Source organism: Cololabis saira, chromosome 15 (genome assembly GCF_033807715.1).
Source record: "Cololabis saira isolate AMF1-May2022 chromosome 15, fColSai1.1, whole genome shotgun sequence".
Lineage (NCBI taxonomy): Eukaryota > Metazoa > Chordata > Actinopteri > Beloniformes > Belonidae > Cololabis > Cololabis saira.
The window spans coordinates 17212310-17284398 of NC_084601.1; the positions used below are offsets into that span (position 1 = coordinate 17212310).

The following is a 72089-nucleotide window of genomic DNA, read 5'->3' on the forward strand; positions in this document are numbered from 1 at the left end:
TTAATCGAGTCGCCTTTATTATGAAATCTGTGTTTGTGCGGTGGGCTTGTTGTGCTTGAGTTGTGGCTGGAAAACAACGGTCAGTCCCACCCTAAAGTGGACATTGATTGGCTGTCCCTGTGTTTGGGCTTGTTTAGCATATGCTGGTAGACTCCCATTGTAGTTGGACAGGCCTGGAGGTGGGAGGGGGGGTTGTTGTAGCTGAGGAGCATGTGAAAGTTGTCAACCAACAGTGAATGGGGAATTTACATTTCAAAAAGGCCCCAACGGCACCATTGATAAAAGTAAAGTGATATGTGTTCTTCGTGGGAAGGAATTTGCTTACCACCGAAGCAGCTCAAGTTTAGCCACATAAATGCAAAGCACCCGGTCGCGATGTAATGTAATAAATTTAAAGGAATACACCTCAGGTTGAGGGCTTTTGTCAGCAATTTTTAGGTGAGATTAAAAAAAAGATTAATTAAACCAGCTGTGCAAATGCTGAACGGGAACAGGAAATCATTCTATGCTGCACACTTATCAACAAAAACATAGACCACATAAGGAGGATGGAAAAATAATGGGAAAAGAGGACAGACACCTGAGTCCCAAGCATTAAAGTTGGGAGCAAAAACATACAAGACAGGCGTTTAAAAGAGATAATTCAAGAAGTTATACTCTGGGTTTAGTCTAGCCAGGGACTGACGTGCTGCTACTGTATAGCGTACTTTGTTTCAGATGGATTAGGAAGCTCAACCTCTTTCTTGTCACATGCAGTTTGAGATATAAATAGTTATAAAGACATACAAAGCAAACTGTTCTTGCAAAAAAGAAAAAGATATATACACGCTCACACCAAAGTAATCCCTCTAAATCATGTTTTTAGGCAGAGACATTTGGACAGAGGCTATGTAGACCCAGCCAATGAGTTGGATGTGAAGAGTACAAAAACAGTGGTCGGGTCAAACTGTCAGCTTTTCCATTTTCTGGTAAGATGTCTTTGTTATACACACACACACGCACACACACACTAAGACTCCATCACAAGGGCAGAAACATTGAGACCTCCGTTTACAGCTGGACGATGTAGCATGTTCGCAGCGGGCTTTTGTTCATGTGTTAATCAGATTTTAAGACACTGTAAAACAATCGGAAATAACAGTTCTGTGAATTGGCTGCAGGGTCTTTTCCGCTCCTGCTCCTGAACACCACAAGTGTGAATGATGCAGTTATGAACAGTGATGAAGTTTGATCCAAGGGAGATTGAAAATGTAAATTTGCGCACACAAGAGACCACAGCCAGGAAAAGTCAAGGATTAGGAGAAATCAGATATTCTGATAGAAATTTCTGGGAACATTTTCCTCCAAGTTAATGCTGACCCGACACTTAAAGGTCTCATTTTATGCTTTTCTGACTTTCAAAGGTTCAAAACTTTTTCAGACTGTCATGTATCCAGTTCCTATCCATCTTCATGATCGATTAAGCGGTAAATAAAGATTTTAACAGAGAAGTCATCCATTGGAAACTTTTTGAAAAATGTCTTGCTGCTTACGCAAGTATTGATTGCATCTGCAGAATGGCCCTCAGATCAACTCAGCCGATGCATCTGTCCACATGTGGGGTCTGCCCAGCCCAGCCCCCCACCTCTTATATACAATTCAGTTTAAAAATAAATATCCTCTAATTGTCTCTGTCACTGTGGCATGTTTCTGCCAGTAACATGTCCTATTGGTTTAGGTAGGTAACCAATGACAGGAGAGTGTGCAGGGAGCAGTGGAAGGAGCAGGACAAACAGGGTGAGCACCGGAGCACATAGAAAATTTCAGATTCAGGGTACGCCATCTAGCAAATCCAAGGAGTTTTTGAGTCGTAATTAAGGTAAAACCACTCTATTGTGATGCTTGACCAATATAAAAAAGATCAAAATGCATTGTCTTGCTTAACCTGAAGCATGCTACCTTGGGTTAGGGTTAGGGTGCAGTGCAGTCAAAGAAATTTACTCCTCATTTTGACATCACTACAAACAAATGTGATATTATCAGAAGTTTTAAGTGTCATCTCTAGGCCTGTGTTGAAAAAATCGATTTCCCAATTCTAAATCGATTCTCATATTAATTCCTAAAAATCGATTCATATGTCTAAAGATCGATTTTTTTTCTTTATTTTTTTTTTCTTTTATTTATTTATGTATTTTTTTTCATCATTACATTACAACTTTTGGTTATTTTTTTATTTATCCCCAAAAAAGGAATGTTTTGTTGGACACGAGAATAACTGGTGCCATGTTTTTGCCTTTAAATATGTTTAAAGGTATGAAAACATTAAAGTGTTAGGTTATAATTGCATAAATTGTCTATATTTCATTATACTGTCTTGGGGTTACATTTGCAAAAAAATGCTGAAAACCAAATGCTCAAAAATTAAAAACCAAAATAGACCAAAAATGGAACAAATAAAAACGGAATGTGGGAAAAAAATAAAACCGATTTCATCCGTCTCTGTTTCCTCCCTGGATCTGTTTGGTAATTCTAACCCACGATGTTTCTGAAAGCAGTTCTATCAGCATTCTGGGAGCTGATTGGTCCTTACAGCATCATTAGCTGCCAATACTTGCTGTTTAATCTCAATATAATACTAGTAGTAATATTTTGCATAACTACCGTCATATAATTCATGCAACAGCTCAAAAAACCATTTTAATAACACTAACCCAAATCAATATCGGAATCGAATCGAATTGGATCGAATCAAATCTTGATAATCGATTCTGAATCTTAAGAATCGGAATCGAATCGATTCTTGACATTTGAATCGATCCCCAGCCCTAGTCATCTCACATAAACTGGGTCATTCCATGACATAATTAGTGTTCACGAGCCATTGGAGCATCGTTAGTTGTAATTTTGTAAATGACTCCACGAAGTCCCAAATCTTTGGGAAATCTTTTACTGTAGGTGCACCAGTACAAAGAGAAAAACCGAATACAAACTTGAGGGTGCTGCTTGCAACTCTATTTTAGCATGTTTAGCATCACAGCTGCAGCATCACTGAGGTAGATTTGCTTCTAAGTCCGGAATGAGTGACAGAAAAAAAAAGCCGATAAAGAAATCCTCCTAACAAGAGAAAACCGAGCGAGCCAGTCCAGCCGACGGCAGGAGGTGAAATACTCCCTGCAGCGTTTGAAGAAAGCAAATTGTTATTGATCTGTAGTCTGCAAACAGACGCAGTTGTTTATCAAAGCAGACATCACACACATCGTCAAATACCGGAAATCGGACTCACTCAGTTATTCATCTTCTCTTATTGTAAGCCTCGTATCAACTGTTTTGGCAGTGCAGCGCATATTTATAACTGTGCCAAAAAAGCAAATTTAGATTTAACGGAGACCGAGACAAAAGGAGAAAAAAGTATGAGAGAGCGTGGGAGGAGGCAAAAAGTTTTCCGAGAAAGTTCCTTGTTTTGGCTGTTTGTGGTGAGCCGTGTGTATTTTTGCAGCTTCCTCTTCTGACCCCTGCAAACAGGAGTACCGTTAGAGGGGGGGAGAAAGTAAAAGAGGGAAGGCTGGTTGAGTGATTATGTGCTAAGGAGGTGTGTGGGTGTGTGTGTATGGGAGAAGTATGCCTCTCTCTCTCACTCTCTCTCTCTCACTCTCTCTCTCTTTCTCGCTCTCTCTCTCGCTCTCTCTCTTCCTATCAGTCTCTCTCTCTCTCTGAAATTCAAGCACTTCTGAAGCAGGCCACTCTCTACCGCTCCACCTCTACTCTCTCATGTCCTCCAGACCAGCACATGGACTCCAGCAGCGCGGAAAGGCAAGACTGTGAGGACAGCAACTTTACAGATGACTGTTTGGACTCCGTGCTTGATTTCCTGCGCGGAGCGACATGAACAGACTGAGCGCTGGAGTTATAATAGGAAACAATCCACTTTTTTCCTGTGTCTGTGTGTTTTTTGTCCGCACTCACGTAAAACAGCTGGAACGGAAATTGGGCTGAAGAAGACTTTGGATGCAACAGCAAAGAGGAGGACTTGCCAAAAGAAGTAAAAGTGATAAAACGGAGAGTGGAGCAGCAGGAGTTGGACTGAGAAGACAGAAAAAAGGAGAAGGCATATTTGGAGTCTAGTGGGGAAACAGAAGAACTGAAAGGGATACAGAAGACAACAAGAAAAGATCCTCTCTGTCCCATTTTCCACCTGGCTAGGTGGTGCAGACTCCTTCTCCCCCTCTCCTCCTTCCCCTTTTCCTTTTTTTATCCTGACATGGGCCGCCTGCTGGCCCTGACCCTTGCCTATCTGGCCTACCTGCTGGCTATCGCCATTGGCTCGCAGAACCAGCAGCACCGTGTGCAGCACGGCCCTTGCAGCTACACCTTCATCCTCCCTGAGGTGGACCACTGCCAACCGTTAAATGGCTTCCATGTCACCGATACCCTGCAGGGAGATTCCCCACCTGTGGCCGAGCCTAATGCCAGCCAATCCAAGCAAGGTCAAGCTCAAAACGTTAGGCCCACATGGCAGGAGAGGAAGCTAGAGAATCTGGAAAGTGCAATGGAGAACAATACCCAGTGGCTGCAGAAGGTAAGGTTTCTGAGCTTTTGACTAAGCAGACAAACCACTTCCTCCTGTCATGCTGTCTTCTCATTTTACTTTCCACATGTCCCATCGTAGCCTGTTAACCTGCTGACAAAATACCATAAAGAAAGCGCAAGACTTCCAAAAGCAACACCAGTTAATTAAGCATGCCTTCATTATTGATAAGTTTAGCGCTTAGCTGGGATTTCCTAGATGCTTCCTGTATACACATCTGGCCCCGCGACAAAGCTGGTGTTCGAGTGTATGTCAGGATTTAAGACCAGTGGGATGCAAAAAGTCTCCGTTGCATGCAATAGGGGTTCACTATGTTTGCTAATATCCAGTTGTGCCAAAACTGTCTCACAGAGTTAAACCCTCTAAATGAGTATTCACCCCCCCAACACATAAAACGGAACAATTACACAGACCATGTTTTAGTCAAAGCCAAAGTTGGCCCAAATCTCTCTGTACTAAATGCAGCTTACATAAAAATGTTTCTTTTGAGAAAAAAAAAAAAAAAAAAAGGTTATCTGTGGGAGACACATTTGGCCGTGACTCTTTGCTGGACACTTTGGCCTTTTGCGGTTTAATTTCCCTAGATTATGCCTGACCAGAAAAAAAAAATGCAATTAAAAGTGGCTTCAAAATACTTTCAACTGCTAAGGTCAGCTCAGTTCAAAATCAGCATTTGGCCATTGTCTAGGGCAGACTGACTGACACGGCAACGCTCTCAACCCTTCTCCCTATTCTTATCTCCATCTTTCACTGAATTTTGTTTATAGCTCATGCTAATCCAGTGGACGATTATAAATGTTAGTGTGAAGTGTTGAGGTTGGCCAACCCAGCAGGATATGTTGATGATATTTAAAGAATTGAGAACAGGACGTAATGAATTTCAGGGCTCTTCCTGCGCTCCTGTAACATCCACTGTCATGTCAACTCCTATGTCTCATTCCTTATTTTTGGTTTCCACCATGATTTGTATCTGCATCACGAGAATTTATTGACCATCACACCACTAGGCATGGGACGATATGAAAATTTCATATCACGATATTAGTGGACAAAAATATCACAATTACGATATTATCACGATATTAGCGTGTCGCTTATAAAATTCTTAAAATGCAAGGAAAAACACTAACCGTGGATCCACTGGTTCCTTCAGAACATTTATTCTCAAATCATTCTCAACACAGTGACACTTGAGGTAGAGAACAAATAGTAATAATATGCATTACAAAGTGTAAACTATAGTACCGGTACTTATTTGAACTTTCTTTTTTTGTAAGAAAATACTTCCCTGAGAGTCGAAAGAAATAAGTGACAAATAGAAATAAAGTGACAAAGTAGAGCCAAATGCACACTGATTGTATTACTCTCTGAAACTTTAACAGTGGCTGGCTGCCTGCTACTTAGTACGGCTCTCTGGAAAAATAATAAAATAAAGGCACTGCTCTGTAGTATACAAAACAAAAGCTGCATGGCCAACACAAAGATTGAGTGAAAATAAAGTGCCACAGTAGTCAAATGCACACGGATTGTACTACTCTCTGAAAAAATATTAAATAAATAATAATAATAAATAATATTAATAAAATACATGAAAAAAAATAACACTGGCTTCTACCTGGCTGGTAGCCTTGTGTGACCAAAAAAAAAAAACATTATCGCGGCCGTTTTTTATCGCGATATACGATAATATCGTATATGGCCCATGCCTACACACCACTAAAAAAGAAAACTACCAAGAGAAAAAAAATGTCTTTGTTTTGCTTTGCATGTTTCTCACGTCACGCTTTTTAAAAACGTTTTCCTGTTTTTCCCCGACAGCTGAAAATTAGCCATTTGGCTAAAACTGACAGTCTCAGGGATGTTGATAAAGCAGCACGGTGCCTTAAAAAAAAAAGCGTTGTTATAAAAAAGCTGTGAGGGAGCCGCAGTTTAAATTTCCCTCACATCTAGAGAATAAGTCTTGCTGAAACATTTCTTGCTTTGTTGCCAACTTCTTCCACATAACGTCTGGAATGAACACAAAGATCCAACCTTTCAACAAGTAACCCCCAGCAGGCCAAAGTGATGCATACATGATCACACTGTAGGTGGGATTCCCACATAAACATTCTGTGACCCTAAGGAGACTCTTTTAGTTATGCACCAGGGTATGCTGACCTTTGACCCCCAGACGGCAAAGCCCTTTCAGCACCTTTTGGAGCTCATTAAACTTATCTGTGGAAGAGTTGGGAGAACCGGTTGATATGCATGCAGAAGACTTTCAGGCATGTGTGTGTTTGTGCCTCTGTGAAACTCTGTATGGTCTCACTCAAAGCTCCCCTGGGACGGTACGACTCTGTCAGCCCTCCACCCAGACCCCCAGGAAAAGGAAGCACCCCCCCACTGATACAGAATTAGGAGCACCCGCACTAATCCACTGTGTTCTCCAGAGGAATCTCAAAGGACTGTATGTATTAATGCTTCAGATTTTTTCTCTGGTGTTTCCAAGAAATGGCTAATGTTCATTTTCCTTTGGACTAAACCCCCCCCCACACACACACAAATCTAGTCCCTATGGCCCTCTGCTGCTCTGATGGGTCGGAAAATGGGATGAGAGTGTGTTAGTTAGTCCATAAGAGAGGTTGGGGTGGATTATGCTGTTACAATATTACTATTCAGACATCAAAATAGCTTTGCTATCCTTGTTAAAGTGTATTTCTGGCCTTTTGATATTTCTATAAATCAGTACTAAAGTACGACACCCACTGCTGGAAACTGGCTAGACTTAACAACCGTTTATCTCAGACTGAGTGGGTTTTACGTGATAAGACCGGTATAGAGCGGCACCGCTGACGCACATACAGCACTGCGTCACACGTTTTGTTGCTTCCAGGGGCTTGTTGATATATGCCTGCTAAATATACACCGCGTGAATAAAAACTAAGACGAGAGATCCTGGGTTATTACTTTAACATTGTCTGGCACTACTCTCCATTTTCTTTCCTGAACGTAAACGTGTTTTTATTTCTCAAACAATCTGTGCTTGATCATTCCAGAACATTTTGCAGTGCAGTTTGCAGGTTAACAGCCCCAACAACTGAAAGTTTAAAGAGTAGGAATATGTAAGCTACAGGCAAACCCATAGTCCCTTCTCCATCAGGTTAGGTTCACCACCACTGACTAAATGCCAACGCCTGAGCTCGTGCTCTGACGTCCTGGCATATTGCAGCTGAATGTTGCTTATAAGTGGCTACAAACAAAGAACTACTATTAGCTACCAGTTTGCTTTATCATCCCATCTGGAACACTATTAAATCGTGACCAAATTGTTGCTTTATATGAATATTTAGAATGGTAGTTGTGCAGGAACCCTAGTACATTGGCCTAACAAAATCGTCTGCCTTGTTTGTTTGTCCCATTTTTTCATTACTTCTTGGTATTTCCTAGATTGTGCTGTTCTATAAATAGCACCTTTTAAACATTCACACACGTTTAATATTTTAATCTGATTTTATTAGTTCTTAACATTTACAGTTATATGTTCTGTACTTCTGTAGGAACTACTCTTTCAAAATCTCTCAGGTCTCTCAAACTCCTCTTTCTAATTCTGCAAAAGCTAAGATGAAAAAAAAAAGTAGTGAACTATGGCCTCCTTAAATTCACGTGATTTATTAATTAGCTCTCTCACAAACATCTTTCAGTCCATTGTCTCCACTGGTGCTCTTTTCCTGTCGACTGCATATTGCTCTTTCTCACTCTCTGTTCACCTCAAGGCTAACATCAAAAACAAACAAACGGTCAAATAGAATAATCAGGCAAACCAAGCAAATCATAATCAGTATTATAAATCTTATTAGGTTTTGAGAACAGCAGGTAACATCACCTCGAGAGCAGTCTCTTCGCTGAACTAGGTGCTTCCAGAGAGCGAGGGCCTAATCGAAACCTTTGTTTTTAACTTGAAGATACATCAAAGCAAAGCCCTTTCCAGAATAACACCTGGTAAAATAATGACTAAAATACTCATCACTTAGCTTACATGCAGCATAAATAAGTCTAAAGTAAACACTAACCATCTATCACCATCATATCTGACTTGTTTCTTCTTTTTCTTAATACTGCTTTGTTATAGTCCAGCAATAATAATAATAATAATAAAAAAACACACAAACCATGGCGACCTTTCTCTCTCTTACACTTTCTCTCTCTTACACACTCCTGATTTGTGTTTCAAGTTGTGCACAGCACACTAACATATGGCATGGATGGGAATACTGCATGATGTGCAATATCCAATGAGAATACAAGGACTACCAACCCTCCGATGTAAAGAGGTGTGACTGATCCTTTTCACCAGTCTTCACAGTGGCTAGCAGCTAACGATTTGCTGTTTTATAGGGCTGACTCCAGACGCGACATCCAGCCAAAGATAATAAACTTATTCTCTCTAAAAGTCATTCTGAAGCGCTGGTCCACCACTGTATGTAGAATACTTGGACGTAGTCCGTTCCTTATAGTACTATACAGAGTTGTCCATGGGAGCAATAATTGGAATTTATGGTGCTAGAATACTGAGCATTACCACAGATTGTGGGAAAATAGAGAATCGCCTTTTTTTTGCGAGTGTATCCACTTTTACTAAAAGTGTATATGCTGATTTTACTGAATAAAATGTAAAATAAAGTCTGTACCAAATAGTCCGGGCTAATATAGACTTGCTAACACTCTGCAATTTAGCTGCTCTAAACTTTATTATGTTCATTTTTCTAGTCATTCATTTTAGCACACTGTGATTGTAAATGCAAAGCAAAAAACAAAGTGCAACTAAAGATGTTAGGAATACGTTTAATTTGCTCATAAACCAATGCATTTTAAAAAGCTTGCTATGATTCAGACATTTTACCCAGAAGTGCACATTTTAATCTCCTTTTGGCAAAAAGGGAAAACGTGAAGAAAGTTATTAGAACACATCACTTTTGCACCAATCCATTTAGGAGATGATAGGATACTTCATTGAATGCCAAAAGTCTTACGGTTTCCTATGGGAACCATAAAAACTTTATGATAATGCATCCGCTTCTTCAGATTTTACAGTTCAGTCAATGGGGTGTATTAAGTGACTGTGCCAACTGCATATTGAAAAGGTCAAAAATGAATCCATCACATCTACATTCCATCAATCCTTTTTTTTCCCGGAACACCCAGCAAATATGTTTCTGTTCTCTGCTATTGTAACAGAGAACAATGCATCTACTGGCTTAGCAATTACGATATCAAGTAATACAACTACGATTTTTCTGTAGCACTGATTCGTCCCTGACCCTCTTAGACACAATAAAAATGAATTATATTACATCCCAAAACTGATTTATCTGGCTGCATAGTGCAGCGTATGGCAGAGCTGCAATTAATGCAACTGGCAGGGGGAGATGAAGCGTATTAAGACCTCTGGATTGAGCTGTAACGCAAAGGCTGTAATAGGAACATTGCTGATAGCAGCTTGAATGCAGAAGGCCGATTATGATGCAGGAATCTGGGTTTTTTTCCTGTGCAGATAGTTTTAATCCCCTTAGTAATATTCACAACTTTTGTTATAGGGATTTTTCCTGCTTAGCTGTCCAAAAGTTGGAAAATATGTGAAGTGACTACAGAGCGAGAGTGAAGGAGGACATTTTAAAGTGGGACTTAGTGAGAAAGTTCAAAAGGATCTAAGAAACAAAGAGAGATTACTACCAGGCAAACAATTAAATTGAAGATTCAACATCTATTTGCTCATACTGATCAGTACCTTTTTTTACTTTATGAAATATGGGGGGGGCATTTCCTTTGGCAATACATTATCGTAGCCCATTTCTCTCTGAAATATTCACTTGTGTTCAAATGTAGTCTGATTGAAATTCTGTTCAAATTTTGTGGAATACTGACTCATTATTTGGATAATTTTAAGTGCTTTCTCCTTTGAGACTTCATTTTCCAGTTGTGTGGCTTAATGAGTAAAGTCTGATCTCTTTTCTCAGGAAAGTAATAAATATTAATGCCCTCCACTTTTATATTCTACTTTGTTACAAACAAAATGTTATCATTCATGGCAGGAAAAGTCAATTTTGATTTTGAAGATGAATGCCATCCTGTCTTAGTCTGCACTTTGTAACTTATGAGTTTATGGCAGTGGCTCTTTCTCTGCCCCTGAGATTGATTATATTGAAAAAAGTGACTGTTCCTGCAAATGAATTTCATGATCTGAAACTACAAGTAGATACTTTAAGTGTTCTTTTGTAAAACTAAAAAAAGTCAATATTTGCATTAGTTAGATTCGTAGAATGACGGACAAGTCGGTGTTGAGACAATGCAAGCTCCCAAAAAACCCTAAAAGACACGATCTCAGGTGTGTTTGGATGTGCATCTATTATGAAGATGCCTGTCTCAACTTCTCAAGCTGTCAGCAAATGCAAAGTAGCTTTTCCTGCTAAATTATCATCGTGAGCAAAATTCTCAGTCTGCTTATATTCCGTCCAGCTGGAAAACTTCATCCAGGAGAATGTACGCTCTGGGATGGAGGAAATCAAGAGGTCTGCAGTGCACACGCAGACAGCTGCCATGCTGGAGATGGGAACCAACCTCCTCAGCCAGTCGGCGGAGCAGACTCGCAAACTGACAGACGTTGAGACCCAGGTGAGTCCGTCAGGAAGGACTTCAGTGAGAGAGCCTGGGGGTTGCTTGTTTGCAGCCAAGCCAAATGAGCAACTAAGGGGGTCGTAGCCATGTAAAAACTAATTATGTCACTTTCAAACCACTTGGTGAACAGCCAATTAAATTTAAATCAGATGTAACCTACTGGAAAGCCGTGCCCAAAGGTGGCGGCAGCTGCTTTAAAACAGCTGGTATTTGGTTCTACAAGCTCTGATTGACACATTGAGCTGAGTGTGGTGGCTGACAACAAGCCAATTAAAACATAAAACTCAGTACCACAACACAGATGTGTCTTCAATCATCCAGTAGACTTGTTATTACAGATTGGGCTGTTTTGGTCCTGATGTTTTTCCTTTTCTCTTATCAAAGTCGATATGAAACTACAACCTGTACAAATATTTAAGCTGCTTTGTTCAAGTTTTTATTTCATCTTCAACTTCAAAACATGTTGCAGGTGCTCATGAGATCATGCTCGCTCAAGTGCTGATAATGAGATCAAAGAAGGCAAATTATGAGATTTGTGATGCGTTCAGCGACACTGCTTATCCCTAGGGGTGCTTTTTAAGAATTCCTCTTTGTATCTGCGCATATTGTGATAGACTCATTTTTTGAAATTAATCTACAGGTGTTAAACCAGACAAGTCGCCTGGAGATCCAGTTGCTCGAGTACTCGCTCTTCACAAACCGCCTGGAGAAGCACATTCTCCTGCAGGCTCAAGAGATCTCTCGCCTCAGCGATAAGAACAGGTGAGAACACCTCCAAAGACTATGCAGGCAAGCACTTTTCTCAAGCGCCAGTGTGCAAAGTATGGCCATCTCATTCTTAGCGGCGGGGTCAGGGTAGAGTAGAGTTTAATCAGAGCCACGGCTTTTGAGAGGACGTGGTCACGTTGTGCTCTTATTGCTTTGCAGAATTTTTTGCAAATTCTGTATATGGAAAAATCCACCTGCATCACAGTAAAGATATATATTCAAAATCGCTCTGGATGGAAAATAAAGCTTCAAATATATTTTCCTGCCCACGGACATGAATAAAACTGGCCCTCTGATACAAATAGAATGGACTGGGAGCATTTAGTGACATAATCATGGATATTGTTTAAGCATGGGTTCGCGTGTCTGCCAGGAAAGGGCAGTACATGTTAGGAGGGGTTTCCCATTCGTCTCTCTCCGAACATGAGGTCAAATAGGGGCCAGGAGGGGTTACAATCTGGGTTAGGGGCTGTGTCAAAGGGAGGGAGTGCTTTCATTCTTTGTTTCTGCTTATTTATCCATCCATCTGTACCAAGTGTGATCAGGGGGATCACAGCGCACTCAGCATCAACACCTGTTACACATTTTGTCCCACATGGCTTCGCTCTGCCCTTTCGCCCTCGTCCTTAGAGGCAGCGACACGGCTCTGACACGTAAACAAATTAATGCATGTTGACAAGGGTAGGCCCTACGACGTGTTCCTTGAAATCAGAAGTGTACCAGTGGATTTGCGGCGAAGCGGCTGCGAAATGAAAGGAAAATAGGGGCCTGTGCTGCTTGCTGGAGGTTACAGCTGCTGAGCTTTAAGGGCACGGAGCAAGTTTTTGAACTGCTGCCAAGCTAAAAAAAGCAGAGAGGCATGTTTGTTTTCACAGCCATTGCATGTAAAATAGTATTGGCAGGAAGTGCAGCACACTGCAGGGCGACAGAGAGCAGACTACTACCAATGTATACTGTACATATTACAATAAAAACAATAAATAGCACATTATCATAAGCATAACAGTTTAATAGCTCAGGATGCAATGTGATCCAAAGTGGCATATTTGTTCTGTCGACTCCCCTGACTGTTTAAACATTGCTGTGCTCGTTTTATTTCATGGCCCACACGTTCACTGATTCTCACAGTAAAACGAACACAAAGTAGAACAATTTGTTACCTTTCATTTGCCAGTTTTATCGAATGTTTTTCTACCGAGCCAATAGGAATTGGAAGTGATGTGTAAAACTATTTGGATTGATCATTCACGCCACATACCAAGGCCCTCCGCCAAAAAAAAAAGAAGAAAAAGAAGGGAGATTGAAGATTCATCTTGAACGCCGTTGCTGCGTGTGCACTGAGCTCCTAAACGACTCGTTCAATCTAGGTGGCTGGATTGTTTTATTAAATAACTGCAGAGTCGTTAGTGAAAGCCATAAAGATCAAGCTGCAGGGATTTACTATCTTCGTTTGGAAGGGTGGGGTTCGGGGGGGGAGTGTGCCACTCATGCACAAACACAAACACACACTGTACAAGACGTTGCCTCCTGGATATGATTGAGTATCTTAGCATGCTGGGCCATCTGCGAGCACTGCTGTGGTGCTTCCCCCCCCCCCCCTTTTTTTTATGACGTTAACTCACTGTGACTGTTGCACTGAAGAAAATCAGTCATCCTCATGTAAATACATACATTTGTGCAATCTCCACAGTGAAAAACAAACACTGAATGGATGAATTCTGCACCTGCAGCTACTTTATTTATACCCTGAATTTACAGAAATGTCCTTTTTCTTTTCTCTTAGCATTTTACATCAGCATTTTCTTTGTCTTCTTCAGTTTTCTGGAGCAACGGCTCTTAGCGCTGGAAGCCCGGTATGGGATGGAGCTGCAGGGTTTGCAGGGAGAAAAGCAGCAGCTTCAGGATCTTCTGGAGAGGCAGAATCGACTGGTCGGCCAGCTTCAGGGTGAACTTGGAAGCTCTACGCTCAACAGCACTTTATTACAGCGACAGCAGGCTGTGCTCACAGACACTGTTCAGAAGTTGCTGACAAAAGTCAACCACTGCAATGGTAAGGCCAAGTGAGCCCACTGTGTGTGATTCAGGAGATTTTGCCGTCCAAGTCAGTTATTTTAAACAAGCAAACACAAATGCACCACCCCAGAATCAGGATGTTGGCAGGAGGTGATTTACATCAGCTTGTAATTCAGATCTCAGTCCCCGACATGCATATTTACACTGCAGACATCACAGGCTTAAAGAAGAAACTTCACTTGCAGCGTGGTGTTTGAGTATGGATCAAAACTGGCAAGATTTCAGTCTGTCAACGAGAGCTTTCATGTTTCTGCAGAGATCTCCAGCATGCCCAAGAAGGAGCCGCATCATTTCGGAGACTGTGCGGAAATCCTGCGATCTGGAATAAAAGAGAGTGGAATATATAGCATACGCCTTCACAACTCCACAGAGGATGTCAAGGTAGTGAAGCTTTAACCCTTTAAATGAATAATATTTGAAAATTGATCTGTGAAAAAAAGAAATCCACATCGTTTGGTAGGTCAAACTAAACTATATAGTTTAGTAACACAAGTAGTACAATTCTGATGTGCAGTGAGATGTTTTATTCTTGTCACCGCACATGAAATACATTTGAGAATATCACCAGAAACTGACATTTCCCTTCCCCTTAATTGAATTTGCAAATTTGAGTATGTAACACCCTGACTGAATTATAATGATGTTATTGAATATGATCTGAATCGGAAAGTTTCAAGCCACATGTCTGCAATAATTTGGTAAAACAGAACCACTCCAAAACAAATGCTTCAGTTGTTTTAGTTATAGTAATATCTGATTTGTGTCTTCAGTTTGAATGAGCATGGTTTGGGAAGCCTTCAGCAAATGGCATCGGTTTCGCTGTCCGAGCCAAACCCCGAGCATGAGTATCCATGGGAAGACAAAGTTAAAGACCGTTGACCTTTTCCGGCAAATATCAGCTAACTGACAATGACATGAAACTTTGTTGTTGGACTTTTTGTCCTTTTGTCTCTCAGTACATAATCCTGAAACTATTTTCTTTTCCTACATTGACTTCGCAGGCTTTTCTCCGCTTGTGTAATGGAAAGCTCTTCCCTGCACTCGTTCGGTATTATAAAATTCAGCCGGCTTATCAATAAATCCTGGAAGGACAAACTATTCTGATTTCATGGTAACTTGCTAAAGCTTTTGGTACAGAAGTAGACGGAGAAGCCACGCTGTGTCACAGAGAGCAAAAATAATAAGCAACGGGAGCATTAGGCCCCGCAGGTTTTACGGCGAGCGAGCGCTGCTGAATGTAAAGTCAGGGAAGCCTTGGAGGTTCCGCCACTGATCTGAAGTGGCTGGCCTCTGCTAACTCAAGCATGGCATCCACCTGCAGGCTGTCATTTCTGCGTATCACATCAAACCTTCTCGTATAGGATATTCACTCTTAGAGCTTAGCAGAGGAGGAAGAAAATAAAAAAAAGATAACCATGAAACAGCTTTTTGTTATGCATTACTTTCAGTCTAGTTTACTGTTTGCAGCATCGCCCTCCTGCCTCTGTTTATCCCAGTTTTTTCTTTTTTCATTTCCTGTGGGCAAGGTATCCAGGTGTTAGGCAGTAGTGCCATGTGCTTCCAGCCAACTGGGGCCAATGAACATTTCCAGGGATGCAAGTTAGCGCTGCCTAAATCATGGCTGCTTTCAATTTATGCCATCTAATCCCAGCATGACCGGCAAGCTGGGTGGTTCTATAAAAGTGGGACGGATACAAATTGCCCTCTTCTATAAGTCGTAGGTGTTTTCTGACTTTGAACAGAGACACAAGTCTTGAACATATTATTTTATTTCAGAATGAGATTTAGAATTCATCCAACTCCCTGTAAATGGGTGTCACTTAGACTGAGAACGATTTTGATGACTGCAGACATATTATCAATATTTTGAATCAGCTTCTGTGGGAAGGTTTAACAGCTTTGTTATGTGTTTTTTTGAGAAGGACTCATGTACAAATGAAAGAGATTGAGCATTACGCTAAAAAGACAAGAGAGGATTTAACAGTATATTCACCCAGTCCTTAAAAATAGAAATAATTTCATTATATCTTTTAAAGATAATTATAAGTTGACTTCATTTTATTTTGCTAATTTGCCCCACAATAGCCCCCCTGTTGGCAGATAAGTGACTTTTGAGTGTAAAATACGAATGAGGTCTAAATAAGGGTAACAACAGCATTTGGCAGTTGTCTTAGGTTTAGACGTGTTTCACAAGATCTTGTTAACAATTTCTGCGTGGTTCCTAAAGCTGACCTCCATTCAAATGTTCTACTTCTCTTGTTTGTTTCATCTTTTGTTTCATCTAATCATTGACAATCTCAATATATCAGCATCGTGGCACTCCGCATTCACTGTGGTCTGCTTAGTTTCAGGCAATCTGGAAAAAAATATTTTTGTTACATCAACAATCATCAACATTCCAGGTTGCAAAGTTGTTTTCAAGTCGCTAGCATCTCTGGCAATACTTTGAGATCATAACTTCATAGAGATCCAGATGAAATGCGGAGGTGACTTAGCAAGCTTGTAGCCTGTATTATGAGTGTCTGATTAAGAATTTAACAAAATAAAAAGCCTCTGATGCCGCTATTACCAGCAGTGATTCACTTCACCATCCATACTGCAGGACAAAGGGATATGTCGCGTTAAACACCTTGAATACCTAAAACGAAGCTCATAAGATGCTCTATGAATAAGTGCAATTAACTACTGGCTCTCCCCTGAAACATATCAACGCACAGAAAAACGCGCCGCCAAGTAAGAAAGAAAACAGTCTGATGTAACCCAAAACTCCTCAACCCCCACTCAAGGGATGAGAGAACATGCAGAGATGTTAGTTTTTCCTCCCCACCTGGGTCATATCATTGTGTGACACCCCACCACCCCCCACCCATTTTCCTGATGCTTTCAAGGCATCCTTCAAAAAAAAAAGAATGGCAGTGTTTTGTGACCCGCAAAAAGTGAGGATGCTGTATAAAAAAAACAACATCATGCAATGGAGTTAAAATATTATGTTGAAAGTATGAATGAATTTGGTAGCAGCAACATGTGTCGGTGAAACTGTTTAACATCCCCTCTTAACAACGGGATGTGTATCGGAGTGTATGTTGTTTTAAAACTATATTTCTTTCAGCATTGATGTGTTCACACTAACAGACATGCAGTCTTTTGACTGAGCACTGATAAAAAGCTGAATAATCTGTCTCCTCTTCAGTCTGGGGGACACGCCGTCCATGGTTTTCAAAAGGAATTTGACATTTTGATTCTTCTGACCCGAGCAAAGTTTTCCATTCTGCCTTTAGTCCATTTTTTAAAGAGCTAACGAGTTTATGATTTTACGTACTGTGGAAGATGAGCCGTTCAAAGTCTTCCCAGTTTTACATGCAGAAACATTGCTCTGCAATTGCATCCTTATTTATAGACTCAGATCTTTCTATTTTTAATTTCTCTTGGTGAATCTCTGGCCATTTCTACTTCTGTTGTGAATAAAATATGGATTTGTGATATTTGCCCATCATTGCATTTGGTTTTTATTAACATTTTATACAATGCCTCAGTATCTTTAGAGCTGCAGAGCAGTGTAATTCTGCAAGATGAGCCAAATTTGAAACTAATCTCTCTTGACTGATATCTACAAATTGGAATGATTAGACTTCAGTGGTGAATGTTTAAAATAAAAAATATGAATAATGGGAAATAAACTGTATAATTAAAGGTGTTTATTTCCAAATTGGCCAAACCAACTGTCAAATCAGGTTGGCGCCATATCCATATTTAGTTTGTTTTTTTTCTTATCCAGGCCAACACTGAAATGAACAAAATGAACATTGACATTCTATTAGCAAACCAAACTACGTTTTTCTAATTTGCTTTGGTCCAGATCGAGTGTGAACTTCTCCTGAGACTTCCTTATCAATTTGACACTTTTTTCCACACACGGCAAACTCCTGCGTGAAGTGAAAAAAAGCTTTTTTGCAGCGCTACACGGACGACAGTCAGCAGTGACAGCAGTGGAGCTTTTAGCGGCTGAAAAGCCAGACAGTTCTCTCTGCAGCTGCCGGAGAATACCGGACTGACAATCCCCACCTGGCTTTGAACGCACTCCAAATGTACGCTCAGCCTCCTCCACACAACAAAATGAGTGCAGCAACTTTCTTCCCTAAAAAGTAAATAACATGTCAATCAATCAACAGGTTAGCAGGAAAAGTTTCTTAATTAACACATCACAACACCAAGCGCTCAGCACCAACTTTTCACATAGTGGATGATACTTTTTGATTGGGCCTGCTTTAACCTGGGCCGAGGGATAAAACTTGGTGGTAATTGTGCATTTCTTCCCAGGTGCTCTGTGATATGAAGACCAGAGGAGGAGGGTGGACGGTCCTGCAGCATCGAAGAAACGGCTCTGTCGACTTCCATCGCGGCTGGAAGGACTACAAAGTGGTGCGTTTTGCAGATAATGGGGTTATGAACATCGTTATCAGGTGCTTGTGTAGAGCTATATTGCAGATTTGCACAGGAGGTTTCAATAATTAGCCATGAACGGTTTGGCACGGAGAGGCGTGGGAGAGCGGCTAGCCTGTGATCCCAGGTGACCCACGGTTGTTGTATTTGGCTGCCCTCGTGTTCTTTGCCACCCCCCATGTTATTGCACCTGCTCTCGTCCCCCCTCCCTCCGTGTCAAACTCCCACACTTCCTCACACACAGAATAATACACAAACACACACATTAGGTACCGGTCGTTCAAATAATACTATCATCTGTATCTATCCCCAAGATCAATAACCTCCCCGCTATGCCCCCTGGGTTGGCTTGGTTACACATGTAATAAGACTTTTGGCTTTTGTTTTGAAATTCAAGGATGCTGTCAAATTTCATCACAAAGTTTGTTTTTTGTTTTTTTTTCCCCCGCTGGAAACAATATTCCATTTGCGCAATTGTATGACAGCTGCAAACCAAAGCAAGTAAACCTCTTTGACTGATGACATTACACAGGGAACAAGTGAGTGATGCTGGTTTGGGCTCATGAAAGGACAGAGCAGCAGTTTGTCTCTCACCCACATCAACATATCAACAGCCAAGGTTCAGTTTGGACATAAAACGAAGAGAAGGACTGTGACTGCAAACAAGAATGAGTGAGACAAAAAAGAGGAAAAGAAAAAAAAAAAACTTAAAAATCCCTTTCAAGCACAATATTTTTACAAGTGGATGATAAACATTTGGCTCCAGCCGGGGCGTGGGAGCACTGGGGCCCTGTAGATGGCAGATAACGTATGTACTAAAATGCTTTACTGCCAGGGTCCACTCGCTGAAACTGTGGTCGGACTGGATCAAATGTTGCAGCAAGACCTGCTGGTCAGATGATAAATGCTTCCCAACTCTTACTATGTATGAGCTCTCACTCAAGCAAAAACAAAATGTGCACAAGACGGCTTGACTTACAGCTTCGAGAAAGTCCTGCTGCAAGAATTTATAACCTGCAGACTTTGATTATTTGTCATTCTGTCTTGAAAGGGAAAAGATACAAGTGATGACTCCCAGTGCTTATTGATTTTCAGTACATTTCTGCATTTCCGGATTCGTATCACTGAATCTGACTCCCATTTACTTGTGTCAAACAAACCAAAAAGTGGCATCTTGCTGTGCTGATGCTTACATGGTATGATACTTTTAACTAACAGAACCACTTCTTTATTAACCTCGTGTTCGCTTTCACATGCTTCATCTCCCTTTGCATAATGTACAGTGTTTGCAAAAGCTTTTTGCAGCCTTGAGTTTTAAGAGGACAAAAGAAACTCTAGAGGGGAAGCAGCCGAACACAGAAGAACCTGGGAGATTTTTTAGGTGACTAAAGCCTGAGTGCCTCGGCCTGGACTGCATTTTTTAAACCTTTCACCAGTTTAATGAGGAGTCAGACAGCATTAAGAAGGACTGGGGCTCCCTTGGTAAAAGCATTTTTTTCAACATAAATATAAGAGCATCAGTTTCATTTTAAAGAATTGTAATGGAAATATATGAACTTGTGAAAATACTCAGAAAAAAATGTTAAGTTCAAAAGATTTTTTTTCCCCGTGTTTTTATGTCAAAAGAGAAGCTTTAGCACAGTTCAGCATATAGCTTTTAGTGTTGATTATTCTTGATGGAAAAACCTTAAATTTTTCCTCTTCTTCCCGTTCATGGTTGAGGGATCTGCTGGAGTCTTTCCCTGGTGTCTCTGACTGAAAGGCCGGGGCCCTGCGGTCGCTAGTCCATCACAGGGCCACACACGCAAATAGCTGCACACTCATGTAGTCTGTTTAACACTTACCAATTAGAAACTTTTGAATCCTCATGTTTTAAGATTTTGTGGCTCTAGTGGCCTTTATCTGAAAGTGTCTGGACAGGAAACCTGGGGTAGAGAGACGGGGAAGACACGAAGCAAAGAGTCACAGGCCCAGATTTGAACCTGCCCTTGAGTCTATGGCGAGGGCGATACTCTGGTGCGTCCCGCTCAACCAACTGAGCTTGTCTCACCTGCAGCACACAGAGAAAACCCAGTCAAGTACAAGGACAAGATGCATTCGCCGCACAAAAAGACCCCATCTGGACTGAAGCCAGTAACCTTCCAGCTGCCCCCGGAAGACCTCAGCTGAATATATAAATGAATACTCGTGAAAAATAAGCAACAATTCCCTTTTCAATTAACCTCCAAGTTAATTATCATTATACAAAAAATCAAACAAAATTATTCAAGTTGTATTATTTGTACTTTTTGGAATATTAAAATAACATTTTAGGCATTGGGAAACAGGAATTTCTGCAACCGCACTGTCTGGTTTAGATCTCCCCTCCCTACCTACTAACTCTTTATGATCTGGAAAGTGCAGAAAGGCATATGACTCATCTTTGTCAGTCTCATGAAAAAGTTTCCTATTCATGGAGGCTTCCGCTAGCTTGTATATTTTAGGAAAATAGGAGTTCTTTAAAAAAAAACATATCTGTGTGTCATACAGGTCATCGATATTTGTGTTCTTTTAACAAAAATGAGTCAGAAAAATAATCTTCCTGACTAGTTCTTCCGTTCAAACTGACAGTGGACTATATTAGAAAGCCAAATCTATTTTTTGTCTAGATGGAGCACCGATAAGACATAAGGATACATTAATTTCTTTTTTGACTGGTTGTCTAGCTTTGGGATTGGACTCTTTCCATATCCTAAACTCAATGGACTGTCCTAACCCATCAAAATGATAAATATGCCTTTTTAGCGTGAGCTCCATGTCCAATATTAACGCCAACAATATTTGGCAGACTGCTGGTAAAATCATCCCTCTTGTTAGAATATTTTATTTTCCTATTGTTTCTGTGACTTTGTCTCTAATCCAGGGCTTTGGAGAGCCGTCTGGGGAACACTGGCTGGGGAATGATGTCATCCACAAGCTGACCAGCTCCCAGGAATACAGTCTGCACATCCAACTCAAAGACAGAGAGGGAAATGAAGCGTTCTCACATTATGATCGATTCTACATAGATGCAGAGGACAAGAACTACAGGTAACCTCAATACAGTAGCAAGAATAAGAACGTCTTAAGAATTAACTGCTTCTATGCATTCATTCCCTAAAAATGTCACAACAATACAAACATGCTTTAGACGATAACACATAAACTGTTATTTTGTGTTCTTATTTAACACATCCATTTAATATTTGAAGTGCTGAAGGAATAAAATAAGTGAACTCTTTGATTAACCACTTAAATCAATTGACAATTTCATTTTATATTCAAAATTTGAAAGTCTGGAGTATAATTTTGCAAATGAGTTTTGACATGTGTTTTAGAGCTATTTTATTTTTGTTAATAAAAGACACTCAAAACATTTTAAATTTGCTTCTCATAAGAAGCATCTGCTGATGTGAAAAAGGGATCTATCTTTTGCGATGCAATTAAAGACAACTGATCAAGAGTAGCTGAGCTACTTAAGGCTGAAAAAAAACAAAAAACAAAGTGCTCTAACCCTGTGAGTATTAAATGGGTGTTTAAAAAAACAAGTAATTTTAATTGTGTAATCACACAATGCTCATATATAAATAAGATGCTGATGAAGATAGAGATCACGTTTTATGGCAAATCAACAGAAACAAAACCAACAACATTAATTCCTCTTAACAACATTAACTCCACTTAAGGCTGTCACTTCAACTCAGAAGTAAAATTTCCGAGCTCAGAATGAAGTGATTAATTATCTAATTAACAAGTTCATAAAAGAACAGAATGATTAATTCACTGCAGTAAGATTTCTTCCTTTATAAATGGTGCTGTGAATGGCAATATCATTATTTCAGTGTTCACTCAATGAAAAGCCTCATTGGCACTATGTAAAGTACAGCAACAGTTAGAAGTTAGAAGCAGTTTCTTTCTTTTTAAGCTCTGTTACCTTCGCATTTTCCAGAAAAGGTATTACATAAAAAAAATATTGGAAGTGAGGCACTAAGCGTCGGCTACAGAGCTGCTTTTGCCTCTCTTCACTGTTTTCCACTGTCATCACAACAGCTGCTGCCGCCCCTGAAATTCCCCCCAGCGAGCCGCATCCCAGGAGTGTAGCGGGAACACTGCATTACCTGCCACTGACAGCTGAAACACGGCTCCCTGGTAACCCACCATCACTAAAGTGATTATGTCTGGGTGTGCCGGAGCCACGCAAATCAAAATAGTTTGGGTTTGATTTCATATAAGGTCACAGGAGTTTGCCCTCGTTCAGTGAAGGTTTATGGAGACTGATGATGTGAGTTGACAAATCATAATCACATGTGGGTGTATGCTTCCAACATCCTTAATTGTGCAGCAAATTGAATTTGCCCGAGTTTCTTCCCCATAATTAGCGTGATAAAACTGAATGTTTCACAATTTTGCTGGAGGCTACTCTGTGTGAGGTGAAGTACCTGAATGGATGTAATCACCTCTGTGGCTCTCTGCATCTGAGATCACATTCTCTTTAAGTTGTTCAATATGCACCAGCTTCACGTGCACGCCGAACACGCCAGCTTGGCCTGTGGGTTTATATTATGACTCCCAAGCCAGAGGTTTGGTGTACTGCAGCTGGTCAGCCACAGAAATTCTCATCCCCAGTTGCAAACCTATGCACTCCCTAGAGCTGCCATGGAGGTCTTCACCTAGAATTCAGTTAACAATATTCATACATAAATCATAGGCATGACAGACCACCTTCTCCTCTGAGGTGGCCAAGAATAGCTATCCATATAGAAAAGGAAGCAGAAGACATTCTTTTAATGTAACACTATCTTCATTATTAATGGATACAATAACAATATAAAAAGCCAGTCACCTTGAAAAGAGTCAGCCTGTGGTCTGTGGTATTGGTGTGAGTAGCTGAACCAAATTGACTGCATGTCATGGTCAATGCAAATGTTTTTAGGGGTTAGAAGACGTGGAATCCTCTGGTCCATTCATTCCAATAACATATCCCATAACCTGTGGTCACCATCCTGTCTAATTTGATAGTTTATAATTTTCTTCAAATCACTAATCCATCATGCAACAAGAAGTCTAAGACATCTGACATAACATCCCACTCCTTTTTCTATGCCATCATTATTTTCATCCCCAAAGCTGTTATTTCAGAATCTCGACTCATTTTGCCCTGTGAACTTACACACTCTAGAGTCGGATTCTTCATTTAGTCATCAGCGTTGGGGGGGTAAAGTCCTTTAGTGTGGCGGTCAAATAACTCGGTAGAGAGCTCATCACTAGCCGGACAGAATGATGAGCCAGAAAAGAGGTAGGACTGGCTTCTTCATCCTCTCTCTGCAAAGTAGTAGTTATGCACATACGCCTGGACAAACTGAAACAAAAATAGATGCTGCTGTGAATGCTGAATGTGAACTAAAACAATGTTTGTTTGTTTGTTTTTCTTCTTGTTTTTTTTAGAACTTGTTGTTTCACAAAGCACGGCATGGAAGTAAAATAATGAGTAGTGTTTTTGGTTCGTTTTTATAGTGATGTTTAGCAACAATGATATGAGGCAGCTTCTGCCTTGTATGTGAAAAACACAGTGATATCCTGTGGCGATTTACAAGAGTGTATAAATTTATATTCTTTGTTGATGTGTTATTCTTCTTTATTACCTTTGTGAAACTGGGTTATTTAAATCCACTGCAGCATGAAAAGGGGTGTTCTATTCAAAATAACACCTCTCTACGCTAGCTCTAAATGAAAAAAGATAGCTGCAGAAGAGAGGAGCGTATGATGATAGCCTATTTAAGATTGTTTCTTGGTTTGCCAAAATAAAGTTCTAAAGTCTGATATGCCACAGGTATAGACAAGGGAAACAGGGGGTGAAAAGTGAAAACTGAACTTTTGCCCCTGTAAACCTTCATTTTTCAGTATTGTGTGGCATAGCCGGACCACCTGCGACCCATAACCGTGCTACGTTCAGTTTACCAACTTAAAATACAGAGCTCAAGGCCTTTTTCGGCTCCCAACAAGTTACCCCACATGGCTAAAAATAATGAGGAGGCATGCCTGTGTGGAAGCTTTTTACTGAAAGCCTGTTCCTGTTTTTTCTTCCCACCATTGAAACCCCAGCCTACATGCCGACGGCTTCAGTGGGACCGCCGGCCGCACCAGCAGCCTCACCCACTCCGAGAGCCAGTTCAGCACCAAGGACAGAGACAATGACCGCTGCACCTGCAAATGCGCCCAGCTCGCATCAGGAGGTACGCTGCTGCGTCAGTCACAAAGTTCCGTGCTTCAATCTGTCTCACTCTATAACCTGTCTTGTTAAACATTTTTATACACAACCTTGTAAATGTCCTGCTATGCATTTCATTTTCCCTCTGCGCCAGTATAAAGTTACTGCTGACTTTCAGCTGTACATATATTTGGGTGTTGCATTTCATGAGCTTGAATTCAACTTGATTCTGACTTTGACATTGAACTCTTTGGCCCTCTCCTCCTGCAGGGTGGTGGTTTGAAGCTTGCGGTCCGTCCAACCTGAATGGGATATACTACCCCGCTTCAGCCAATGTGGTTCGCTACAATGGTATTAAGTGGTACTATTGGAAGGGTCCAAATCTGATGGCTACAATGACAACCATGATGGTGCGCCCGGCCAACTTCTAAATGGACAACTCACCCTTTAAATCAGATTATGAACTTGTTGCCAGTTAATATAATGAACTATGCCCAGGAAGAGGAATCCTGCAGACCTAACAACCATACCGTTTGTTGGTCCATCCCTAAAAAAAAGAATGCATTTGAGCATTTCTGAAACAACAGGGTTGTTAGGAGATTTCAGAATTTCAGAAAAGGATAGTGTTTCTTTACAAAGGACCACAAGGTCGGCCAGGTCCTTGAAGTTGTAGTGACAGGGTACGTCCGAGGACCCCCCAGTCAGGAGAATCTGATAGCAGCCCCAGGCGTCTGCTTTTCAACTCGTATTCTTACTCACTCTTTACTTGGCTGTATACACTGCAATGGCTTTGTTCAGTTTATGAACCCAAAAAACTTGGTTAAAAAACAGTTTTGGGTTTGAGCTGAATACATTCTTGCACAATGTTTATGTCACAATGAGAAATGGAATTTCTAAGTTGCCTTGGTTACACATTCACAGGTTTTTTTGCATGCACTTATTTGGATTTTTTTTTAAGCAGCATAAAGGAATTGTGGTTTCTTTATCATCTTTATTGCAGTAAAAATAATATATATTATTTAATTATTTTGCAGCAAACACTTACATTAGCAATCATTTCAATGGTGAACAAAATAGGCATTAATTACAGGTATATCAAAACTTAGTCAAATAAATTCCAGTTTTCAGGCTCAGCTTTGTTTTTCTTTGTATTTGAATGTAAAACATTAATGGGAACAAAAATGTTTGTGTTAGTTTGAAGCTGTGAAATGCAAACAATGCTTATTATAATACAGATACTTCAAATCCTGCTATTTTATTTTTAGCTTAAACATAGGAAAATGTTTAGGAAAAAGCCCAGTTTGAAAAATGCTGAACTTTTGAGTGTTTACTTATTTGTTTGTTTATTTTTTTAAGTATATTGTATAATATTTCTGAAAAACAAAAATTCACAGACAGGAGTTGAAAGCTTTTTATTGGAAATCTAATTGCTAAATTAATTATTAACAATTTTGGGAACAACTTGGACAAAATTAGTAAATTTTAGCTTCATGTCTTCAAAGGCATTTAGAAGCATAAATAAGTGGAAACAAAATAGGCTACACTATATTCATAAAGCAATCCAACAAAAAAAGAAAAGGAACAATAACTGTCTTTTCCCTTTGCTCCCAACACCCAGAGGGGTTTTCATTATAAAATATCAGTAATTCTTTCCACACGCATCTCTCATAAAACTTTATTTGTGAGAGGTTTTGCTCATAAAAGTACTCCATACACTCACACTGGTGTGATTTACTTTCAGAACTTAAACATTTGTAATATCATCTGGAAACAAAACTGTAAACTCTGTTTTGATTCTATTCTTACATGTATGAAATCATTTGTAGTGTTTGGTGCTTATAACCCACAGCGCCAGGTGTTTGTCTTCATGTTAGCGACATCAACTTCAACAAGCCCCACATGCTGGAGTCGGGAAGTGAGATGAGGAGCGCTTTGCACCACTGATCTGATGAATCATCCAATAACACTGATCCCCATGGTGCCCATTAGAAAGCAGATGGATTGTACCTCAACTAACACTAACCTACATCTGCTGGCGTACGCCGGGGACAGCAGCCAGTGTTAAGTAGAGGATGACTCATGAGGATGTCGGCCAGCCATATCTGCAATGACTGCTAAGTCCAGTGCTTCAATTGCTGAAGGACGTTCAGAAAGAACGATTAAACATCTCATCTTCTGTATGTGATTCACCTCTGCTGCTGCAAAGTAAATGTGACGGCAGATATTTGACATTATGTTTTGTGTATAGTATTGTGAACCATCTCTTGGTGTTCTGGCACATTTTGTATAATACAGTTACATGTCACAGGTACTCTGGGGGGGGGGGGGGTGTTGCTTTCTGTAAAAAGAATATTCTAAATATGACAATAACGTTTGAATTTTTACAAATAAAGAGCTTTTCTGCCATGGTTTCATTGAATCTGCAAAAGATTCAAACAGATTCACTTGTCTTTGCCCTTCTCTGTAAAACCACTAAGCTGCACAGCTTCTGTGTCTGACCATATCTAATATATGCATGCTTAAATATATGGTCTGGCCGCCCTGGAATGTGGAGGAAAAGACAAGAATATATAATTTCAGCTGAATTCAGTGCATGATAAGTATGGTATTCACTTGACCAGTTTTGACGATGGACTAGATTCATTTAACAGACTGCACAAGCAGAAAGTAACCATGCCCCACACCCGCTCGGCTTTCACGCGCTGACGCCGGTGCTAAACAAGTTGATCATGACCTCCAAGGCCTGGACGGGTGATAGATCACACCAGGGGAGGACAGCGGTGAATCCATCAAAGCAACTATAATAAAGACCCCTTGATTTGGCATGCTGGCTCAACAAATGAAATGGTTGTGCTCAGGACCTGTGAAGCATAACACAATGTGGGACGCTTTCCTTGACTCTGTCCCAGATCCGCGTTATTAGATGAGACAATTTTAGAGTGACAAAAAATTGCTGTGGAAATTTTCTTTTCCCAATATTATCAAAATTTAGGACAATGTGTTGGAAAACGTGCATATCCCAGTGGAGGATTATCAGCAGATAGAGATTTATTTTGCTAAGTATGTAACTACAATATTATCCCAGAAGAAAAACAAATTTTATATCTATAAATAAGATCTGTTAGTGGAGATGAAGAAATTCTACTCTTTGTGAGAAAAAATTATTCTCTTTTTCAAAGACTCTAACTATTTATTGTAGCCTAAAGAGTAGGCAAGATGGATCAATTCTCTCATTTGCTGCACATATTTGCATTTTTACCTATTTAACTGTTGGAAGCTTTGTTCACACTAGTCAGATATTAAAAACTCAGGTTTCAGGGGCAAAACAGTCAGAAAATGGTCAGACCTTACCAATCCCACTTCTCACACATTGTGTGGCCAAGGACTTAGGGAGGATTCATGGAGCTCCAAGCAGTATTTTCCAACGTTATATGCTATTGCCTTGCATCTCCAAACTCAACTCAAGCGTTGCAGTTTTAAGCATGTGGCAGACGGTTTCTTGACTCTCTCACAATCTCTCCTTGATGCCTGTTGGCTTCAGGACATGTTCAAGGTCACATCCAACAATAAAAAACGAAATAGTGAACCACATGTACCACGTAGTCCCTTGTAAAACCGCAATTTATGGTACACAAGACGTCTGTGAATTTTAAGCTTTTTATTTTCCATTTGGAAGGAGCCAAGCTTTGCCTGTCGGGTTGGGCGTTGCATTAATTAGACTATACATATTTCCGCTGAACTCACTGAATTAGTCAATAAATTTAGAAAATTTCTAATAAAATTCAGTGTTTTTAATCACAAATATTAACTATGAAAATCGTGTATTCTCAATGTCAGAAACTAAAGAATAGTTTTAAAAAAATAAAATAAAAATGCACATGAGTTGTTTTCTGGCATTTTTTCAGTGTTTCTACAGTGTTATAATTGATAGCTGCCCAAAAAAAAAAACAGAACCTAAATTCAAACTTATTAAAGGAGACAGAAACACAGAAAAAAAAAAATTGCAGGTGCATGGAAGGGCTAAGAAAAGGGTGGGCATCCTCCGACGCAGTATGATGACCTGCTGTGCATATTAACCTACGTGAGCGGAGCTTAACCTGGGCAGTTTCTGCTCGGCTGGTGCTTAAAGACCCGCCTGAGGATTTATCATCCAGCCCAGCTAGACTGCTTGATGAAGAAGAGGAGACAGGAAAAAATAGGAAGCAGAGCCAAGCGCTCGTAAGTCCTTCTCTCGCTCTTGTTCTACAGTGTCTTTGATTCATAAGGGCTATGATGGCTGGCCAGGACAAGGGCCAGGTACTGCATTTTGGCAGCAGCTACAAAAAAGAGGGAGGGCTGGAGACTAATTTGTAATACTCGTCCTTGCTGTGTGGTTTACTGTGTCAGCATGTAACGCATTTAGCAGCGTTGATCGAAAAAGCAATACAGTCAGTATATCAGTCTGTCTTGTGCGATACATCAGCCCCTATGTCTTATACGTTTTTCTGTGTGGAAAGAAACAGTAAAAACAGCACCCATAGTGTCATATTTGAGAGGCTGAAAGAGGAAGTCAAGAGGAAACAAAAAAAAAGACTGCCTCCTTGTGCCACTTGGGGGCACTGGCGGTACAAAAGAAATTACAGCTCCTACCTGTCTCGCTCGTGTCAAGTGATGTGGGTCTGGCTGCTACTCTCTCTTTCTGTCTTTCCCTCCACCACAGGTCTGGATTATATAACTCTGCATTCATTAACACCTCTTCTGCCACGTGCAGCCCTCCCAGCAGATGGTTAACTGAAGGCTACAGAGGACGTTAGGGAGGAAGGGAGCCTACCGCTGAAAAATTACATTAGAAACCCTCATAAGGAAGAGCACTTTAAATCAACTGGTGACTTTGAAAAGGGTAAAACCTCATTTCCAATGAAGGTTCTGTTAACTTTTAAGCTGCCCTAAAAGGAAATAAAACAGTGCTTTGCTATCAGGAGAACTGTGATGTAGTTACTGGTATCAAACCACAGCAGAGTCACTGTCATTTTTCCTTTGAAATAAACACAGTAAATCTTTTGTGAGAGTGGAATTCAATTTTCTGTGGAGAAACCTGTCTGCAGTGGAGTCTTCTATCATGAAAGCTTGCAAGACATCGCTCCTTCCCTCTTTTCTTCTATTTTTGCCAAAGAAATCTCTCACTTCGTACATTGTTTTTATATGTCAGCAGCTTGGGTTCACGTACTGAGTAATGTGTAAATAAGACATAAGGAAAGCAAGCAATGACAAGGACTGAGATTTGAATATGATATGATAATTGCAGATGCATTGGTTCTATGAACTTGAGAGCTGCAACTCACCATGTTCAACTCTTGGTTGCAAATGAAAGTTGAAGATGTGTTCATACCATCTGACAGGGCACGGATTTAGACTCACTTTGTGCAGAAGCGATGTGCAGAAGGATGCCTCTGAAAAAAGGAACAAACAAATGGACCACTCCAAAGGTTCCTCTCCAGTGGTTTACTTAAAAAAAACTACCATGGCAACTTCGAACAGAGAGCAAAAACAAATTGCGTCACAGAGCTCCAGTTATATTAGGCAGGTTATTAACTAATCATCAGGGCTAAAAAAAGCAAGTCAGGTTCCATTGACAACATGTGTTAAAATGTTCAAATTCATTGCACAAAAATATGTGCAGCCTGGTTCAAACAACTACTTTTGTCTCCATGGCAATATTTCACATCTATGACAATTTTACCACATCATGTAAAATTATAAGGGGCAACAAATGTATGTATAATTATGGGTGTGGTCTTTTGATGGCAGTCACCACAGTAAATGTCCAGTATTAATCACTTTTGCTCCTTAGTGCTCAGCACAGTTTTTACTTCTTAGCATAGCTTCTGAGCTCTGAATTAACACCTAACAGAGCATAGTCAGTCTTTTTAGTGTAATATATGACTAAAAGGGAATTTGAATTGTCCAAAATCACTTCAAAAAACAACATGTCATGCTTGCTGCTTTATTGTCTTATCAGTCAGATAAGGATTGGACAGGACTGAACAACAAACAAGTGTAAGTAAAACCCAAGATCAGGAAGAAGAAAGGGCAGATAAAAATAAAACAGCATTTCTTATATTTTCTTTTGACTTTTATTTCTTTGAGGGTAGCATTAACTTAAGATATTTAGTCGTCTTTTGTCCTATCAATCTACAATCTGCAACACATTCCAGATATGGATGGCAAAGCTTTTCCACCTTGTTTAGTTGTGTTACCATTTTGAGTCACAAAAGCTGGTGTGGCCGTGCAGATACTAATGGATGTGTTGACATGTTCAGTTGTTATTTTATCACATTTTTTCCAATGTTCACCTCATATTCTCATTTTGAAGACAGATCAGGATTGCGGGTTCTCAGCCCCAAGTCTGTAATGAGTCTGAGGAATCTGGTTTTCCATTGTCCTGTTGAAAAATGCAGACATCCTCTTGAAAGAACTACATGTTGCTTTAAAGTCCCAATTAAGTTTTCAGTTTTAAAGCTGAATGGTAAATGACCTTGGTGACTGAAATCCCAGCGCTCCAGTTTCGGCTTGCAACCATACCCTTTGTAAATGCAACTCCCATGTTTCTTTGAGGACCACTTCATTGATTGTGTAAAACACCTGTAGTCAAAGTGCATTACCTCTGTTCAGCTTGTAACAAACTCTCGCTGCTCTCCTGCTGAGAAAGCGTACGCATAAGTAATTAACTCTAATTGCTTGTTTATATTTTTGGGGTAACGGCTCATAAATAAAGCACTAAACAACCCTTCGTTAGAGCTACGTTCTTTGTATTCAAATTAGCACTTGTACACTAATATACACACCAACATCAAGGCTATGCCACCAAACCTCCCTCACTGTACACGTATACAAACTATTTTACAATCCTCAAACACAAGTCTGTTGCAATGCATTGTGTGTTTGATGTTGCACCTTAACAGGTTTGAAATACATCTTATTTTAGTGGCACTGTCACAAGCTTTGCTCCTCAACAACTCAGAATACTTTTCAATGTGCATACTTTAGTGCTTGCAGGTACTGGTTTTGTCTACCGAAAAATATCGTATTCAGCATGTGTACTACTACTACTACTACTGTCATTTAACAGATGCTTTTATCCAAAGCGACTTACATGTAAGAGAACAACACAAGCAAGAAATCACATAGGAGGGTCCAGCTGGATAAGTGCTGGTCAGACTGTTGAGACGTCGCGTTCAATGTCAAAATCTGCACGGCATGAAATACCTCCAGCTGGTTCGCTTCCTTTCTAGTATGGACCTGGTCACACTATTGCAGTTCTGTTTCCATGCAACAACCTCAGCTTTTCACAGATACTGCTTTTGTATCAACTCAACTCAATTACCTGTTAATAACCCCTGTTTGAAATCATATCACTATGATTTTTATTTGGGTCAAAAATCTTTTGTTTTCTCCACTTTTGTAATGTGTTTTCTGCCTGAAATATTAAAACTTATGCATATTGACAAATGAATTAAAGGTGATGTCGAAATCTATTAAATATCTTTGGCTCACACTTTCTGCACTGAAATCAAATTTGAAATGACGTGGGAAATGACTGTTGCTATGCTAATTGTGGTGTATTGGAGTACTTGAAAGCATCATAATTTACAGATATTTCTAAATCTTGTTGAATGGATTTATTTCCTTTTCGGAGTGTATTCAACCTATAGAATTCTAACCACAGCAAGTTGTAAACTGTTGCCATGGTGATATCACAATGTCACCATGTCAACAGGATAATGTTGCGAGGGTCAATTCCAAAGGCCTAGAACAAGCAAGCAGCCATTTCAGTATTCAAGTCTTCAGTTTTGAGAAACTGAAAGCTACTTAAAAACATCAAATAAAACAGTTTTTTTTACTGAGTCAATGTAATGATTTTGCTTGCTCATGTGCTGTTAGAAATGTTAATGCTGATTACATTGTAACCATTAAACTAGGTTTCACTACTTTAAAATGAATTACTGAAATCAGCAACCCTGAGAGGGATGTTGTTATCGTATAATATTACGACTAAAGTCCGGTTCTTCTCAGCTTTGAGCTCCAAGCAGCAGGTGTCAATCCCATGATGGCTTCAGAGACGTCCTCCTCTCTGCCTGCAAAGGATTTAAAGAATGACCACTAGGACCCTGGAGGTCTTTCCTGGAGCAGGGAGCCTTTGGCAAGGTTGCAAGATGCTGGAGGAGGGGCAACAAGTAAGCTGATAGTGTCAAAAATAATAAAAAATGGTCGTCTGCTAAAAAAAAAAAAAAAAAAAGGAGACACAAAAATGTTTATTAGAGCAGGACTCAGTGCATCTACCAGTATAATAGGATTCATTCACCATTTGAGGGGAAACAGCAATGGAATAATGTACACAAACCAGGAGTTAAACATTCATGCAGGATGAAAGTGATTGACTCTGGCATGGACGGTGATGCGTCAGCTGTCAGTAACGCACCACACTCCACTACTCACATCATCCAGTAAGTGGAACCATACAGGATCTGCAAGTGGGTTACTGCTGACTATCACATTCACGCAGCTGCAATTCATCTAGGAGGTGTTAAAGCAGTACCGGAGCTCAGAGTGACCTGGCTTGCCAGTAATAATGTTCCATATTTAAATACTTAATGAAGCTAATGTGAATGTAGCTGCATCCTGAGCTTCCATTCACAGGCCATTGATATGAGGTCTCTGGGCTGCACGGTGTTTCTCAGTACCTCGGCTCTCAGCTGTACCCCGGTGCCAATTAATGTAATATGGGGAACATGACTAAAGTCTGCATTACATGCTTTGTTGAATTCATTGGATTTGTCTTATACCAACAACCCACTCAAACAGCAGCGTTGCAGCAATTCTTTATGGTGGGTTTTTTTTTTTTTTTTTTTTTTTTACTTGCCCTCATCATGACAACAACAAAAACAACCAAATAGCTTCCGGCTCAGTACACAAGAGCGCTGCTTGCTTTGAATCAGCCCCACTCTCACTAGACTGTGTAGCAACAATTTGATTAGCGGGTGAAAAGTTTACTCCCTGCAACTTCTGACAGAAGTAAGAGTGCCATTATTGTTTGCCAGTAATTCTCTCTCTAATTCAGATACATTAATACAGATACAGATTTTAACATACTGTGGAATATTTGTTCTATCCGCTTGCTTGTCTGCTGTGCTAAGAATAAAATTGCTAACACGATGACTCTGTTCAGAGACCAGAGCAGTTCCTCCAGCAAACAAAGATACGGTTCATAGAGGCCAGGAATAAAGGAATACAATTATTTTCTCTGAATGGACTCCTGCATATGGGTGTACTTTTTTATCATGAACTGTAACTACAGTATTTTAACAGCCACCTAATTTATAAGAATATGTAAATTCAAGTATTACGGTTTTTTTAGGAAGGAGTTTTACTTCTTTGTCATTTTAATGCCCAAGTAAACCCTGACTTTTGTTGTTGCCTCTTCATGTTTTGAGTTCATTCAGATAAGAGGAAAAGAAGAGGTGATGAAATGTACTGTCACTGGAATAAAAATGTAACATTTTTCTGTGGCTCAGCCAAGGCAAGACACAATCTAGCAACTAACTGATAGCTTTCAGGGCTTAACATCAGTGAGAGGAGGAGAAGCAGCCACTGGAACCACTGTGGAACCAAAAACTAACTATGTTGTGAGAGGTAAACTGGGTCGAGCATGAAAACATATCTAGTATCAAGGGTGGATGGCATAGTGTGTTGTAAGTTCAGGACTTTTACTGCGCAAGAAGGGTTTCTCTCCATACAGGTACATCTGAAAACTGCATCTTCCTTATCTTATCTCTTTCTTGTTCTTTGTGTTCTCTTATTGTCCACTTTCCTCCATTTCCGGTAGTTGTGAGTGTGCATGACCGAATTTGTGTGTGATTTAATGTGGATTTTTTTTCACGTGACTTTTGGGATATTTTTTCCTTTTTTATTTTTTCTCTGTGTATGATCAGGTACGTTTACTTCATAGTTTGTGGTTCGCAGGAAGATGGCATCCTCTGCCATCTTGAACTATCATACTATATAAAGTCAGGATAATCGTGCTAGATAGAGAAGTTACCACGGAGGAGGTTCAGTTGGCCGTGGGGGAATAGGTTGTTTTGATTCCCAAATGAAGAAAGGCCATCAAGGCTCATCATCCGCCGACAGGTGAATGATGAGCATCATGTCCACAACTTACGTGGAAGCGGAGCGTTTAGTAAAGATGTATTTGCACAGGTGTCCCCGCTGTCAGCTCATTCTGTCACAGTTTTGAGTTTATGTCACGGTTTGTTTGTTTTTTTCACAGTTTTGTGGTTTAAGTTCCTGTTTTATTTTGAAACCCCATGTCCTTGTGTTATGGTGATGCATCTGGGTCCTACTCATCCTCATCATGACAGAAGCAGCTCTGCTTGATGCAGGTGGTCCCAGTGGTGGCAGTGCCGACAAGCCATCTGCGCGCTCTAACGTGGTTTTCTGGGGTTGTGTTCTCAATAGCACCGTCTGGTACCATAACCAGCAGTTTGCTACCAGCAATTAGCGCAAACATAAGACTCAAACATATTGAAAGGAGGTACAGACCCTCTTGGTTAAAATTCAGTTGTCTCAAAAATTCAGTTAAAATTTGAAGTTCCTATAAGTGAAGACGTGATTGGACTGATTGCACTATGGTGACCAGGTAGCATTGCATACACATCTCTCAAAACCCAACCACAAGATTCACTTACAATATAAATCCAGTTGGGTTTGGTGACCTCTGAATCACAGATAATTCCCTGTGTCTGTTGTGAGGCATTACAGAATGTCACTGCATAAAAAGGCTAATAAGTTGCAAAATGTAAGTTATCATAGATTTGATCTAAGCACAGAGGGCAGGGGAAAACTGTCATCATCTGACTTTATATCTTGGGGCACATAACATTGCTGAACTGACCTGGTGAAGTGAGGCGACACCAGGCCACAATACTGCCCTCACATGCCTGTAGGTTATGCATCAGGCTCGGTGTCATGATGTGTCCATCACTTCATTCACCACACCTCACTGTCATGCTCCTGTCATTCTAGAACAGGCTAAATTTGGACTTTTTAAATGTGTTTACTATTTTCCACAGTCCAATCTTCATGGCCCCTTAACAGGTTTTTTTTTTTTTTTTTTTAAATCTTGATTGCACCATTGGTTTTTCAGGCCCCAATATGTTGTTTAGTTCAAATACTTTCAGTAGCCACTGCATTGTGCATGGTGAAATACATGGTGAAATGCAGCAACATCTGTCATCACTTACTTTTACTTTTTATTTTCTTTGGTTAGACCATTGAAGCTTTGTTTTTTTCCCTACCACATTTTTCCTCAAACACGATGGTTCACCACTATCTGTCCATGTTTTAATAATGCATCGATTGCATTAGTGTCAGGTATGTCACTTTTTTTTTTAGAACTCTGCTGCTCGAATCTTCACAGAACACATCACTCCTGTCCTTCAACAGCTTCACTGGTTCCTAATAAAACACAAAGGCAACTTCAAGACACTGCTTCTCACTTTCAATTATTTCCATAATTTGGCCCCTCCGTGCCTATCTGACTGACTCAACATTGCCACCCCCTGACGAACCCTCCGGTCCTCCACCTTCGCCCACCTTTCTCTCCCCTCCGCCTGTCTCACCACCATGAGCAGCGTAGCCTTGGAGCTCGCTCCCACCTGGGTTTCAGAACAAGACTCCTTTTCATCACTCAAATCTGAACTCAAAACCCACCTATTTAAACTGGCCTACTCTTTTTGCTTGGATACACCTACAGGGTTTTTTCGACCAAGCAGGAGTCAAAACAAGAAATAGCTCGGGCTCATTCTGGCTGAAATAGAAAAAAAAAGTGGAAAAACAGGCGAAGCAACTCTTAAGAAGCATTGCTCTATTCATTTTGTATTTTCCATAATATCTCGGTGTATTGTGGTGTGAGGTTGTATTGGTCTTTTCAGAATGTTTTAATAAATACTAAAACACAGTAAGAGAAAAAGTTGCAATTGGTGCACCTCTGTAAAACCCAGAGTGAGTAAGAAAATTCTGTGTGGTGGGAAAATGACAAAAATCAGTCATTTTTGCACAGCATGTCAGTATAATATGAAGCACTCTCTTGACCCCTTGACTCTATGTGTAACTATTAATCACAAAAATGAGAAATCCAAACTTCAAGGCAAACATTTGATACATTATAGTCTGTCTCTTTTCAGAGCCAAATATGCACCACTTCCATAGTGATAGAGTGACAAGCTTCATTTTGACCTCAGAAATGTGTACGATAATTGCAAAATCACATTGATTCATTAATTTGTCCCTTCATATATGCAAGAGACAATGACCAGTGTTGTATGAATGTGGTTCAAGCGCATGCAGAATATTTGAGGGTATTTTTAAATCCTTATCCTTATTGGTGTTATCTAGTATTTAGCCAGAATTAAGAAATGTTACTTTCTGGAGCTATCACAGCTATGACAGAAGAGACACCCTGAAGAAACTAGAACAGAGAGTAAAATGATTTGCGTGGGCTTGTTGTTGGACTTATTTGAACCCTCATTATTATGTTTTGCTTTATTGTGTATAACAAGTTGACATTATTATGGGAAAAAAAAATAATGATTACTCTGCATGTTTTTCTGTTTCGGTAAAGATGAAAATAAGTCTGATATTTGAGACAGGTATGTTATGCCAGGGATGGCCAGGGAGGCTTATCAGTCGGTCACTTTTCTCTCACTTCTGCATCATTCGCTTTATAGGGTAATAGATTAGATCAGATAAAACTGACATTTGCAAGTAAATAACAGCCTGTATAATTAATAACCCAAGGTATTTTGTGTTAAGTATGAACATATGTGATATTTATGATGCACTGAAGGATAAAATCATATACTGTAGGCTAAATGTGATGAAAAAATAAAAAATCGATTTGAGCGCATTAAAATCTACTCTGATCATTAATATACTTTTCTTACACAAATGCTATATCATCGTTCAGACGTCTCTAAAATATGAGTTAACTGATTGATATATGATTAAATTGAACTTGTTTCAGCTTCATCAAGGGGAGGAGACAAAAGTAACGTGGGGTATGTTAAAGTCAATCTGCTTTTGACCAGCTTTACTTTACAGTACCGCGAAAAAAGAGACAGAGGATGATTTTTTTTTTTCTTTTTGCTTTCTGAAACCAGGTCAACTGAACCGTTTTGGGGTTCAGTAACCTCCCTTGGTAAAACGGAAAACTCAGTTTCCCTGAGTTGAAGTAGTTCAAGCTCTGATTGGCTTGATATGGCAATTAGTACTCGATTTGAGTAAAGGTCCAAAAGACTTGTCAACAGGCTGATGTGAATTCAATCAACCAGCTCCGGTGCTTTTTTCCCCTTCTAAAAACTCTCTGGACTATGGAATATTTGTGTTTTTAGCAATATTTCACACAAGGTGACTAATCATGAAGAGATGGATCAACCCAAATGGTGGAAAGAAAGATGGATTCACATATATGTACAGAAGTGGCAAATGCTTTAATGGCTTTATTTAGACTCTAAATTGCAACCTTGTAATCTCTGCCAATTTAATTGTCTTCTTCTAATCACATGTTCTGTCAATTATCATTATGAGCCTCTGACACTTCATTATTTCTAATTCTTGTGTCACTGCAGCTCATCAGTTTGTTGATGATGGACAGAAATAACACGTGTCTGAGTTCACAACCTCCACTTCACATGACTCTTGTACTTTTGTTATGTGCAGGAAAGAGACTGCTAAGTGTAAATCTTTTTACGACATCAGCAGCACCGAGCTAAATATGTTACGCAAGTTGCTGTGCACACATAACCAGATGTTTACATTAAGACTTCATTTGAATATATCCAGACTCTTGCTTCCACTGCTTTTACTAAAAATCCAAGTGGTTCTGTGACCTCAGCGGTTGCTGACTGCTGGAAGGAAAGCTACATTGATACATTATAGTTAGTGTTTAGTAAACCTCTAGCTGGTGTTGGTAAATCTCTAGGTAGTGTAAACTCTTGTGTGTTAGAGTCGCTCCTGTAGTTTCTTGTGCTGGCCCCCCCTTCTCTTCTCTTTTTTCTCTTTTGTACATGTGCAGCATCTTCTGCAGGTTGCGAAGAGCATCTCTGAATGCAAAACACCGGATCCTGCAGTGTGGGAGTGAGGGGGGCAGGGTAATGGCCCCTTTTGGGCGGGGGAGAAGGTTCGTCCCTCAAGACTCCTCTCCCTGGCCCTGCCCCTTTTCAACCTTTACCCGACCCTGCACCCCAACCTGGTACTTACTGATTGGGCCGGAGCTTCGGGAGCTGCATGCTGGCCTGCGGTCCCCACCCCTGGTCATCCCGCTGCTGCTTCCACCTGCCTGCTGTGCTGTTGATGTCCCCGACCCCCAGTCTGGCCCTCGGCAGGAGGGTCCCCCCTTATGAGCCTGGTCCTGCTCAAGGTTTCTTCCCTCCTAAAGGGGAGTTTTTCCTTGCCACTGTTTGGCTTAAGGTTTTTCTCCCACTAGGGGAGTTTTTACCTGCCATTGTTTATGTAATAATTGCTCGGGGGTCATGTTCTGGGTCTCTGGAAAGCGTCTATAGACAACTTTTGTTGTATTAGACGCTATATAAATAAAATTGAATTGAACACATTCAATATTCTGACACTTTAACCGAGCAGGGTAATGATTAAAAAAATCCTAAAAGCACTCACATAATTAGGGCCCGAGCACTGACAGTGCAAAGGCCCTATTGTATCTGTAGGAATTGTTCTCGTTCTCGTTTTTATTTTTCAGACGAAAAAGTCACCAAATTTTGCACGCAAACCAGGCCTGGCAAAAATTCGATATTTAACAGTTTGCATTAATGGCCGTGGCCTAACGGCTCAACAGCACCCCCTAGAAAACTTTGTGCCTCAAGCCCCACAATACGGTTTGACGTACATGCATGAAAATCGGTACACACCTATATCATGTCGCAACTTAAAGAAAAGTCTCTTGGCGCCATGGCCGAAACCGAACAGGAAGTCGGCCATTTTGAATTAATTGTGTAATTTTGGCGCAATTTATGCAATATCTTCGGCCGTTTCTTCGCCCGAACCGTAATGTGCACCCAGGTGTGTTATACATCAAAATGTACATCACGATCCTGCGACGATGGGCATTACTTTTCTCATTCAAAAGCGTTACTGTGGCGATGATAAATGCAAAAAAGCGCGCCCCCCCTTCATCTGATTGTACAATATTTGATAGTTTCTACTTTCTGCCATAACTTTTGAATGGTTTGACATAAAGACTCGTGGGTGGTGTCATCGGACATGGTTTTGAGTCCTTGACCATAATTACTACAAATTAGCCCCGCCCCTTCTTCTGATTGGTCGATATTTGATAGTTCCTATTTTCTGCCATATTTTTTGAATGGTTTGACATAAAGATTCATGGGTGGTGTCATTGGACTTAGTTTTGAGTCATTGACCTTTATTGGTGAAAATTGCACGCGTGAGGGCCTGTTCATCGCTGCTTGCAACTTTAATTCACCTTTTTTTTTCAGTTAACACTTTTACCTGACGAATTAATGCAATATTTTGTATGGTTTAGTGAACATATCAAGGGGATACAGTGCCAATGCTCCCTTGCCATCCATGTCTTTACTCTTCTATTCATAGCAGCCAGTTTTAGGGTGTGGAACGGAGTCAAGAAGCTTATTTTAGCTGTGAAGTGTGATGCTGAGATCTGTCTTGCAGCTTTGCACGTCCATTTAAACTCATTTTGGACAGAAATTCTGCTCAAAAAACCTTTTAAGGATGAAGTACCAAGCCTTAAAACTTCTATTTCCTTCATCTGCAGTTTGACTGAATTATTGGCACCGATCCCTGTTGTAGTGATTTATGTGTTTAAATGGCCCGACTTAAAAAACACTGCACTGCAGGCGGAAATGATTCAGTCCACAAAGAGTTCAGTGGTTTGGTAAACTAGTCAAAATCACATTTTAAGTCCTGCATGCCATATATAATCAATATATCCAGACTTGTTGTATTTCCATTCTTCCATGGCACTGTTTACACCTGGGTCCTATTTCATAACGGAGGCTCAACAAACTCCTAGTTCAGATACCAACTCAGTGGACAAAACCTAAAATGAGAAACCTTAGTATATTGACTGGGCTAAGAGCTGCACCACAACCATAAAAACACATCATCAATAGAGATGCTGTTACCATGATTCAACTCTGCAAAACCCCTTCCCCCCGACAGACCTGGTAACGGGTCCAGCAGCTGTATGCACCAGTTCATGTGTGAAAAAGTTACCCAAGAGCTGTCAGGATATTTTCTTTCAACTGTTTCTCAAACAAGAAGCCCTACAGCCAATATGTGAAAACTCCAAGTACTGTACGTTTTGTCAACAAAGAATTTGATTTATCATATGAAACTAGAAAAGCTACACTTTCAGATGATACTGAACATACATTTTTCTGGGCCGAACACTTCATGCCAATCTCAAAACAAACAGAAGGCCAAAATTCTCATTTCACAGCCAGCCCAGCAGATTGCGATTGTTCATCACACACTACGTCAGCAAATCCCAAAACTATTACGACCAAAAGCAGTATATTTTATTTCCTTACCGTTTCGTTGTCAATTTCAGTCTATCCACACCTTCTATTGACCGTAATTCACGATTTAATCCTTCACAGTAGTGAAACTGTTTCCTCCGCCGTCATTTCATATCCTGCCGGTCGTGGCCATTTGATTGACTTCTCGTGGCTTTTGGGAATTTTAACTTTGTTGACATTCTACATGTTGCAAGCTTTCAAACAACATATTAAACTTGAACGAGACTTCATCCACCAGGCCGTTGAGCGTAAACTCTGGAGCGCGGCAGCCATCTTGGATCAGTGACGCACAGTTGCACAGCGCAGAGCGACACCCACCGACAGACCCGCACAGAGCGCAGGGATGTTTGGATTGTGATTTTACATTTACAAAATCATGTATCATCAAATCATCAAAGTATTTTATAGCAATATTCACCTCAAAAAGGGTAAAAAACACATTTGGAACATTTTGGCACAGTCTGGCTGGTACTATTCACACTAAAACCTTTATAAAATCTATGTGCTTTAAGCAATTCTCATGTAACTTGGTACAGTTGTAGTCAATGAGATGCTGAATCCAGGCAGTGGTGTCTTTGTAATTATATGCATTGCTATCATGGTGTTTTCCACTGTGCAAACTAAAAAAAAATTAAATGAGAATAAAAATGTATTGTTTTTTCTTTGGTTTATCACAATTTGCTCAGGCGTGAACATTCACAATTTTTCTGACACTGGAAATGTATTCTGTGAGGTCTTGGCTATCAATTGACACCAAGATTATTCATATTATCCTTATAATTGTGGAGATATTGTTGATTTAATTTGGATAGGCCTGTTAAGTCGAAATTCCCCTCCAAAATCCCTAGGGGTGAACAGGTTAACAGAAGAGATCCTACTAACTTAGTTTGAGCTTATATTGCAATGACAGTGAATTCAAGACCATGTTTTTTTTTGGCTGCAAAGAGATCCGAAGTGCAAATGTTTGCCAGCTACAGGAGGCACTGCAAATTATTTTAGGACCTCCCTCCAAGTGGAAATCAATCAGCCTGTGACACTGGCAGCAGCAGGCCTCGCGGCTGTGGGTCCAAGTGGGGCTCTGCTGGTCCATGTTTCAGCTCTTGTTTCAGATATCATTTTGGCAGCGATTCTTGAAATGAGCTGTCTGGACAGATTTGATCAGAATGAATGTAAAGTAACATTAATTAGCACTATTGGTTAACACAAGCTGAGCCAGCCAATTTTAAATAGCTAAGTGTGACTACAAGGCATATTTCAGCCCGTTGTCCAGGGCTGCTTGTTTCACACATTTGCAACAGCGCTCATCCCAGGGAGGTTGTCCACTCCTTCTTATACAGTCTATGGTGACAACCCCCTAATGTATCCTAATGTATTGTAAGTGACCAAAGGTAAATGGTCAGGCAGATGCAATCGCGTAGGTGAAAAAACCCTTGGAAGCAGGTCTAGATAGGGGTAGCTCATGACAGGCTCATAATTGCTTTGATTTTAGTAACATTTTATCACATAAAGGACATATCATTCAAAGACATTCAATGGAAATGATATGTATCATCAATACATTCAATCACACCGAGAAATACTAAAGAAACATTTCTTTACTCACAGACGTGAAAACAGAATGCTATTAGAAAATGTTATTGTAAATCATTGATATTGATTTCTAACTCAAATGTAAGCTACCCCAAATACTGTGAAATTCGTCTTTGATGGCTCTTATGGATTTGTAGCCAGGAAATTTAAATAAAAAGAAAAAGAAACCGCTTGAGAGTTGAATCCCTTTTTCTCACAGTTCTGCTTACTGTTAACTTTCTAAGACTATATTTGGCATCCCTGGTGTTATAGAGAAAAACTCTTCTTTGCAAATGTAGAAATGAAATAAATTAACAAATAACACTCATAAGATAACACAAACAACACAACAACAAGTTTTTGGTGAGAACTAAGGGCATGGTAACAATGAATGATATTTGTGATTTATGGATGGATACAATCATCTTGTCGGCTATGTCACTGTGCAGAAAAATGGTCTCAAACAAACTATTTGGAGCCTTAACATACTTTCCTAGACACAATGCAGCTCCATTTTGACAAGTACAACCTCTTCCGACGATAAAAGGACATACCATTGTTCAGATGTCTACAATATGGGCCTTATAAGATCAACTGATGAAACCAAGGCCATTTCAGGAGTATGAATGGGAGGAGTCAGACAGGAACTCCAGATTTGTGGAACAATCAGGTGCAATGTAAATGCAATACATCCTGGAACACATTGAAGAGGTGCAAATGTACTCATCTGTAGGATTACAGTGTCATTTTAAAGTACAAAACGACTGGGAGACATAACAACCAACAACAGCCCCAAACCACGATGTCATGGACTCGGCTTTGTTGTTTTGATTTGCATAACATAGTTCCTCAATTCCAATTTCAATTCCAATATATCCTGTTTCTATCCACTGAAGCCTTTTGTTGTCTTCCATTGTTTTAGATATTTTATTTTTGCCCTTATCTTTGTATCCTCTGTTAAATAAAGCTGGTAAAAGCTTGTTGCTTATATGGGCAACTTTTCTTAGACGTTTACGAGCCTGTTTTTGTAATTATAAGTTCTGTGGGGTATTCCATAAAGCAGACTCAGTAAACTTAAAGTAAGCCTTAAACTTACAGTTTTGGTTCCTAAATGTACAAAGTAGGTTGGTACCATGGAAATAAAGTAATTAAACGTAACCTGTACTAGTTCAGATTATGTTAACCCTGAAAGCAGGCTTTATTACTAACCTGGTTAAAGTTAACTCAAAGTAAGCAGTAAACTTGTGTTTTTGGTTCCAAAAAGTATAGAGTACATGGTAACATGCACTCCAGACCTAACCTAGTAAGTGCTGAGGTTTGTTCAGGCTATGTTGACCAAGGCTGTGGCTCATTCAATGTCAAAGAAAGTTGACAAAAACTATACAGAGGCACAAATAACCCACGTGCTTTGCACTGCGAGATGGGGATAAACCCACAGATTGGTGCGTTATGTCACCTCAACAATATTTTTGGTAAACCAATATTGTTTATTAATCTTTGGTATATTAAAAAACGATCTGCAGCCTGACAGTTCCAAAAATGTCACATCATATATCTGCTCTATTATCTTGAACTATGCAATTACTGACCAATACACGTTTTTAAAAATGTGTTTGATTGCGCATTTAATAACAAATGCAAAATCTGTCCTCAATTGTTGAACTTCCAAATCAGAAGCAATTAAAAGGGCAGCAACAAGTAGTCATATTTCCTGGGTGGGGTATAAAAATGTGTTAGTATTTCAAGTATTTCAAATTCCCATTTTTGACAGAGTGACTGAACCATGCCTCTGAGCAGCTCACCTGAGGGATTTTACGTTATATTGTCACAAATACCCTGACAGGGTTCTTTTACATCTGAATGTTTGAGCCTGCAGGCACTTCAGACGCCAATGTTTTTGCTTTGAAGAAAGGAAACGTGATTTTATTTATCTTAAAACGCCTCTTTAAAACTCAAAAATCATGTTAACATTTACAAGTGAATGACAGCTTTTCAGATTTCAAATACTGATATATTCAATAAAGGACGTGCTTTTCTCTGCAGTGCATGATTTACAGTGGAAGCCTGAAATCTGGTCTACAGTCCATTAAAAACAGATTATGACAGCAACCACTGATGTGCTGGGAAACAGGAACATTCTCAGTTATATGTGTTATTGTTTCAATCAAAATCTGTGGCTTTCTCTGATGAAGCCATGCAATTCTTCTTTGTACAATTAAAATCCCTTAAAACAGCTAAAACACACATCATTTTAACTTTAAAGCTGCATAAGCATACAAAATCCTTCGTCCATTTATTCATTTTTTTTATTTCTCCATCCTTTACTCACTTCACCAGCACGGCCTTCAGTTTCTTCCATCCTGTCTCTCACTCTGCCACACACTCAGAAATACACTCCACATACACATGGACACCATGAATCACACTACGCACTCACAACATTTCACAGTACTTTGTAATGGCTTTGATCAATAATTGATCAAGAGAAATTTCTAGCTGCTCAAAGAGAGTAAGGAGTGTGTGGATGCAACCAGTTTCCAATTTCTCCCAAGATCCACACAAAAGAGGAGCTGCCGCGTGTCGAGTTACATCTGAAGCACTAAATTCCTAACTGGCTTCAAAATATAAGACAAGATCACTGCATGTCTGAGATTACCTACAGCTCTAAAGCCTGCCAAGTCTCAGACATTCAAGTGCAGTCAGTGGGCCCAGGTAACACGGCACGTAGTGGGATCTTAAATGTCTCAGGAGCTGGAGATACAAAATGTCACTGGCCTCGGGGTTGGGCTGTGTTCTGATACTCATTTGTGTTTTAAAAATCCATCCGGATTCTGTGGCTTGCCGGCCACTTGAAAACTCTATTTTCCAACCAATGAAAGGACACGTCAGGTTGTCTCAAGAAGTCGATGGTTTGTCTCTTTTCTGTGCATGGATGTAGAGGAGATTGGTGTCAAAAGTGAAAACCTCCTGATAGTTTCTATTTGCTCTCCGTTCTGTGCATGTTATTTGTTTAGCTCAGCATGGGCTATTACAGAACAGATGTGAAAGTACATGCGAGTGTAGTTTGTGTGATGTCGTCCAAGGTCTCAGCTGGGCCAGTGTATGGAATTTCAGCGCGTGTTTGCCCCCGCTCTCATGTGTTTTTCAGATATTACCCTGCAGAAGAGATTCCTCCACATATCTTTGCCCTCTCTCTCCACACGCTTGGCCTCAGGGACGCTGAGCATGAGGAGAGGATGGTGAAAGAGAAGAGGACAGAAAGATAAAAGAGAGTAGAATACCAAGCACTGCTGTCGAGGAGCTGTTTACTCTGGGTTGCGTGCTGTGTTTGTACAAGGATGAATGTGTGTATGCCGATGTGTGAGTGTGTGTTTGTGTTTACTCCCCGTGTTTTCTCAGGTACCAGGTGTGCTATTGCAGAAAGAGCAAGAGACAATACTTGATACCGAGAGAACCAGCAGAGTAGTGGAAGAGAGATAAAGGGAGAAAAGGGGGCGAGAGCTGACGGAGGAAGGGGAATGAAAAATTCATACGGCTGCACGTCCCATAAGCCCTTCTGTCTTCAACAGGAGTCTTTGGCTTCAAGCTGGTGGGCAGGGGTGGCAGGACTGTGTGGGAGACTTTGTTAGGCACACACACACACACACACACACACACACACACACACACACACACACACACACACACACACACACACACACACACACACACACACACACACACACACACACACACACACACACACACACTAGAGCCAGTGGAAGGAAAGTGTCAGATGAGGTGTTATCATGGAATCAGCACTGAGCTGAAAGTAGAGTCAACAGCGCAACCACAGTATCTTTAACAACAACACGATCGTGTCCACAACATCCTAATAGCCTTGTGGCAAGTATTGCAGAAACAGTTGACAGTGGTCTCCCTCCCAGCAGGTAGCATTGCGCTGCGATATGAGCAACCTTTGGTGTCACATAGTGATAGATTGGCTAATAATGATGCACGGGTCATGGTTTTTTAATATCCACACCCACAGGACCTGTCATGACAGCCAATCCACAAGTATTAATGTTATGGGTCTTGTGGATCAAACCCAACCAGACGAACAGTGCCTGTTGCAGGACATCTTGCTCATATCGGCGACATTTGTAATTCTACTATCCCTTCGTATTCAGTTGTCTTCCGTTCCTCCTTACAAGGGCTGTCTTTTGATAAGCTAACAGAATTAAAGTAGGGCACTTTATGGCTGGTGATGCAGATTAATGACGGCAGCAAGGATAAAGACCTTCACGTTTTCCGGTGTGTGCATTTATGTTTAACAGGCGGGGTGGGGGGGGTGGTGGTGACTGAAGCTATAAAATATTGCTTTCAGTGTACCTGACAGTGTTAAGAGATGGTGTTTTAGGGTTAGGGTTAGTAATCACACTGCCTAAACATAATGAGTTTAGGTGTCTGCACCCCGCGACTCTGTATAGGATTAAGCGAGTATACAATTGGATGGATAGGTACCTATAATTAACTAAACGGGAGATTGAGAAGAAAACATAGTAGAATCTAGAGCTCCCAGACCAGAAAAGACCAGCCAGTACCTAGATGTTGACTGGTTTACTGCTTCATCACAATGGAAACACTTGATACTGGAATTCTGTGTTGTGATATTTTGCTTGACAACTAAATGTTGAGTGTTGAAATTAAGTCTATATAACATTAGTATTAGAATTCATAACATAACAACTAAAGAAATGTAGAAATATAATTAGACACAAGGCTAAATGAGAATGTTTTTGCTGAGAAAAAAATCCAATGCAAGCATGCTAAATCAATCAGGAGATAGAGATCTTTGTAATTATAAAGACAACATCTAAATGCATAACCATGACGCAGCCTTGAACTGACACACAAAAGAGAAAAAGTGAAGAAAGATAAAAGAGGCAGGGCGAACAATAAGAAGTGTCATCTATTTTACTCACCACTGCAGCGTTGCCATAGCCACCACTGCTTCTGGAGGATGCCAGGGCGCAGGGAGTTAGAGGAGGTAGAGCGGAGGAAGGAAGGAAAGCGGGAGAACTTTTACCGCTCTGCCTCGCTCTCACAGTGTGAAAGTGGGTCAGCAACACGCATACATATACACTCACATAAACACATACATATTTCCACACACACGTTGAAAAAGTTATCCATCAAACTGCTCATCTTTACTAAACTATGCGCTGGGATCAAGGTGGTTTTTAAGAAATGTGGTTTTTCTCCACGGCCTCACAAAACCGAGCAGACTGGAAAAGACAAACACGATATGTTTGACAAAGATTTTCCAGTAAGTGGTAGATAAGCAGCAACAGAAAAACCAATCGGGTTTGTCAATACACTTTGTATGCGGATATTTGTTGAATTTAATCTGGATGTGCTCTTTTGTACAATAATTTGGAAAAATGTTTAGTAGTAGTCTCAGGTCTGAAGTTAAGATATTGTAGTGTTTTTTCAACCACGCTATCCTACAAGCTTGTATATTTTAGATATATATACTGCAAAATTCTGTGCTTAATGAAAAATGCGTAACATAACGATGTTTTATTTGCAGTGGCTCCGGAATGGACGATTGAGAATGTACTAGAGATGCACCGATCAATCGGCCCCTGATCGGGATCGGGCTGATAATGCCCCTATCGGTTTTGATCGGAGATCGGAAAATAATGGTTCAGAGCGGCCGATCTGATGACGTACAACAACAAACCCCCGCCCGCGCGGGCGGTCCCGCACCTCAGACCGAGCGGTCCTGAGGGAGCGGGGTCGGCCTCGCCGGTGCGGGGGGTTTTACAATGTCTGAAAAGGACAACAAATTTGCAAAGTTTGTCCAAAGGAGATACCACGAGGAGAATGGTTACAAAAGAATTTAAACACAACGAAGCTGATAAAACGTTTGAAAGATCTTCACACGGAGTATATTGAGTTTTCAAAGTTGGCTGCAGCAGAAAAAAGGGAGAGGAAAAAAGGAGCGCGCAGCAACGACACTAATTCAGCTGTAACACCTGTAACAGAGACTTATAAACGACAGCAAGAAAAATAAAGAACTACATCGTAAGGTAATGAATTCATATGCTTTGCTCATCAGCCGCTTTCAGTTGTAGAAGACATCGGGTTTTAAACACGTTTGCAGCTTGGATCCGCGCTGCCAGTGCGCGCTGCCGGTGTTCAAACTTGACTGTTTCAAAGGTCCTGCATTTATTCAAATTCAGGGTGATCATCTTTAATGAGCAAAAATGCTGTATGAAAATGGAGCAAACTGCAAATCCTTGACTGTTAAAATGTTCACTTGCATTAAACAGTTTTGTCCCTGAGTTAATACATGTACAGTGTGTTCATCTTACTCTGTGGAGTCACTAGTGCTGTAGCTACATTAGCCAGCTAAACCACGTGAAGGTTAGTGTGATACTGAAACGTTTATCCACCGTGAAACTGCTGGGACATTGCAAAACATGCTTGACAAAACATCAAAGTCTCTGCTATTTGACTGGCTAAAGATGGAGAGGGGAGCTGGTTCAACAGTCCACCTTGGATCCTTGTGCATGTGATTCATGTTCATGAGGTGGGGCAACCAGAGGGCCTGCTGTTCAACTGGCTTGGCCAGACAAATAAGTTATAATTAGAAAATTATATTTCCTAACAACTCAGCTAAGTGTTGCTTTCCAGGTGTCGGATACCTCACCTGTTTGAGCGGGCATGCTGTATATAGAGACTATTGCGCGTATTTTCTAGACCCGTTTCATCCTGTGCAGGGTCAGGGGCGTCTGCTGGCGCCTATCACTGCTTATTACAGGCGAAAGGCAGGAGTACACTAGACGGGTCTCTATTGAAACTATTTTTGAAACACTTTTCTATCCTGGTTCGGCTGCTGCTCTTCCTGCAGGATTTCTGGTGTGTGGGATCCCTGGGATGGGGGACAGGTGTTGTACTGCTGATAGGATACAACAAGAGTATTGTGTTTTTTATGATGTGGCAGCAGGAGCATGTTCTCTAGCATGTAGATGGATTTCAAACAATACAGTGATAAAATACTTTTTAGACAGACAGACAGAAGTGAGGCAGGAGTGCTTGCAGCGCTTATCACCAGTAGATGACGAAGCCCTGGACATGTGACAGAAGCACCTCTGCACCCCGGATGTTCAACTGTGGATTATCATTCATGCTGTTTGCTTGGAGTTCACCTGGGACGCCTAGCAAGGCTGCACATGTCATCTTCATCACAGTTGTTGCCAGGCAACAAATACCAGGCTCCAGTGGATTCCTGACCATGTCTGGAGATTTAAACCTTGCCTAATATCCAAGTTTCTTGCAGGTTTATTTTAATTTCAACCCAATTTGTTTATTATATACTTTCTTTTATACATTCATAAGCAATTTACATAGCAGTAATATAATTAACCTTTGAGCATTAATAAAAGTACTAATAAATCCAATTCAATTTAAAATAGATTTATGTTATTTAGAGAATTGTGCCCATCACTAAGGAATGGGGTTATTACACATACTGGGTACTTTATAAGGGAATCTGGTATACCTAATTAAAGTGGTGAGCGCTAAAGAGTTAATGAGTCGACATCTTACAAAATGCATTATTTTTTAGAAATACATAGCATGAGCCATACATCTATCCATCCCCCTTTGCCAATGTTATACTGTTCAAGTTTAGACAGAGGAAGAGCTTACCAGATATCTGTACTGTACTGGAGGTCATGACGTCCTGACATTAACAAGAGTACTGACATCCATCTGGAAGGGCTACTGGCTTACCATCATGGTCAGGATGGTGGCTTCTGTATCAGTGGGAAATCAGGCCCTGGATAGTAGCTGGAGCAATTTACCAACATAGCAGAGACATATGGCCCATAAACACATAACAACTCACATGTGCACACACATACTCCAACACACAAGTCATTACCCAGCATGACACAGACGTGAGAGTGATGAGAACACATCCAGATGGCAAGGAAAATGACATTTAAGCAGGGGAACCATTCAGGTAAGCCATGTGTGCGTATACGCTTGTGGGTTCATCCTGGTGTCCACATCTCTCTCACTGACAAGATGAGCATGTGACAGAAGCAAGGGAGCATTGAACTGAGTCTTAATCTCCAGGGGACATGTTTGATGATCAAGATGATCTCTGGGAAAGCATCTGAAGCCTCTTTTAAACAGCCCTCTCCTCCTCCCCTGAGTCTTCTCCTCCACCATTCTCTAACCTGGCCTCATAAATTTGCTGACCCTGTCCCTGTGGATGCATAATGCAGACGGAAGTCAAAGTGGAAATGTTATCATAGGCTTTTAGTCTGGTGGGACAGGGAAATAGCTATGGGACGGACGGACGGACGGACGGACGGACGGACGGACGGACGGACAGACAGACAGACAGACAGACAGACAGACAGACAGACAGACAGACAGACAGACAGACAGACAGACAGACAGACAGACAGACAGACAGACAGACAGACAGACAGACAGACAGACAGACAGACAGACAGACAGACAGACAGACAGACAGACAGACAGACAGACAGACAGACAGACAGACAGACAGACAGACAGACAGACAGACAGACAGACAGGATTTATCATCCATATAGTCATTTTGGCTTTTCTTTCTTGTATGACTCCACTGACCTTATCTGCACTTTGATGTCCACAATGAAGACCTAAGGCCTCAGGTATCGCTGGTAGGCACCAAGAGAGCAGCTGTTCAGAGAATGTTTACCAAAGAGTTCTTTCTTTGCTTCATTTCATCATCCTCACACTTCATTGCATCTCTGTCCTTCAAAACCATTCTCTACTTTCTAATTTGGCTCCTACCATACCACCCTGAACAGGTGGTCTCCCAAAGGACCTCTTTTGCACCCTTCACTTATTCTTCATGGTTCCCTTTCCTCCAGCTGTCTCATCCCTGACTGAAACTGTATTGCGGGTGGCCACCAAAAACATCTGTCCCAAGAGCCGGCAGCAGCTCACAGAGAGGTCCAAGCTTGGTGAAAGATGGTGAACAGTAGCCACGGGTGGGCTGCAGTGTATGATAATGTGTAAAAATGAAACAAACTTTTCTCGTCTTGTTTGAAAGTAAGTATGCTACAAAGTTTTCGAAAAAAACTATGTTGTATCTCTTAGAAACACAAATATAAAGACAAACATTATACAGTAAATGTTAGATGTTCAAGCACATTATCTGCATTGTGTTGTTCATACAGTACCATCTCCTTATATACTGTATACTGTGCCTAATAATAATTCAGATATGATATACTTTACTCGACATTATAACATTTATATTTTCTTTCAATTTAGGATTATCTGATCACCCCGGAGAGCAGGTTGAGAACAAGATGACTAGAGTGATCACTTAGTTCTGGGTCAGCATAGTTAAGTTAATGATAGCCCAACTAGAAAAATACCCAAATAAGTATGACTTCTTTAGAACGGTTGTCTGGAAAAAGTCTCTTCGTCTTCTCTCTATCATGAACACGACACCAACATGTTTGCAGGGTTGCATGTGAACAAACATCAAGACTTCCGGAACAATGTTTTTTGGACATATGAGACCAAAGGTAACAGCAACACAAACATGTCCAGTGGTGGAGGATTAGGGATAAGGAAATTGGGCACCTATAAGTCATTGAGTCAGTGGTTAACTCCTCTTCATTTCGAAGTATCATAGTCATAGGTTAAGGCTATTAAGCAGTTGACATCTGTCAAAAATCTAAAGATTAGCTGAAATTGGGTCATGCAAGGGGACCATGAATCCAGCAAATATACAACAGAACATGAAACAGAAACAGAAAATAATCAAAATCTTGCAATGGCCTGATCAAGGCAAAGATATCAACATGTTGGAAATTCAATGGTAGGACCTTAAGAGAGTTCTGATTAAACAAATGCCTGCAATCCTGAATAAATCAAGCATTGCTGTAGAGGGGATTTGACCCGCTGTTCTTCATAATGATATATTAGCCTGGTAATATAGAGAAATAAGTTACCTCAAGCTCTTGCTGCTAAAGGTGGTTCAATCAAGCAACTGAATCAAGGGGCTGTACTTTGTCATTTGCACCGTGCTTGGGTTAGTTCAGTAATAACATGACACATTATAATGTGCTGTGTGTTATCGCTCATCTAGGTATATAGTTACTGCATTTTAGAATTTTTGTAGAGAGCACAAGTTTTTCTTAATATTTACTCATATGTCTTTAAAATAAAACGTTACTTTCTTTTTCACATCTCTGTATGATCACCATAGTTGTTTATACAACAAGCCTTTCTATATATTATTACAAATATTACAATACAAGGTTTAAAAAATAACATAAAAGGGAAAATGTTATACCGATTAGTTCAAAAATTATCCTCCATATGTCTTGTGCCAAATGCTTGCAAGAAGAAAATCCCATTAGGGTATCATTAACAGTTATTTTATGATTGATACCTTACAATAAAACCCCTGAGCAGCACAACAGCAAGAAGAGAGTTGGTTTTAAGGCAATATCTTGGAGTTTCATCACCCTGCGCATAAATGAAATCCATCAAATCCAAATCTAGAGTCGATATCTGTCAACACTGGGCCCTGACTCCAGCAGTTTGTTCCATTACCATTTCAGCGGGTTTATCTAGAATATGCCTTTTCCAGCTCATTATGCCCACTTTAGCCTCCCATAAGGTCATTAATCCCAATCACTGTGTTCATTTTCACACATGCCAAACCATTATTCCACACTTGGCAAATCTTTTTACCCCTGTGTAATGCTCTCTTGCCACATGTGTGCGCACATAGACACAGTTTCCCTCTACTTAGTCATTCTGTTTTTGTCACACTGTCTGTGATTGCATAAAAACATAAAATACTGTGAAAGGGATCAGGAGATGATAACGATCAGAGAAAAACATTCCAAATATAGGCTTATGGATTTGAAATGTATCTGTGATGACACATTTCAGCACTTTTTGATACTGTGAGTTAGATTTACGAACCATCTTGCTGGCGTTTAAATGATTTGCCCTCATCTAGAATATTCGTCATACTGGAGAGCTTTTCAAGTAACTGTGCTTCATGCATTAGAAACCACTTCTATTGAAAAAGTTAATTTATTCATTTATTTATATCTACTGCACCTTCAAAGTCCCCCCCCGGATTCAACATTGAGAACATAAAGCAAACAAACAAAAAAAGACTATAAATAAAGATAGCACTTGCTTACCACCTATTGTTTCTTCAATTTTACCAATCACTTATTGTTTAACGGTCTGTCAGATATGATGTTCTTGGTAATCTATGTCTGAAAGAAGATTGGGTTCATTTGAGTTAATTAGGATTTCCTTGCAACCACCTTTTTAGTCCAATTTTTACATTTAAGTATCCAAGTGAGCAATTTATTCATTAGAATAATTCAAAGGCCAAGATGGAACCGATAAAATGGTTTGACTTACCCATTGGTAAAAATAATCACTTGTCAAAGGGGTCTAATAAAAATCCCATACGAACCAATTTGTAATCAATTCCAAAGCGGGAGGAGCTAGATGCTATGACTTATAGAGGAGTTTCCAGGGACCACTACAAGATTGCTGCACAATTACCAACAACACTTTGGAGCAACTTTGTTTTTACAGCATAATCAACAGCAGTGTTTCATCTCTACTACATGACATTTTGGATCTCTTTTGTTTATACCAGTCTGGTTGTTACTCTTCCTAGGTCCCATGCGTTACTTCTCTGATTGGTTGTGTGCTGATCTATTTGTGTGCATTCCTCTGGGTTCATTGGTGTCTGTTGGGCCACAGTCCTGTGTTGAACATGGAATTTCAATTCTGAGGCCTAGTTCTGAGGGCCAACCGTGAGACCAGCCTTGATTTCTTACAGCTGACCGCATGGTTTGAAACAAAGGAACCTCCATAATGACTCAAAGCCCAAGCAGGCTTCGCATTTATGGCCCTTCAGTGATAAGGAATAGCCCTCTCATTGGGCATAGACCCCAAAACACAGGAGGGGCCGCAGTCGATTTATGCCAGGCTGGGCCCAGCTATAAAGAGCAGGCTCCCCCTTTCTCTCTCTCTTTCTTCCAAACTCCTTTTTCCTCCTCTCTTGCTCCCAAGATGTCTTCTACCTCTGACCTCTCCACGGTCCTATGGAGTTCTCTGTGAGCTATGAAGAAGGCCACAGCTCCTATTTTAGCATGAACAGCTACAAGCTATGGGCCGGCCTTCTCCATTATCGTGCCTGAAGAAGCATCTGGTTTCCTTGAAATGGCAACCATAGTCTGCAGCGCTGCACCAAGTGATCCGCAAACGTTCCGAGGCCCTGATGAGCCGAACAAGGGACCCTTGCATGCCTCGACGTGAACGCCTTCGGACCGATCTGGAGATGAAGGAGGACCAGCTGTTGTGTCCATGCTGCATCCCCTCATCCACACGGAGACGAGGAGAACAGGAGAGAGAGAGAGAGACGCTCTTCACCACGGTCACCTGCTGAGCGTAACCATCCAGCTGTTCACCAAGGAACGCTGACCAGCCAGAACAAACCACCTTTTTCTTCAACTACAAAGATCCACGTAAGAGGCTTTTTTGTGTCTGGGCAGATAGTAGTAATAGTTAACACATTTAACTAACTTAGTTTTGCGTTGTGAGCCGGACTGCTGATCCCGTCAGGTGGAGAAACTATTGTATTCTGTGGTTTGATTCACTAATGCTTTACATTGGAATAGATGGACTCATTCATTTTGGATCATGGAATTCTTTAATGGTTCTTGTCAAGGTATCACGTTGACAAGTGTTAAAGTAACGTGTGAAAACGAGACTTACCTGGTAACCAATCAGGGGACATGTTGAACGTGTATGCGGAAGTAACCAGGCACATGTGAGAGCAGTCGGATAAGCCACGCTCGGTTAAGCTCCTGATGTTAACTGAATAAATAAAACAGTTGTTGAGTACAAATAACAGAAGCGGACATCAGTTATTTGACAGTTTTATTTTGTGTTTCCTTTTTATTTGATCTTCAATTCTTGAATGCATCTACCTCTGCTTAGTTGAAACTACATAATGCACCAGGTGGCAGAGTCAAATCCACATCTGAACCCAAACAGCAGACGCACGGCAACAGACAACTGTACATCCTGTACAGTGTCACCACCTGAGAAAATTTACCATCTGCATAAGCAGCCAGCAATTTCTCAATTTCAATTAATATGTATTGTCTGTAACCATACTGTCAACATCACTCCTAGTCAGAACACACTAAACTTTGGTTTAAAGCTTTGGTTCACACTCAACACTTATAGCATAACTATGTGTCAGAGTATAGGGAGTCTTGTGCCGTGAGCCTTTAACATTTCAGATATACCATCTTTCTGCTACATACAAGCCTTTCTGAAAGGAGCATGTTTGGCCTTGGATCCACAATCTTCTTTTGCTCTTGGCAAAAAACTGTGGTACCTTAAAAACAACAATTGTATGTATTTTTGTGTGTATGTTCATAGTTTTAACTGCCTTGTCACTGTTTTGGAGCTTAGATCTGTCAACCACAGATGACCTCAACATTATGTCCTCATGATACAGGACATGCACCTTTTGTGATGACATTAAAAGCCATCCATATTACCTTGGCCAATGATTTTGTTTGTCTTTTTCCTTCAAACAGCTCACATCTACTTCTGTCAGTACGTGCACATGCAGCGATTCAACCTGGTTGGAGATCATTTGCACACATCGTACTGACTTTTAAACTGCATGTGAACACCTTAAGTCAGTCCAGTCAATCTGATCAGACCGGATTCATCAACCTACTTGCAGCACCTAGATAAGCCAGTCCCAAGCCAGTCGCAACCGCCTTGTTAATGCCATGTGAACGGGGACATGGATATTACAGTCTGCGCATGCTCGAGATTTCCCCCCGGGTGGGGTTTTCCCCCGGGGGAGGAGATTCACCCGGAAGTGAAAGGAGGCGACACGGCGCTGCTCAGTAGTAGCCAGCCCCCGGGTCTGGCAGTCAGAAGGCGCGCCGATTTTTTCCAGTGGCCAACCGCGGTACTGCAACCAAAAATCCCATGCGGCCCAAAAAGCTTTTTTCCCATAGACCGCAATAGTAAAAGAGAAGCCTCTAAAACTGTTCACAGGACACCTCCAGCTGTAATCCCCGGCAATTACTAATCTTTGTATTCTATATTTTTAAGTCATGGACTTTATATCCGTCAAAAATGTTTTATATCGGCCAGAAAAGTAAAAGAAAAGTCTCTTTCTGGGCGTGACGTCACGGCTGACGTCACAGCCGTGTCCGTGCATTCCACGGATGTTTTATATTAATATATATTATATAATTATATTATATTAAAACATTAATAATATATGTAATGCTATACATGTAATAATATACATTAATTAATATATTATATTAATACATATTATATTAATATTCGCGTCATTGCCCCGGGGCATGATGGGAGGCCCCAGAGCATCATGGGAGGTGACTCAACTGCGCATGCTCTATGGGCCGCTGTATGCGGAAGTAAACCCGGAAGTCAGAGATTTTTTCGGCGGATGCGCTGGCTGAGCAGAATGCATTGAAATGAATGGGCGGCCATTTTTGACGTCCGATCCAGTTATTATTATAGATCCATGGTAGTAGCACGTCGTAGTAGCAGCAATGTCGTCAAAATTTCCTATTCTGACATTTCATATATAAATACTGTATTTTCGCGACCATACGGGCGCCGTGTGGAAAGGCCTCAGTCTTGTGTCATTTCTGTATTTGAAACACACACGGCGCACCGACCGAAAAGGCACACACACAAGAACACACACACGCACACAAGCGTGCTATTTAAAAATACAGCGGGAGCAAAACTTTGTTTGATGTAGGCTACTTTATTTCAGTTTTTACATTAATCAAACCCATCGAAGTCCTAATCCTCTGTTTCTGCATTAAAGAGCTCCGCTAAATCAGCTGTGCCAGTCCGAACTCCTCGCTGTCAGTCTCGTTCCGTGCCCTGCGGCGCCACGGAAATGCACGCTTTTGCAAAAGCTCGCAAAATAATCCCAGCAAACACGTTAGCCCACGGATCAACAATCCATCTGCAAACTGTGACATAACTGGCCCGGCGTTGCTTCCACTCCTGGAGAAACTCTTCTCCTCTTAAGTCATCCGTCGCTCACACGCCGCCTGCAGCCTTTAAGGCTGATTTATGGTTCTGCGTTAACCAACGCAGACCTTATGGCGTAGGGTACGCGGCGCACTCACCGAACGGTGCGCGTCGCCGCGTACCCTACGCCGTAGGGTAGATTTTACGCGGAACCATAAATCTGCCTTTATTCACCTGCCCGAGACTCTCCTTTCATTCTCCCCACCAACCGCCCGTGCGCTCCCTTTGCAGCTCCCTGTCCATCTCCCTCCAGCAGCTGAACTTTATTGAGGTTTTTGTAGTGAAATGAGGAGGAATCATAGAGATAACTTCTCATTTCAACTAACTGGATCAGCCGTTCCTCATCATGACTGTTTCCTACAGCGCTTTTAACGCAGGCGGCAGGAAGAGAATATAAGCAGGTCTAACGTCCGACCAAAGTGGGGAAAAAAACGAACAAAATAACGGCGTGAGGTGACGCAATGAAACAGCGAACAGCTGGAGTGAGCGGTGTGTTCGTGGTGTTAATGCAGAAAACATGTCAGCATCTCAGATCATTACTGGGATGTGGGGAAAGCAGAGGACACGAGAAATGATCAAATAGACCCAGATCTTGTTGGATCCGGCACAAATTAAGCCCAAATAAGATTAAGATAAGATTCTTGTTAGGCTATATCTTATTATTTTATCAGAACCTTCCAGCCTGGCATCTCCCTCCAGCCAGCTGCCACTTTATTGGGGTTCTTGTGTTGAAATGACTGTTTCCTTCAGCGCTTTCAACTTTTTTTTCCAACTTTCAACCGGCTTTCAACGCGACCGACGGGAAGAAAATAGAAGCAGGGCGTGCGACAAAAGTCCAGCTCAAAACGGCGCTGCGTCGCTCGCAACCAGTGTAGACAGTGCAAATAAAACATAAAGCAATGGAACTGTTTTTGACGCTGACGCTCGCTCGCGTCGCATGCAGTGTGGACACGGTGTAAGATTCGCATTTACAGTCAGAGCGATGCAGCGCGGTTTTTAAATATATTTTACTCTGGGGTGTTGTGAGATTTTATTCACTTTTGAAAGGTGTCATGACTGAAAAAAGGTTGAGAAAGGCTGTTTTAGACATATTATTAATAGGAAAGCAGTGAGAAAGCACTTTTTCCTTTCCTTGTTGTTGTTAAGCGGAGGTCAACCGGAAGTGGCTCTTTGTTGAAATGGTTACCATGGTTACCTCGGGTACAGCGCCACCTAGCGTCACGGAGTCAGCCATGCTCTGGTTACAGTGGCTTATTTAATCTGATCCAGTCTGATCTCAGAACAGCATGTGTAATCAGACAAGTGATCCAATCTTCTGCATGTCATTATCTGATCAGATCTGCAACCAGCTTGAATCGCTGCATGTGCACGTACTGTGTGTTTATTACAGCAACTACAGTAACTGTATAACACTGCCTCCTGATTACAGTGCAGCCTTGCTCATTCAAACCAGTCAACTGAAATTATCCTCATGTCTATCAACAACTATCTTTCTCTAATGTATGCTTTAATTGCATGGGAGGCTCAAATAATATGCAATACGTTATATGGGAATGTCAACTAATTTCAGATATGTGACAATATATTTGTACGACATTAACATAGATTTTCTACATTTTTATATACACTGTGAAGGCCTATGATCGATGGCAAGGTGCTAAGCAGTGTAAGCAATGTGGATTATTCCTTACAATGTTTCAGCAATGTTAATGAGCAGAGATGTTGAAACTCTTGTCCATGGTTCCTAAAATATTTAATAGAAACTCCACGAACTGAGGTATAATTTATATGTTGCAGTAACATACAAGCCTGTAGCTTATGCCCCACTTTTTTTTTCTCTCTCTATTTCACACACAAACACATTGATACTGTTACCTTTAATATTTACTCCAAGCCACAAAGCTGTAAGAAAATATCCCTGCAGTGGAAAGAGAAAAAAACCATAAGAGAAAAACTCATTTGAAAGTAACCGAGGAGGTTGAGGTCACACTCGGCCGCCAGCCAGAATGCGAAAACCATGTGACCTTGTCACAAAGTGTGTACCTATGGTATGTGAGAGAAAGAATGAGAGAATAAATGAAAACAGTGTAAATTGGATATAAACAGATGACAAAGATGTTTGAAGTGAATTAAAAAGGCTGATTGTGCAGAAATTGAAAGAATTCAATATGTTCCCTTGACTTCTCAAACTATGAAATGCTCTGCAGTTGTGTCCATGTAACACACAGCTTTAAAAGACAAACTGTTGTCTTTCAGTGTATTCTGCAGTTTTAACATCTGTTGCTCTTTAACATCTACCAATTATTCTTCTACACACACATATTATCTATTAAACATACTTGATGGGCAGTTAATTCCAAGTTTCTTAACTTTTACGCACTTCACCTGCTTTACCTTAAGAAGCTGTGAAACCAATACTGTTTTCTTCAGTGAAAATTATATCGCATGACAGCAGATGAAACCTCTTATGCAGCATAGGAAATCTCAGATCGTGATCTGTTTTTTTTGCAAGTATTCTCTCGTGTTAACATGTGCATCTTTCAAAGGACTCAGTTGTATGGAGCTAGAACAGTCTCATAATTCACAAATGCACAGGACAAGTTTTACAAATGCACGGACCGATTTGCAAATACACACACCGTTTCACACGTGCACAGGACAAGTTTTACAAATGCACAGACCGATTTGCAAATACACACACAGTTTCACACGTGCACAGAACAATTCACACGTGCGTAGGACAAGATACACAAATGTATTTTTGATGCACACACAAATATAACCTGATTTACACATGTTTTTTTGTCTGTGAGCTGCGCTGGATTTGTGTGTGAGTTTTGAGACTCTCCTGACGTGACAAGATCCACACGTAGGTTTTTTTTAACACGGAAGGATCTGCAACCAATCAGATTAAAGGGGCGGATACACCTGCTGTTTGAGCTGCGTTAGCGCTGGTTTGTCGGGCTGATCAACCAGAGCCGTCAGGAGACTGCACTCCAAGTCCTGCCGATGCAGCAACTGATGATGAAAAACAGCGGAGATTTTTATATTTTTGCTCCGTTTGGTTTCACGAAGTATTACTGTCCCGCTGATTCATCTCAGAACCAGACAGACAGCAGAGAGCTGCTGCGCTGCCTGGCCGGGACGAGCAGCGGCCAGGTGGAGCAGCACGCGCATGTCAGGAGATTAATTTACCCAAATATCTGGAGTAACGTCGGTATCAGTCGACTGATAACCGAAGAACCTCTGTATCAGCTCAGATGTTTGATGATCGGTGGACTAAACCCCGACCAGCATCATCACGGCTGCATCTTCCCATGCATGACTCTATCTGCACCGGGAATGTGTTGATCTGCCACCGCTGTTTTGACACACGTTTGTCTCTGTGTGGTGGCGATGTCACATCATAAATGTGAGGATAACAGCTGCTTGTTTCTGACCTCCGTGTCTGGTCCCTGGTCAGCTGGTCTGACCGGGACCAGCGCCACCCACGGCCAGAGCCAGAACGAGACTGCAGCAATATTCACCCCCGTCAACAGGCTTGTTCTCCTGAAAGACACCTGTAGTTCAAATATATATATACAGTGCCCAGCATAAATGAGTACACCCCCTTTGAAAAGTAACATTTTATACAATATCTCATTGAAAACAAACAATATTTCCAAGATGTGCACAGGTTACGTTTAATACAGCATCTGTTGAACTTTTGACTTAAAACAAAGGTTAATAATATAACTCAGATGCCATATTTTCCTTTTTTAGTCAAATTAGTGTGGTGCAAAAATGAGTACACCCCACAACAAAAACTACTAAATTTAGTACATTTAGTACTTTGTATGGCCTCCATTATTTTTAATGACAGCTTCAAGTCTCCTGGGCATGGAATGCACAAGTTGGCGACATTTGGCAACATCAATCTTTTTCCATTCTTCTACAATGACCTCTTTCAGAGATTGGATGTTGGATGGAGAGTGATGCTCAACCTGTCTCTTTAGAATTCCCCAAAGATGTTCAATTGGGTTCAGATCAGGTGACATACTTGGCCACGGAATCACTCTCACCATGTTCCTTTTCAGAAAGCCAGCAGTGGCTTTAGATGTGTGCTTAGGATCATTGTCGTGTTGGAAAAGGGCACGACGACCAAGGGCAAGAAGTGATGGAAGCATCTTAGTTTTCAGTATAGAGCAGTACATTTCTGAATTCATGATGCCATCAATGAAATGCAGCTCCCCAACACCAGCAGCACTCATGCAGCCCCACATAAGGACACTACCCCCTCCATGTTTCACTGTGGGCACCATGCACTTTTCTTTGTATTCCTCACCCTTGCGACGCCAGACAGTGTTGAAGCCATCGGTTCCAAAAAGTCTAGAGTTTGCCAGGGCACATGCCGACAAAGGTGAGCGCTACTGGGACTCTATACTGTGGAGTGATGAGACCAAAATCCATCTTTTTGGAACCGATGGCTTCAACACTGTCTGGCGTCGCAAGGGTGAGGAATACAAAGAAAAGTGCATGGTGCCCACAGTGAAACATGGAGGGGGTAGTGTCCTTATGTGGGGCTGCATGAGTGCTGCTGGTGTTGGGGAGCTGCATTTCATTGATGGCATCATGAATTCAGAAATGTACTGCTCTACCCTGAAAACTAAGATGCTTCCATCACTTCTTGCCCTTGGTCGTCGTGCCCTTTTCCAACACGACAATGATCCTAAGCACACATCTAAAGCCACTGCTGGCTTTCTGAAAAGGAACATGGTGAGAGTGATTCCGTGGCCAAGTATGTCACCTGATCTGAACCCAATTGAACATCTTTGGGGAATTCTAAAGAGACAGGTTGAGCATCACTCTCCATCCAACATCCAATCTCTGAAAGAGGTCATTGTAGAAGAATGGAAAAAGATTGATGTTGCCAAATGTCGCCAACTTGTGCATTCCATGCCCAGGAGACTTGAAGCTGTCATTAAAAATAATGGAGGCCATACAAAGTACTAAATGTACTAAATTTAGTAGTTTTTGTTGTGGGGTGTACTCATTTTTGCACCACACTAATTTGACTAAAAAAGGAAAATATGGCATCTGAGTTATATTATTAACCTTTGTTTTAAGTCAAAAGTTCAACAGATGCTGTATTAAACGTAACCTGTGCACATTTTGGAAATATTGTTTGTTTTCAATGAGATATTGTATAAAATGTTACTTTTCAAAGGGGGTGTACTCATTTATGCTGGGCACTGTATCTCCGCTGTTTCTCATCAGCTGCTGCATCGGCAGGACTTGGAGTGCAGTCTCCTGACGGCTCTGGTTGATCAGCCCGACAAACCAGCGCTAACGCAGCTCAAACAGCAGGTGTATCCGCCCCTTTAATCTGATTGGTTGCAGATCCTTCCGTGTTAAAAAAAACCTACGTGTGGATCTTGTCACGTCAGGAGAGTCTCAAAACTCACACACAAATCCAGCGCAGCTCACAGACAAAAAAACATGTGTAAATCAGGTTATATTTGTGTGTGCATCAAAAATACATTTGTGTATCTTGTCCTACGCACGTGTGAATTGTTCTGTGCACGTGTGAAACTGTGTGTGTATTTGCAAATCGGTCTGTGCATTTGTAAAACTTGTCCTGTGCACGTGTGAAACGGTGTGTGTATTTGCAAATCGGTCCGTGCATTTGTAAAACTTGTCCTGTGCATTTGTGAATTATGAGACTGTTCTAGCTCCATACAGTTGGGAGCGCTGTTTCTAAATCCACAGAGGTTGCTAACCTCCTTTTCCCTTTCTGCTCTTTCCCTTTCCATCTTGAATTTCTTATATGAACAGAGACACGCTTGGTCCATTTTATTTCATTTTGTTGAGTACATACGGCAAGAACACCTGTAGAATCCGTCATTTAAAAAAAAGCATTTTAATGCTTGAATTTTTAATTTCTCTTGTCTCTCCATTCACCCCCTTTAGAAAACGTCAGAGATGTTTATGGCTGCCTACAGCGGACTTGTGTTCAAACAAAATTTTCATTTGTAAATCAAAAGTATAGACATACCAGGGACGCAGGGTGCAGTTATGTATTTATGTCACCTCATACATCCTCAAGTCCTTGCTGTTTCCACAAGACAGAGCATGAAATACCTGAATAAAACATTATCAGTGTATCTCACTGTGAAAGGATTTACCCCAGAGTGAACTCGAGAAAACAAAATCACATGACGCATCTGCTTAGAGAACAATGACCCCCTCCACTGACTTTTAAAATATATTTGTGTGGAGTAAAGCAATGCCAAAGAGGGATGCATTTACAGATCACACCTTGGGCTAGAGCGTATTTTGAGCTGTGTTTGTTGTGTTTTGCACAAAACTCTAATATATTCAAGGTTAGAAACTACTGATTTTATATTTTCATGACTAAATACATTTTGTTGATTTAGTTCCCTATATGATCAATGCTATAGTTTATGTTCTTATAATTTTGGACAGTTACAGGTGATGAAGCAATAAGCAGTTTTGATGCCTTTCACGCAATTTTTTTCTGTAACTATTTCTCTATATATATGCATCAGTATTCTGTAATCATCAGGGTGTGCAAGGGGCTTGATGTTGTTGTATTTTTAATTATTCAAGTTCTGCACACAATTTATTTTGTTGGGACAAGCCAGTCCAAAAACCCTATACTGTTCTTTAACCTACACATAAACCTAATCATTTTACAATTAACAACATAGGCTGAACATATGGGGGTATGGGTGAAATGGTGGAACCCATATACCACCCAGAAAAAAGAGAATAGCAACCTTGATTCCATTAGAAAACATTGCAAATGGTAGGAACAGCAGAGAATGAGTTTACAGGGCCCACAGTGATTTTTAAAAACTTTTTTTTTTTTTTTTTTTATCCATGATATCCAAGAGCCATTTTCTTGGAACTCTGTGCTGATTAGGGCCCGACTTTGGAGAGATGTACGTTGCACTACCTGTGCCTCTGCAAGTGCTGACCACAATTGGTTTCCTGGCAACTGGGTCCTTCCAAAGGGAGTTGGCAGACCAATCAAGAATCAGTCAACACTGAGCTGTGCAATGCCAGCTGTATGGGGTGGGATCCTTGGCATATCAGCCAGATATCTCAGGTTCCCTTATGATGCAGTTGACCACGCAAAAATTAAAACCCAATTTGCAGCCATCTGTGCAGGGATTTGCACACATTTTTGCATCATCATACAAATCATAGGTAATGCACAAATGCGCCTGACAAATGTGACAAGGTAGCTTGTCACAACAGTGGTGACTCACGATTCATACATCCTCACCGATGGCATTGTGGGGATAATCCTGCACCCGATAGGGTGCAGGATTCGTTGCTTCTCAGTGAGTTATGAAGTTGAAATATAGATAATTATAAAGCCACTTTTAAAAGTTAATTATCCGTCTATTCAATGTCCCCATCAAGGGAAAGCAGGTAGTCACAGAGGACATGGTTGTTGACACCCCTCAGTACCCCTCAGACTGCTCAAGAGTGCAGATCCAACTATGTTAATTCCAGTACTTGGGCAGTATTATGTGAGCCATCGGGAAATTGAAAAGTTGGTGACGCTGTGTGGACAAGACTGGGTGGATGCTACTGTACTGTCCTGACAAGGTGTGGCACAGTGTGATGGCATGCGTCATGTGGTGCATCTGTAGAGCACACCACTCAGCAACGTTGTGAAGCCACCAGACAAGCCAGAGGCAGCACCATTCATTGTGCAGCCTAATCCAGCTGCCAATCCCAACGTGTGATTGACGTAATATTAATGTAAAACAGAGATAAGGTACATTTTTTTACCATTTCCTTCAGTTTGTGATTCAAATGTATGAGTGCATCAGTGATGTGTTTGAGGTTTGTATTGACTTCAGCAATTGACTGAATGATTCTCTCTTTGGACGCCGGAATAGCATGAAGAACACACGAAGAACACATGAAGAAAATGTATGTGGCTTTGGAGATGTGCATAGTTTTGAACATGTACATTGCTTTTTCGGATTGGCAAAACACACGTCCCGTCAACCACACTTCAGCACCGAAGCACCAGAAGCATGAGGTTCTTCAGGAGGGAGGGACTCAGAGAGCAAGAATGAATGCAGGTGCCCCAGTCTGTTATTTATAAGTGGGTATAAATGGCTTGCCATAATTGTCCAGTGGTGTGTAATATGTCTCTGGAGTGAGTTTGCATGATTGCATATTACCAACCCATTTAGGGTTTGTGAGCTACACTATGCTAAACTTGAGCGTGTAAATATTATACCTTGATCCGGATGCTGGATTAATTCTGAGTCCTCCACACCACTGGGCAATACTCCAGTAAGGAGAGTGTTGCCCATGACAGAGCAAACACGCTGTCCAAACAAGATAAGGTCATCATCAGGTCACCTGTTCCACCACCTGTTCTGACCACGCTTTGCCAGGGTGCAGCAGGCCACTGCTTTAACGACTTCCGCTAGATACCCTCACCCAATCCTCAACTTCTGACATAAATTTCTCCAGTTCAAAGTTGTTTTTTTCCGTCTTGCTTTTACCAGTTCATTCGCTTGGGTGAACACTTTGCCCATGACTATTTATACTCATCATCATAGCTAAATTGGTCTACTTAAGGGATGAGGCAGGGCAGGGAGTTGTGGTCATGCATGTACATTCAACTTCATGTTGACTGTGATGTTCAAAGAAAATGTACGTGGCTTTGATGTGCATAGTTTTGAACATGTACATTTCTTTTTCGGATTGGCAAAATATCTGCACAAGGATTTAGAAATCCATTAAACTTTTTTACATAAAGCCCCTGGATTTCTGTACCAGAAAACATGGTATGGTCATTTTTGTCTTTGGTTCAGTTCGTAGAGTCTCACTCTTTTCCAAAATTGATAGGACCACCGGGAGTTATTTCAGGCAGGCAATCTCTGGAGTGTGTGCGACTGCTTTTTTACCCCGCTTAATGGTTAGTTCCAATTATTGCATTTGTTCTTTGACCTGTTTAAGGAGCAAGAAGTATGCGTTCTTAGATGCCTTCGGAGGTCTCACATACCAAGCCTGCTGTCAATCCCACCTCCACCCCAGCTTCCAATTGTGTTCTCGGATTCAAAGAGATTAGTCCCACACCCCTGTATATATGCCTAAACCTGAAAAACAATGCTTGAATGCAGCCTGAACGTGGAAGCCAATGTGTCCCAATTAAAGTGTTTCAAACTTGTGAGTTGTCTGACTGAAATGATCTTTCATGTTGTCATACACTGTTATTTTCTTTCAAAAACAACAGTACATCAACGACCATGTGACAGTCCCTCCCAGATGCCTGGGACTTGAAAGAAGTTGATGCTTCTTTAATAGGGTTAATATAAGGCTTTTTCTGTACATAGTGATGTTTTAAGTGACATTTGCAAAATAGGCCATCACTGTAGTGGTTCTCAGAAGCTTTCAAATGTAAAACCTTCAACACGTGCTTGTATCTAAACAGTTACTGTATGGATGAAGTGCCATCTGAGGAGCTGAGTTAAAGGTAATCAGCTTTGGATTGTACATTTGGTGTTTAAGCATTGAAATTCATGACTCTGAATCTACACCAGCATATCAGTTGTGAGTGTGCAGAATATGGCCTTGGTCTTACTCTGAATGTTGAAGAAGCTCTGCTGGAGATGAGAGTTGTCCACGAATTGGTTCTCTACCAAACATTCCCAGCACAAGTCTAACTGCACACTGGCTTCTTCGGCATTCTCCCAGTGTGATCCAACCTGCCATCAGTTGGTAATCAGCTGACAGCTCAGCTTCTGTATTCACCCATGTTTAAAAGACATCATGTTATTGATCCAATAATGTGATTTTGAAAAAATCAATAATTTCCCTGCAGCCTAGGATGGTCCGGTCCCAAGTGCGTTAGTGAACAATGATATGCTTGAACATGGTGTTTGGTATATCACATAGGTGAAACCAAATCAACCATAATTTGGGAGACTGTATTTATAGCTTTAGTAAAGACATTGTCATAATTAATACATAAAAAAACAATGTTTCTATTTTGGTAGCCTACTACTTCTGTGCACTAAAAACTAGTTCAACTAACTGGCGTAACTCTTATTTTTTGTCCATCCTCAAAATGTCATAGTTTGGGTTTCTATCTGGCTCTTTTATTTTGAAAGCCTGTGTCTTTGAGTTGTTTGTTCTGCTTTGTTTGCACCTGTGTCTTGTAAAGTCCTATGAGTATATCTTGTAATGTCTGTACTGTTTTTTTTTTTCCTGACTGTTTTTTGCCTTGCTTACTGTTTTGATTCTACTGTTTGCACCAAATGTAAAGTCTGTTCCTGGTTCTGTCTAGTTTGTTTCTGGCTCAGTCAAGTTTGGACTCTTGTTTTTGTTTTGTATTCCTGGTTATGCAATGCTTTTAGTTTAAAAAATACCCTTGGTTTGGAGCTCCTGCCACCTCATTCTCCTGCATTTTGGGTTCTACATCCCCCAAGTAGTGACACTAAAAAGCTGATGCTGAAACTACTGTACAACAACAGGTTATAAGACCTAACTCACATGACTTCAAATTAGGTCTGAGGTCCTATTGAGTTTTAACCAAGATTTCTACTTTGTTCTGTCTTCTCTCACGGTTGCTTGGCCAGCAGATTTCACAGGTCAAGGGACCATTCAAAAAAACTTTAATTAGCTTTCTCAAGCTAATGAGTTCTCAGGCATCATACAAATTGTTCTGTCAAAGCCTGACTTTGAGCCAGTTCTGCCAACCTTGATTGTTTGGGTGTGAACTCACCAGAATAAAAGACTTTTAATCATGTTCAAATTCATTACCCTTCAAATGACTAATATTTCATTCTTCTCAGTCATTTGGTGACTCTTTTCGAGTTAAAGCTGCCCCTTAGCCCTTGACAGATATCACCGACCTGTTTCATGAGACATCCTCATTATAACATTGGATAGATCGCTCGGTTCATCCTCTCGATTGAGAGGAAATTGTACCAAAGAGTCGTGGTTGATAGACAGAGAGCGGGAAAAGGAAGGAAGAGAGAGCAATTTCAGACTTAGATTCCAGCTTTGACTGCCTTCACAAGACAGCAAGGCTTTGAGGAAGCACATGCAAAATATGAGTTTTGGTTTATACATGAATCATAGCATTCTGATCCCACTCCTTTTTCCACAGACTAATTCAGCTCGGCCTAAATGGGAATGCATATAGCCAGCACCGATAACTTGCTGGACCTGAAGTATCTTTTCAGAACCAGTTTCCAGGGAATAGGATTTCAATCGTGTGAGGAATAAATGAAGTAAAGATTTATGTGGCCGTGCGTGGGAAAAGGGTATAACAAGGCGGCAGTCGCAGTGGCTTTACACTTTGTCACTTTCACAAAGAAAGTATTAAGGCTCTGACCCAATTCAAGTAGGGACAGGGCTGCTGGTCTCTATAGCATAATAGTCCTCATCATCCTTTTCAAACTGAGTTCCACTGTCAGTCCCTTCATATTCATAAGGGAGAATTTCCTCAGCAATATTATACAGTGATTAATCTTATGACTATCTGTGATGCCTTTACATCTCATGTCTTGTACATGACAGATTGATACCATTATTACTAGAGAAAGGGTTTTTTTGAAAGAAGAGTCATATGGTAAAAAGGCCAAACATTATTTACCTCCCTCCTTCTCTTTTTCCCTAGTTAGGCCCTCCAGAAAAACGCGATTGCGCGATCGCATAATTCATTGCATAATCAGCCAAATGGCGCAGATTACGCGGGGATAGATTTATTCCTAAAAGGGCGCATATTTCCCGCGATAATTGCATATGTCCGCGCTAAATATGCGATTATGCGGGGATTATGCGGGGCTCGCTTGATTTCCGCACATTTTCGCATAAAGTTTGGAAAAGGGGGAAGTGTTGTGAGTGACATGTTTGGACGCCCGGTCGCAACGTGCGGGACCCGCCCGGGGACCTCCGCACCCCTCACAGAAGCCGCCACCCCCCAAACAGCAGCTCTCACCCGCGGGGGTGAGAGGAAAAAGGAGAGCCGTCTCCGTCCAGCCCCCCGCTTGCGCGGAGGGCGCGGCTGCCGGTGGACTCAGGATCCGCGCTGACCGCGCACCACTGCGCACGCTCCCATCCACTTGGGGATCTTGGCGGCGGACGCGTGGGGTGACGCTCTGGCTCGTCCCCTCACCGCGCCGGTGCGCCCGGCAATCACCCGAGCACCGAGCCGCGGGCTGGAGGGGAGAGACCAGGCGGGGACCGGCCTCCGGGCCGCCTCCGCCCCGCTCTCCACCTGCGCTCTCCTTTTTTTTTTTCGTCTACGACCTCAGATCAGACGAGACAGCCCGCTGAATTAAGCATATTACTAAGCGGAGGAAAAGAAACTAACAAGGATTCCCTCAGTACAATCAGCATTCTTTTAATCTGTGTTCTTATGTATTGAGTGTTGTATGTTTTTATCATGGACCTCGAGTCTGACTAATAAACGATGATGATGATGATGATGATGATGATGTAGCGGCGAGCGAAGAGGGAAGAGCTCAGCGCCGAATCCGCAACTTCCTGCATATTTTGCATATTTTGCAACTTTCCGCATATTCCACGACTTCCCGCATATTCCGCAATTTCACCGCATAAAAGCACATAAAAAACCCGCACATTTAATCGCATAATAAATGATTTTAGCCCGCATAATCAATTATTTTAGCCCGCAGAATCAAGGATTTTTGCCCGCGTTTTTCTGGAGGGTCTACCTAGTGCTCCATGTCTCATTCTCTCACATGCTTCTGATGCGGGACTGATAGAGCCTGGAGCACAGCCATTTGCTGTCAGGACCCAGCTAATGGAATCAACATGGTTGACGGATAAACCCACCGAAAAAAGGTTGTCAGAGAACTGTGGTCTCTTCATCAACTTCCCCGCTATGTGTTGCACTGCCTTGACCCCTCCCAGTGCCAGACATTTTATCTTCACTGTAATGAAATTATGTTTCAAGTTCTTTTTTTCTTTTTTAAATCGATGTATAATTTTTTTTGTTGGTTAGAAAGGCCGTTGGCTAAAGCCTATTGCTTGGAACAAAAATCCCATTTGCTTACCTTCTTCAAAGCATTGTTATTTGTGACTTCATGAGCAGAATGATTCAGGGACAGTCTGATTTTCTGGAACACAGAGTCCTGTCATTTACTGCTCTAATACCAGTAAAGTCTCAGACCTGATCCTCCTTCTCTCAGATAGCAACAAAACCTCTGTTAAGTTTTGTGACTGCACTTTGAAACGCTGTCAAAATTGAACCCCCTGGTAGTAATGCCTGCATATTTTTTTTTACCACTTTTAGGTTTGCACAGAAAACATGGCACTAGAACCAACAGTTTGTCATAGCCATAACATTAGCCAAGATTCCATCCGTGTTATTTTTCTACATTTATAGATATCGAATCAGAAAGAAATGTAATTGCAAAATGCTTGTTTCAATTTTTATTTCTTCTCGAAATCAGTTCAGATGCCGCAATCAATTACCTGAATGATTGTTTCCACAAATAGTTTGCTGTTTATGTTTTTAGAGAAGAAACATGATCAACACCAACCCACTTAAAACAATAGTTATAACATGTACAACTGATACTGAACTGAACCATTTTGATCTCGTGTATGGGCCGCCATTTGTGTATCGCTTACAAAAACATGTCGCTACCTTCTGATAATACTATGCATTCTAATTTATTTCTTCCATACGTTGACATTTCAGTGGTCCATCTCAAACATGCTTGACGTTTATCCTGTAAGAGCTGTATGTGAACTCATCTCAATAACCAGATTTTGGTAGCAGAATATGTCTTAGGCTGCTTCTTGGCTGAAATCACTATCTTTCGAGATTATTGCACTCATTCATGACAAGGATCATTTGAAATTGGAATTTTTGTATGAATCAGAAGGAATGAAGGAATATGAAACAAATTTTAATATATCGTGTAAGCTATAGAGGTACTAGTAAGTACACATTCTTCGGAGACATATGATGTCATTCTGTTATGCAGCTGAGAAAAGCTATGGGCATTAAGCCAACACA

At 40.9% G+C, this 72089-nt stretch overlaps 1 protein-coding gene across 1 annotated transcript; it reads left to right on the forward strand.

Moving 5' to 3' along the window:
- Nucleotides 1–3682: 3682 nt before the first annotated feature.
- On the forward strand, nt 3683–27162 carry angpt2b (angiopoietin 2b). Its single transcript, XM_061740994.1, has 9 exons — nt 3683–4555; nt 11057–11212; nt 11856–11977; nt 13801–14033; nt 14313–14437; nt 18374–18475; nt 21399–21565; nt 24617–24747; nt 24993–27162. The coding sequence occupies exons 1-9, from the start codon at nt 4238–4240 to the stop codon at nt 25151–25153; spliced, it is 1515 nt and encodes a 504-aa protein (XP_061596978.1). The 5' UTR covers nt 3683–4237; the 3' UTR covers nt 25154–27162.
- The last annotated feature ends 44927 nt before the right edge of the window (nt 27163–72089 follow it).

What these genes read in the sequence shown, in the direction of transcription:
- angpt2b (XM_061740994.1), top strand. Translation starts at nt 4,238, where the DNA reads ATGGGCCGCCTGCTGGCCCTGACCCTTGCCTATCTGGCCTACCTGCTG. An exon ending in TGACAGACGTTGAGACCCAG is followed by an intron (nt 11,213 to 11,855) that starts GTGAGTCCGTCA and finishes ATTAATCTACAG; the next exon opens with GTGTTAAACCAGACAAGTCG. An exon ending in ACTCCACAGAGGATGTCAAG is followed by an intron (nt 14,438 to 18,373) that starts GTAGTGAAGCTT and finishes ATTTCTTCCCAG; the next exon opens with GTGCTCTGTGATATGAAGAC.